We start from the raw sequence: 70,097 nt of genomic DNA on the forward strand, positions 1-70,097 counted from the left end.
GAACTTGCTGTTATCAACTTGTACAGTGGTGGACGATTAACTCTCTCTGATCCTCAGATTTTTGAGCTTTTAAATGGGGATAATTTTCCCTGCTGTACGTGTTGTGCCTTGCCTGAGTCCATAGATATAACAGTGTTTTAAGCTGAAAACACAGAAGTAAGGTGGTGTTGGTTATCTGTACCTTGCATTATTCTGCAGATGTTTTGCAGTGGGTTAGTGGTCAAATGTTAAGTTAAACCTTCAGACTTTCAAAATGAGTATCGTTTTGCAACTTTATTCCAACATCAAAATTTGACATGGTCTATCTGCCTTATTTCCTCCTTTCTTACAACTGAAACCCCCTCCCTCTGTTGCTACCCTTATCTCTCCATGTTACCAGAATCCCAGGCTCTATCTGCAGCCGGGCTTTTACTTCTTTTAAAAGATTTTTAAAATATATTTTTATTGATTTCAGAGAGGAAGGGAGAGGGAGAGAGAGAGATGGAAACATCAATGATGAAAGAGAATCATTGATAGGTGCAGCCTGGACTTTTAGAGTCCCCATTGCCCTCTTCTATCTGCCCCCTAAGCTCTGCCCTGCCCACCCTTCTCTGGACGCCCTCCTACAGAACTTCAGTTCCAAGAAGGGCACCCCCAAAGAAGGCAAAGTATATACCATCCCTGGGTCAGACCTTTCTTTACCCCCAACTGCATACAACCCTGTCCTCTTTAGCTTTTCACCTTGATGTCTTTCAGAGTTGAGCCAATGGCTACTTTCCTGACTATTTTCTAGTGTAACAATGCCCAGAGGCCCAGGCTTGTAGGAGCTACCGGGGGATCTCAGAACCTTGTCTAGTGCCAGCTCTTCACAGAGAGACTTCATTTGAACAACCACATAATTGCTAATTTATAGGGCAACCTTATACATGAGATAAAATTCCAGAGCTGGTTGGTTTTAATTCTTTTCTAGTGGAGAGAGCACTGAGAATAGAAAAAAAGAGAAGAAAAGAGGTCTGAAGACCCTGCTAAAGAGTTTAAAGATAGAGGGTCCGAGTATAACAGCCACTCCTTCCCTGCCTGCACACGTAATATTTTCTTTCTGGTATCTCAGTTTGTTCATCTGCAAAGTGGAGACATGAGAACTATCCTCCTTGTTAAAATTGGATGAGATAGTATCTGCCAGGGTTCTGTGGCCTCATTGCTATTGGTATTTGGGACCAGATCATTTGTTGTGGGCTGTTCTGTGCACTGTAGGATGTTTAGAGGCATCTCTGGCCTGTACTCACTAGATGTTAGTAACCCCCCTACCCTGAGTTGTAACAACCAAATATGTCTCCAGATATTGTCCAATGTCCCTTTGGAAGCAAAATAACTTCCAGTTGAGAACCACCCCTGTATGTGAATTTCTCTTCATTGCATGCTTGTGACAAAAACAGAGTTATCAATTCATTTCCTGAAAGGACAGAAAGTTGAGAGCAGATTTGGAAGTGAAAATCAAAGCTGTCAGGCAAATCCCCTCTCCTCTTTCCTCTCCACGCCCCAACCCACCATAAAAGCCCAGGTGTGCTTGGTGAGAGGCCTGCCTTAGTCACCCAGGGGGACCCAGAGCACTCCCCTCCACTGGCCTGGATCATTCTCACAGCATGTGCCTCACCCTTGTGAAGCTGGATGCATCAATACCAGCAAAATATTTTTTAATCTCCTAAGCCTCTGCTTTGAATCCTTAAAAAGGAAAGAAAGAAAGGGCACAAATCTCTTAATTAGGACGCCCAATCACTTCAATAAATATTTACCGCGTTGGACATGAGGCATGGAAACTCTGAGCCATCAGTCAATAGAGGTCAGTAAAGGGCACCTCAGAAACGGTGGGGTGTAATTCAGTTTGGCTTTGCATGGCTTGCTGGGAGAATGTTTCCAGTCTTATGCTTCTGCTAAAGACAGGTGAACAAACATTTTCTGTACCTCCTCTGCACACCTGCCCCCCATAAAGTCATTGTAAATCACTGCCTGGCTTCCTTAGCTTTCTGAAGAGAGGTGGTGGCCTCCTCTGCAGCTGGGCCACCAAACAAACCAAACCATCCCCAGTGTTCTCTAGAGTGTCCTGGTTGGGCACCTGGGCCCTATCTGGAACTCTCTCCCTTCCTCTCTACTTGGCCGCACCAAGGGCCACCCTCTACAGGCAGCTTCCCTGATTGTCAGCCCTCACCCTCTACCCAATATTGCTTCCCTGCATAGACTCTGTTTAGCTCTTAGGGCCTACATACAGGCTTGAATCAGGAGCTGTCTGGCCTTGGGTGTCCCAAAGGCAATGACTTCCCTTAGATTTTGGTACCTCCAAAGCAGTCTTACATAGAATAGACTTTCTGTAAATTCTCACCATGTAAGCGAGATGTGGAAACCAAGTAGCTGCGGGCTTCTTGCAGATCCTCAGGCCTTTTGATGCCCAAGCTGGGTTTGCCACACAATACTGATGCATGGATTCCTCTCTACTGACCTTAGGAGCCCTTCAGAGACAGATTTCATTGGAGCCAGAGATGGAAGTGGGGATGAAGGAATAAGCTCTTAGATCCCTTCTTAGGGAGCAAAGACAAAATGCCTTGTCAGAGGCAAAACACAGAAAGAACCCATCCTTCTGGGCTGAGCTCAAGCTCTGCCCTTCCAGGAAACCCTCTGAGAACCCCCTTCACAACTGCTGTTCTCTCCCAGAGCCAGCCTACTTTATACTCATACACTTCACTGCTGTGGCTTATCTTCTCAGAAATGCTATGTATGGGCTCCACTGCTGTCCCAGTCTATTACTCTGCCTCTGCCTCAGTCCTCCACCCCATTTCCATAGGCCTATCCCTTGATTTATCCCCTCATTCTTTCCTCATATCCCCCACATACCTCAGCGGTCCTTGGGCAGTAGAAAAGGCCAAGGTCATCTGAGGACCATGATAAAGAATGGGAATTCCAGAAGGAAGAGAAAGTCCTGCTGAATTCAGGAGGCCCTTGCTAGTCAGGAGCTCAGGGGAGGGGGGCTGGGTGTTCCCAGCTGGGTTTAGCTATGAATGTGTACAGTAAGGTTGGGGCTACTGCCTGGTTTATTCCCCCACAAGGGCTGGGACATTAGACCTTCCTCTCTTTGCAAGCACCCAGAAAATGTGCAAGGTGTTGAATCACTGGATGATTCCACATCATCATCATAGCCACCAACGCTAATGGTTATTGATCACTTAATGTACCAGGTTCTGTACTAAATACACCACAAGAGTTCTCTTCATGGTTCCTCAGAACAATCCTATGAGGTGGACTGGATTGTTATCACCACTTTACAGATGAGGAAATGATTTAGCAAGATTAAATAAGTCCCCCAAAGTCATACAGCTTAGACCAGCCAGAGAATTGGAAGAGAACTTGGGGGATCCTGTGAGAGGTCCTGTGACCCCTCAGAGCCTTCCCTGAAATGAGGTGGTTCCAGGAGGAGCTCCACAGGGGTTCCCTTTGGGATTTTCTGGGGCCCTCCAGTGTCTTGTGTTCTGCCCTAAAACCCTGATCTGCATTTTCAGGAAAGTCAAGCTTGTAGAGATTGGGGCGTGGTAGTGAAGACTCTGGAGCCAAATTGCCTGGATTCAATTCCATCAGCCATTGAAGTGACCTTGGGCAAGTCATTGTAGCACTGCATGTCAATTGCCCCTCTATAAAATCCGGATGATACTGATAGCACCCACTTCATTCACTGTGAGAGGATTAAGTGCTTTAACATCGGTTGAGTGTTTAGAACAGTGTCTGGCAGAGTAAGCACTATGTAAGAGTTGGTTAAATAAATAAAAATTCCCTTTCCTCTTTGGTGAGGTGCTTGCTTGTGGAGGAAGGCCTGGGTGACTGGTGGGCAGTGAGGGTGAAGGTGGGGAGACAGAACTGCCTTAGCAATGGAGTCAAAGGCCAACAATTGCAGGAGTCTTACAGTCAATCGAAGGGGGTGGGCAAGGGAGATTTCCCCTCTCTTTGGGCAGTCCCTCCCAGAGACCTCCAAAAAACCAACGCCAGAAAGGCTGTAAGGGAAGGTATACAATCCCCACCCAAGGCACTGGGATTAGTTCCTCAAATAAGAGGCCCCAGCCTGGTGACTGACCTGAGCCAGACCCTTTAATTCCTGAGAAAGGAAGAAAACATTTATTAACATTTATCTAAAGTGTCTGACAATGATTTTTAGAGAACTAGAGGAGCAGCTCTTGGGGCTGGCAAACAGCTGCCCACCAACCACCCTGCACCCTCAAGAGGGGCTGGAAGCCTTTGTTCAGAGAATCCAGGCCGGACTTTCTTATTTACCCGGGTGACTTTTTTTTTTTTTTTTTTTTTGTGCCAGGAATTCCTCTCCCACGTGGGTGGACTCCCAGGTACTCAATTAAGCAACCAATGAAAAGTCAGCTCTCTGGTAGCAAATGACCCTGACACTTCTTGTAACATAAACAGTTGAAACCTTTCCAATTAGAATTGGAGACAGAGATGTTTGAACTCTTTCTCTCCACTTCTCTCCTTCTTTAAAAATAATTGTCAAAAGCTTTGGACAGGGTGTTGTATACATGTTTTTTTTTTAAATTTCATTTTCTCTTTCTCAAGCATAAAAAAATCATTTTTCTCCTTGTTTTTCCTGATTTGTGGTGTGGTGTGGAAGTAGGGGTAGAGCAGTGGAGAGCTTAAAGGGGTGCTGGCCTGGTTACCTCGCAGCTCCTCCTCCTCCTCCTCCTCCTCCTCCTCCTCCTCCTCCTCCTCCTTCTCCTCCTCCTCAGGCTAGGGGCTCAGGCAGCTCTGGAGAGCTGGAATTGACAGTGGGTGTGAAGCGACTGGGAGCCAAGGGCTGGTAGTGAATGGATGGATGGATGGATGGATGGATGAATACGAATGCATGAACAAGTGCCTGTCTTTCAGCAAATGCTCCCGCAGATCCAGTTCGAGCAAGCAAATAGGAAGCTGAGGTTGGCTGTCCTAGGCTGTCCTGGATTAGAATCCTGACACTTCTGCCCCGCATAGGGCAAATTATTGAGCTTTCTCGGCCCTTTTTACTCTGTGAAATGAGGCTACCAGCCAGGCCACTTCCCTCAGGAGAGCGGTGAGGAGAGAGTTCTCGCCTGGGTAGCAGCGCCCTGCCTTGTACATAATAAGCACTCCGGCGCAGTTCTCATTCCTAACTGCCAGGCCACATCCATCACACGCTGCCGCAGGCTCTACTGAAGTGCTGGCCAGGAGCTGGCGCTGGGGCTCACAGGTGAACTCGATGGGAGTCTACCCTGCAGGACGCTCGGGTCGTGGGGTCCCCAGGAGTATGGATGTCGGGGTAGGAGCGACGCACGAGCCCGAAACGAAGCTGCTGTGCTCTTATGTCCACAGCCCGCGTAGACCCGGCCTGGGGCCTGAGCTCATGGGCCCACTTGGGGCGGGCGCCGTCGGAGCCAGTCCAGATTGATACCGAAAGAGGGAGGCGCGAAGAGGCGCCGAGTCCTGGCATCTTGAAGGCATTGTGCTTAATAAATCCGGGCTAGACGCACACCCGCTCTCCCCCTTCTCCTCTCGTCTCCCAAATCGAGACCTGCTGTGGGATCCCCAGTTTATGGGGTCTTAAAACCCCCCTCTACTTTGATTAGCAGCTTCAAAGAGATCGCTTTAAAGTTCGCCCCCTCCTCGCCCCACCCCTTTTACAGGCCACCCTTCCCCCATCACTCCTTGTAGACTTCAGGACAACAAAACAATTAACACAAGTTTAAGGGGGGGTGGGGGGGGGTGAGAGAGAGAGCAATCTTGCACACGGGCGTAGAAATTACCTGTTTCAGGCGTGTGCAGAAGTCGGGGAACCATGGAGTTTGGATGCTTTTCTTTTTTCTCTTTCTATTTTTTTTTGGGGGGGGGATTGTGTGTGTGTGTGTTTTACCTTTTATTATTTAAATTGATACGTTTCATTACTAGGGAGAAAAATAAAATATTCCTTTGATACACAAAATCAAATTGATATTTAGCCTCTGCTTACTTTTTTATGCATGGCTCCTTTATACCACATGGTAGTGACAGATTGTTTGAGCTGGAAGGAAAAGCCATTCAAAGCTAATTAAGCAGCCATTCCAAGCACTATTTGCAAGCGGGAGGCTCAGAAGCCTCCGCATTTGTCAGCGCTCCCCAACCCCGCGTGGTTTTGACAGACAGCTCTGGCGCGGACTGACAGCTCCCGGAAGCTCCACCAATCATTAACGGAGAGTCCCCCTAGCGGTCTCTGATTGGCCTTTCTGACCTTGCTCAGGGGCGGGACTGGCGGTCCCCACGTGGGCGCAGGAGCGAGAAAGGGGCGGGGCGGGTAGGAAGCGGGTGCGCCCACCCGTGACGTAAGGGGGAGGGCAGAGAAGGGGAGGGGAAAAGAAAGCTCCAAAGAGGAGCCATTTTGTGTCTAATGAATACTGCGGAGAGATGCTGCTCGCATCTGTCGAGCTCGGCTTCTCCCCACCCTCCCCCCTTCGTTGCGCGCCGCACACGATTTATGTTTTTATTTAAGAAAATAAATAAATGAAGAGAGGAGCCGCGGCTAGGGCGGGCGGCCGGCGCCTGGGCGCGGGGAAGTTGAGCTCCGAGGCGGGCGCTCACGTGTAACTCCGCGGGCCTTCCAGCGCCGGCTCGCTAGCAGCTCCTCATTAAGATGCGCGGGCGAACTCGGCTCCTAATGAGGGGAAAATATAGATCGGGGGGCGCGCGCCGGGCTCGCGCGTGCCCGCGCGGGTTGGAGCTGCTGGAGCGGGGCCGGGGGCCACCTGGGTCGCCCACGCGGAGTCGCCCGCGGAGGGAGGTGCGGCAGCTCCGGTCTCGGAGCTGCTCTGGAGTCGCTGCCCCGTGGCCTGTCCACCCTGACGCAACCCCGAGCGCAGGAGAGCTGGACCGTCGGTTTGTGGGCCAGTTGGCAGGGATTTGAGTGATGTGTGCGACCGCGCGGGGAGTCCCGGAGTCGCGCGGGGGCGGGTGAGCGTCTGCGTCTCCCGGGGCGTGGAGGCTGGCGGCCGAGACACCCGCAGGGTTGCACGCTCCCCTCCACAGGCCCTCCGCGACGCTGGGACACTGGCGGGACAGGCCGAGGAAACCGGGTCGGAACTCGGAGCTCCCGGGCCGGGCCCGGGCATGGTCACCACTTCATCCCCTACCCTACACCCCTGCCTCGGCGCGCGGTGAGGAACTGCGGCCGGGGCTCCGCTGTTCCCAGCGGGAGAGAACCCCCGGTGGGGGCAGCGCGAATTGAGCTGTTTGTCCGCGGGCAGCAGGCCCTTCCTTCGGAGCTGCCCGCCTAGCAAGAGTTCCCCCGACTTCTCTTTGCAGGCAACCGCTGCACATCAAAGACGTCGTTATTTGGCTTTCCGAAAAGGACGAAAGAACAAAGACTAGCTGGGGGCCATGGGGGGAGGGGGGCAGGAGGAGTAAAGAAAGGGACACCCTCAGTTCTGAGCCGAGTTGGGAGGCAACTTTGGGAGCCACCATTTTCTCCGTCCTAAATCTTGTGAAGTGAAAACATTAACGTGACAAAGTGATTTTGTTTGTTTTATAGTATCTAATTGGGCTGCTCTGCAGACCTAATGAGATTAAAGGGAGGAATCGTTTGCCGCCACTGCAGAATAAACTGATACATTACACCAGCCACAGGTTTTCAGGACTGTACAGCTTGTCTTTTTTCCTTTTGTTGTTATTCCTGTTCTCTCTTTCCTCCTTCCACCAAATAATTGTTAGTAGATCGAGAGGGGGGGGAGAGGTGGAAAAAAACTCTAGCAGTCCAGGGCTATAATATATATCTATTTATTATGTGTGTTTCGGTTAATTCCTGATCTGAGGAGCGCTGTTTTTCACTCCCAAGCTAAAGTCACCAGCGGGTAGGGCCTGATTGCTACTTTTCATGCATAGTTTTAGACACAAGAGGGCATTGTGACGTAGGGCCCGGCGGCGCCCAGTCGCAGGCTGAGTCCGGTGACCCCACGTGGGGGCCCTGCGCTCCCATTGGCCAGCGCGGGTAGAAGCTGCCACATTATTTTGTTACTTTTCAGTCCCTATTTGGAACTGCTCTCGCGGCAGTTCAGACCTCGTGCTTGTCCCCCCTTGCCTGTCTGTGTGTGGTATCCGCAGGTCCGGGGCACTTTTTGGCGTGTGTGTGTGTGTGTGTATGTGTGTGTGTGTGTGTTGGGTGTGTGTTTAGGGGGTTTGTCGTGGCGCAGAGCGGAGAGCTAAGCCGAGCCGAGGGGAAGGAAGGAAGCCACAGAGCTCCCGGGTCTCCGGCTGCGTCTCCCTCCAGCGTCCTGCCTGCGCGCTCCGAGGCCACTGTGGCGGCGCTGAGCGCTCCTCACTGGAGACACGGCGCTGCAGCTGGGAACGGCGAGGACCCTTTGCGGAGGCTTTCTGTGCCGCTGGAGTTAGGATACCAGGTCGGCTGATTTGCACCCACTGAGCCGGAGTTTTCTTCTCGGCCCTGGGAAGGGCTAGCGGCGGCGGCGGCAGCAGCAGTAGCAGACGGAACAGCAGGCTCTCCTCTCCGAGGGGGGGCGTCGGAGCGCCCGCCCTCACCCTCCAGCGTTCCTGAGGCCCCTACCCGCCACCTCGGAGCCGGCCTTCTTCCTCTTCTCGCCGACAGCCGCCTCTGGGTTCGGACCCGCGCGCCACCAATGCTGGGTCTGCCCCGGGACGTCCCCGTCCCACCTCAGTGATTGGAGGGGACCCGCGCTCGCCCCTGGAGGGGCCCTGGCCTCGGGACCCCGTGCTGGACCCGCCGGGGAGGAGACAATGTCCACGCAGCCCCCGGTTCTGAGGCGCTCCACGCAGTCGGGAGAAGGCGGCCGGCCACAGCCCGCCGAGTCCTAGGCTCACAAAGCCCGCGCCCGCCGCCCGACCTCGGCGCCCGCCGACGACTTTGCCGCCAGCTCCGCGGCTCTTTGTCTCCGCTTGGGTGGGCGCCCGACTCTGGGATTTCGCTGTGAGAGCGGGCTGGGGGGGCCAGGGGCGAGCTCTCGGTTTGCCGGCCGCCCCCCGCTCGGGCTTGGCTCCCCCCTCCCCCGCATCTCCCGGGCCCGGACTCTCGGCGCTTCCACTCTCTGGGAATCACGACCCCTCCCTGCCATGTATCCGCAAGGCAGACATCCGGTGAGTAATTGCAACTCGGTTTATTTAAGCATCTATCATGGCAGGGTAAACGGGGCAGTTTATCTGGCACCTCCATTTTGCTTGTTGCTACCTTTCTGGTGTGTGTGTGTCTGTGTGTGTGTGTGTGTGCGCGCGCGCGCGCGCACTGCGCGCACACGCACGCGCGCTCATACAAAGAGGATGGGGGGTGCCTTTGAGAGAGGAGGCTCTTTCTGCCCGGGAGGGGGGGTGGGCTGCCTGTGTTCCAGAGACCTGTTTGTTTTCACGCTGTTCCCTGATCCCTCGCTTAAGTCTCCCAACTCATCCTCCTGTCTCCCCTGCCCCATCTTTCTTGGGAATGGGGGATCCCTTCGTTACAGAGGTGGAAGGTCTACCGCCAATCGGAAGAGATTGGGGTGTCCCCCCTCCTGCCCCATCCCCGTCTGGGAGCTGAGAAACTTGCTGGGAAGGTGGGGGTCTGTGAGAATGGCCTCTCTGGTGGGGTGAGGATGGGGTGGGGGGAAGCCGAGGGCGGCTGCTGAGGGGCCCAGGCCGCATGGAGCCCCAGCTGATGTCCCCCGCCCCCATTCCTCCCTCCCCGTCTTGTCTTTGCGGTCTTCAGGCTCCCCATCAACCCGGACAGCCGGGATTTAAATTCACAGTGGCTGAGTCTTGTGACAGGATCAAAGACGAATTCCAGTTTCTGCAAGCTCAATATCACAGGTAAGGCCTTGGGGGCCGCCCCGGGCTGGTGGGGAGGGGAGTCCCTGCCGTGGCTTCTGCCACCCCCGCGGGGACTGTGGGGGTCCAGACCTCGGGGCTTGGGGGTGGCCGGGCCTCTGCCTTTTGTTTCCCCTTTCCAAGTGCGTTGCTTTAACCCTTCTCCACCCGCAGACTCCCAGCTCCCCGCACAGCCCGCAGGGTCCCCAGGGTGAGGGTAGGAGTCTTGGGCAGGCTTGCTCTGGGTTCTGGGGGTAGAGAGCCAGCATCAGGGACCTGCCTCCCTGTGGCCCTATCAGTCTCCTCACTTGGCCGTGGGAAGTTTTAGTTTTTTCACTCTCCCTCCGACCCGAGGCTTTGGGGTAATGGGGTACCCAGGGGGGCGTCAGGGAAGTGAAAAGTGGCTCTCAGAGGCCCTCCTTTGGGGCCTCAGGGAGGCTGTGCAGGCCCCAGGCCTGAGCCGGCTGCTCCTGCCCTTGCAGCCTCAAAGTGGAATACGACAAGCTGGCGAACGAGAAGACAGAGATGCAACGCCATTATGTGATGGTGAGAGGCGGTGAGGGCCGGTCTGGCGGGCGGGCTGGCAGGCAGACTGGAGCCCTGGGGGCGGGTGCAATCTTAGTGTGTCTTCTGAGCCTTCCCAGCCTCCTTCAGTCGGCTACTTGGGGGATGGTGGGGGCTACTTGGAGGAGGGTGGGCGAGAGGAGAGGCAGAAAGAGAAACCCAAACCCCAGGCCCGGCATTTCTGCCCTGCCTTTGTGCCCCTTTAGTTCATGTTTTGAAGGTTTCCCAGAGGACTGGTTGTCCTGTCTTGGCGAGTAGGACAGGACCCCACATCAGGGTTGGATAAAAATTTCCCTTAGAGCCCTCTTGGGAGTGTTTGGAAACTTTGCAGCCCAGGGATCTAGCCAGTGGGCTATAAAACCCTCCCTCCTATCCATTTCCTTCCCCAGACATTTCTGAGTGGAGGAAGAGCCTCCACTGCCCTCTCAGGGATTTCCCAACTGAGAATCTTATCAGCCCTGGGCAGTAGATGGCCATTCTCCCCTTTTCCCAGTGTCTGTTCCAGCGAGTTTACATCATCCGTCTGTGAGAGGGCATGGAAAGCACTTAAGCGCCTCCCTGAACTGCTTTCCACATAAGAGGCCTTCGACACATTGCTAAATAACTCTCAGAGGACAAGAGGGTCCCAGTGTACACACGATTCCCTGTTGAACCCGAACCTTGTATAAACAGGATATATGGCACATGTGCTTGTGGAAGGGAGGGCCCAGCTTCTCTGACTACTGTATGTATAATGTTCTTGAGAACAGCACTTGCTGGTGTTCAGCCCTTAAACCACACTGTTACTGGCTGGGGTTTGATTTAAACTTCTTTAGCAAATGTATCATGAAAGTACAGTTTGACCAAAACTTTCCCAAAAGCTGATTTAGGAAAATGGAGAGATTTCTGAGTTGTCTGTTAATGGTAGTTCTTTTCACTTTTAGTACTATGAGATGTCCTATGGCTTGAACATTGAAATGCACAAGCAGGTAAGTGCTTTTCTTTTAAAAAAAATTTTATATATATATACCTCAGAATTTAAAAACATACCATACATGGTTTCTTATGGCCCCTCCTGTTTGAAAATGAGCCTACTTCTTCTCTTCCTCCTACTTCACCTGGAAGAATGAATGGATCCAGTCCTTGAAATGAGGCTTGGCTAATTTCTTGGACATTGAGCTTTCAAGCTTGTGATATTTGTTCTGGTCTCGGAGGATAAAGGGGCAAAGGGAAAGTTGTACCTTCAGGGTCCGCTTTAGAACTCCTGAAGCCCAGAGGTGGCTGGCTGCTTGTGTCTGTTTTAATGTAAAATTCTCAAGAGGAAATACAGGAGGGGTGTGTGTGTGCGCAAAAATGTGATGTTCTGCCTTGATAAGATTTAACTTAAAGAGTTTTAAAAGCCAAGCTGAGCTGTCAAAACTTAAAGGGAACAAGTCACTAACTGCTTAAAAATATAACTGGAATGAAATAAAACCCTAATGCTCTGTCTGCATTTATGAGGGAACTTTCTCAGCTCTTTCTTAAATTGAAAGCAGTCTCCTTCCCATTTTACAGAGAAGGAAGGTGAACTGGAGAGGTGAAGTAACTTGCCCAGGGGCAGCCTGGCCAGGACTTTTGAGATGACTGGGAGTTGAGCTCACCTTTGAAATCCTGAAGTCAAACCAGTTTAGCTAGTATGGTGCTGCTTGATGGATATGTAAACTACTCATATTGTCACTCTTCTAATAACAGTATACCTCAAACTGAGCAAATACAAACACCCTTTATCTGGGTGCCTATCAGTAAGTAGTCCCTGGTGCTAGGCTGGGCTGTGGGAGAGGCCTGTTTGTGTATTTGTGTTCCAAGGAGAGGCTGCCTATAATTTGGCTTGGCCAACGATTAGTGTTGGCATGTATAAATGGCACAGGCCTGTTGTTCTTTTTAACAATTGGTGTTCTTGAAATCTCAGAAGGCTCTTGACTCATGCTAGCTTTTGGTGACCGTGACTTGAATGGATTTTCTGCTGTAAATTAACAGCCGTTTACAAGGTTTTGCTCTTTCAGGGGGCAGGACCCAGGGCGGGTGAGAAGGGCAGGTGACCTCTGGAATGCTCCGAGATTCCTGTCTGCTCCAGTGGCTTGCATAGAGCCTTGTGAATCTTAGTTTCCTTTCCACTCCTGGAGGGAGCCCCAGTGTTGGGTGAAGGGCAGCCAGAAAGGGGCCAGAGTTTACTGAGCAATGTGGGAAGTCAGCTTGTGGCTTCCTGAGGGATTAGCTCTTTAGGAAGGCACATGAAGGCTACCAGGTTTCCACTCCTTGATCCACAGAAATCATAAACAGATACCGCTTTGGATGTAAAAATGTTTCTTCTCAGGAGATTGGTTCTGCCCAACTTGAGGTGGAACTGACTGGTTCTGATTTGTGTGATAAGATTGCATGAAGTGGAACTGGGGTCCCAGGTGTTCATGGACCTTGGGGTCTTATGCAAGGTGCCACCTCCTCCCTTTCTCTACCTCCTCTTCTTTTTCCCTCAGTGCTTAGTATCTTGGGTGTGTTTAAAGAGGGTAATTGCACTCAGGTTTAAAATTTATAGCAGTAGTTATTCTAAGAGCTTCATAATTAAGGTGTAATATGTTGTTGCATGTTGAGGTCTGAATGGGTGGTGTTCCCCTGTGTGTGAGTAGATGGTTCTTTGGCACAGAAAATCTACCTTGGTTGGCAGAGCAAAGTTGTTCCCAGAGTCCTTAGGACACTGAACTCAGGAAGTGTTAACCACCTTAACACATTTGGTGGTGGGGTTTGTGTAAGAGCAGCTGTGTGCATCTGGGACCTCTGGCCATTCCCCAGATAGGGCTCTTAAGGGGAGAATGCCTGAGGTTTGGCTACATTGTCTCATTTAATCCTGTCAGTTGCCAGAGGCAGATAGATTCTCCATCCCCTTTTTGTAGGTGAGGAAACGAAGGCTTCAGGGGTGCCAAGAAGGTAGACCTGGGACTCAAATCCAGGCCACCTTTGCCTTCCAGCCTCAGTTCCCATTGGCTTCCCAGCATGATTATGTGTGCTCTTGAAGGCTGTGCCTTTGCAGGGTTTATGGCAATCTCTGGGTTGGGTGAAATCACCCATGGCTATGTAGGAACAAAGAGACAAGGAGGTGAAGAAACCTCTGCAGAAAAGTGCAACCCTGACCTAAAGGGACTGGCCACTCCCTGGGCTTGTGAGCTTTCTGCAGAAGAAAATCCAGCCACTAATTGTAGAGTGGGTCTTGGGTGCATTTGGCGGATGGTGGTTAGGCCTGAGCAAACAAGTTTATCAGCTGACCTGTTTAGCGGTTGACTGGTGTTTTATCTGCACACACAATCAAGTGACTGGAGTGCTTGAATTATTCATGCAGTGTCCTGCCCTCTAGACTTGACTGTTCGTGTGATTACATCTGCTTGGAACAAACAGGCTGGATTCTTCATCTTTAAGCTCAGGGCTGGGGGTGGGGACTGTCTGTACTTCTTTATATAATAGATGATCTCCTGAGCTAGCACCTTGGGAAGTGTGGCGGCCTCAGCCTGTTCTCACACACATCCTCACACCAGCACCACCATTGGAACACAGGTTCTGCCAAATGGGCCCTGTATTGACAGAGGGCAGCTGATGAGGTGTGTCCAGCCCATTTTCATTTTACTGAGAGGTTAAACTCACTGTGGCTGGCTTCTCTCCTGGCCGTTTCACTGTCTCCCTCTCATTCTTTTTCCAAGCTGTCAAACCCCAGAGAAGTAATAAATGGTTTCTCCTCTCACTCTTCTGCCTCCGTCCCTAATTATGGTAAAGCAAAAATCACAGGCCTGGCCTGGGACTTGAAGAGGTCACTGACCCCTCCAAGCCCTTGCTTCCAGACATAATGTCAAGAGTGATTCAGCGAGGCAGGGAAGAGAGGATGGCTGACCAGCTCATCAGTTTCCATCTTATTCTTGTGCAGGCTTTGCAGCGTCAGCCACAAATCACAAAGCCACTTAGAAACAAGCACCTCAGAGCAACTGTTGTGCCTTGGGTTTGAGGCCCTGACTCTGTGAGACACTGGGTCAGGCCACCTCCACTGGTGAGCACTGAGGGTTTGAAAGAGGACTTGAGGCATTTTATTTGGGGGCAGCCTCATGCCAACACTGTGTGGTCAGCTTTTTCTGGAAACTGAGCAACTCTTTCTCCAAGCTTCCTTTTGCCATGCTGAACCTGGGGGAACCCTGTGGCTTCTCATCCAAACCTTTCAAGTTACAGATTAGGAAACTGAGGCCCAGCAGGGGAGCTGATGTATCCTGACTCATCCAGCCCCTTGTTAGCAGTAGAGCTGCCACTGAAGCCTTTCCTCCCAACCCCAGGTCTCTTCAGCAAGACTCAAGAAATGAAGAGTGCTCGGGTACTAATAGCACTGTGTGCCTTTAATTACTATTGCTTTTTTCTGTGCTGTTATCTCAAGAGGCTAAGGCTACAAACCTGGTTACACCAAAGTCCAAAGTACCCCACTTTGGGTTGTATAACCATATCAGCTGAACCTCTGCCCACGGTCCTCGTCTGAATTGCCAGTTATTTGCACAATTAATGATTTGAGGTGCGAATGATACATGGAATGTATAAGTAGTAAAGATCCCAGAGGTAAGGTTCATGAATGAGGTAAAGCGGTAAAACCTGTGAACTTTTTACTCAGAGACACAGAAAGCCATGGTGATGGCCATGAACATGGGGTTGAGGGAGAGATGGGAAATCTCCATGTCATCTCCCCTTCTGGGTCCTCTCACATAAGTAGTAAGGGGCTTGGGCTGGAAAATCTCCAGGTACGACAGCTTGAAGTTCTGTGACCAATGTGAGGGTGTGGGTGGCCAGAGGGAGCCAGCAGGTGGCGAGATTACAAAGACCTTGCCCAGGAGTAGTCTGTCTTGGTAGGGAGAAGATGGCACCACTCCTAAAGTTGAAGGGGACACAGGTACTTACACTAGGGCAGTGCCTATTTGTGTGGCACCTGTGTTGAGCTAAGAAGGAATCCCAGTATCAGTTTGGCCACAGTGCTGGCATCTAAGAACCCCTCTGCACTCTGGTTTCCATCTGACTTTTCCCTGGAACAGTCTCCTCCAATCACACAGCTCCTCTCACTGTCCTGGGTCCCTGCCTTACTCAGCTGTGGTCTCTACTGAGCTCAAAGCTCTCTTCGTTCTGCCCTGTCCACCCAGGAGGAGACCCACCCCCCATCTTCCAGGCTGTCAGCCTTCTCCGGCCTCTCTGAGTGCAATGTGGTGCTTCCCTGGGTCTTTTTCTTATACATGTGATCACTAAATGACCTGGGAGATGGACAGATGCTCCCTTGTCTACCAATCAAGGAAACTGCCTGGGAGGGAACCTGGCTTCTGAGTTAAGACTCCTTCCATGGACTCTCTGGCCCAGAGCTCTTTCTCTGGATTCCTTCCTCCTTACCTCATGTAGGAAGGGTCTAGTGTCAGAGGCCCTTCATTTCCATTTTGTTGTAGGAGTGAGTCAATCAAGGAGTGAATTCCCTTTTTCTTCCTGCGTAGGAAAATGTTTTCCTGTCCCATCTGCTGTACAAAATTCTGGGACACCAGGAACAAAAAGGTCATCAATGTCAGTGGGGTTTCCTCTGCTTCTCACACTTCATTATCTCATTTCTGTAGTAATGGGCTAAGGTCCTCTGTTGGGGTCTCTTATGTGCACTTAGCACATGGTAGGTGCTCAGTAAACCCACTGGTTTTTCTTTACTGAGAGGGTAGAATTCTGATTCCCTGAGCCCTGTGTGTAGGAAGTGGAGGTTTTAATTGTGGGCTGGCCTCTGGCTCTGCAGGCTTCCTCCCACAGCTCAGCATCCAGTTTCTTCATCAGTCAAATGAGGGGGTTGGCTTCATTCCCAAAACGGTGATTAGGGACCTGGGATGTGCTCGGTGTGGGCTGGGGCTGGTGAATGAGACACCCTTCCTTCCACTAGGGAGTCAGGCATCTAAATAAGTCATTGCAATGCAGTGAGGTAAGTGCTAATATGGCCGAGTGACACAGGAGCAGAACAGCTTATTCCTCCTGGGAAAGGGGAGTCGGTCGAGGACTGCACCCAGACTGTTACTTGAGCCGCATCTTAGAGGGAGGGACAGGGTTTATTAGGCAGAAGCCATTGGAGACTCCTCCAGAAGCGGCTACAGTGCGTAGAGAGGCAGTGAGTGTGTTCCGGAAGCCACAAGTCCACAAGTCTTCAGCGTAGTGTGGAGGGGGGTTCCGCTTGGGGAGTGAGGAGAGGTGGTGACATTTTGCAGGAGTGATCTCCAAGGACTCCTGCTCTCACACTCCCGACTCTGTGGCTCCTGCGTCCCCATATGGCTCTGGGCTGGCCCGAGTCCATCTGCCTGGGGTGGGGGTGGGGGATGCTGTGTCTGCGGCCTCTCCTGTCTGTGTCCGCATCGGAATACTCTGGGTTGAACTTTATTTCCTAATGTGGCATTGTCTCCTTTCTCATATGGGTAATTCTGTAATGACTGGTTGTGACCCGCCCCTCCCCCATATTTAATTCTCATCAGCCCAGCTCTCCACTTTGCTATTAATGATAGCAGCCAGCAAAATAGCTTTCAACATGCCATTGACAGTCTGGTTTAAGAGTGCACTTGAAGTAGTGCTAGACAGCTGAAAGCACCCATAATTGTGTACCAGAGTGAGAACTGCGTGCTCAAGGGCCTTGTTTTTATATGCTTAAAGGGACAATATCTTGTTTTCAACAAATGCTCTCTGAGACTCACAGCCAAGATGCTTTCTTCCCTTCTCTCTTTGCCTTTCTCCGTTGGCGATTTCTTTTCTTCCTCTTGCCTTTCAAAGTGAATGTTCCCCCTTAAGTGGGGGCTAAGGAGAAACTTCTTCAGGAAGAGGGCGTTTCCTGCCTTCACATAAGTAAGGATGATTCCCTGGGTTTGTTGCTTTGAGTCATCCCTTGCAGCGCCTCCCCCCTGAGGGTCCTTAGGACCTGGCATTTCTCACCAACATTGATTTTGAGTTCTTTTGTTTGCTAAGGAAGTTGCACAGTCAGCACAGCAGAGGCAGCAGGCGGGCCTCCTAGCTGTCACTGAATGTTTAGGCAGCGGCCACCTTTGTGGGGGTTGTGGGGGATGGGTCCTCCTTTTGGAGAGTCGGATCAGGGACCTCTCAGCCCCTTTCAAATCAGATTCTAGGCGGCTGTTCTTGTGCAGAGGCCCCTCTTGAAATGGGAGGGTGAGTGGGGGAGAGATTTATATTCTCAAGTAGAGGCTCATCCAGGCTTCGGGAGTTACCCAGGGGTCCCATTTACTCAACCCTGAAGATTTTGCCTGAGAACAAATGCCTCCCTCCCCTTCACTGCAGCCAACTTCATTACTTTGAAAATGCAACAACCTTTTGTTTTGGGAAGTCTCCCTTCACAGCACTGTCACCAGAGCTTCCCTTAAGCAGTTGCATCCTTTGAAGGGTATAGAAAGAGCCGCATTCCCAGTGCTGGGAGAGACCAGGGGTGGGGCCGAGAGGCAGGCCAGCCCTGTTCGCTCTGGAGCCCGGAGTCTGGCTGGGCTGCTGCCCTGTTCTCTCAGAGGCCGCTGCCCTTCATTTACCCACCATGTGAGTGACAGAGAATGGGGTTGGGGATCCTGAGGCAGCTGCCACCACCACCAAGTAACAGGAAGAAGGCCTTTGTTGAGGATAAAGAGTTTGGAAATTTTGATCTTCCAAATATTGTTGGTTATAATAATATAACCCTAAGTAGCACTTGATCATAAAGCAGTTTAGGCATTTTAATTTTAGGAACCTAAAATAATAGGCATTTGGGTCTGGGGCAAGCAGACACCAGAATGAAGCATCAGAGCATGGTGTGACTGTACTGGGGTGTGAAGATGACCTGCATACTTCCAGGGCCCCGGAGGCCTGTGTTCTTAAATTGGGGCTGGCGGCAGGGTGGGGAGAGGAGTGTGGATTGACAAGGCTCTGAGTTCCCTGAGGAACCGGACCTTTGGTGTTCACTGAAGCCCATGAGCCCTGCGTGCTGCTTGGCTAGTACTTGGGTGCACAGAGTGCATTTTGTGGATTACTCAAGTAGGATTATGTCCCAGGTTGGGGTTCTCCCTAACCCTGTATAGCATTTTGAACTTCTTGGGAAGGAAGGAAGGCTGGCTTTCTCGGGTTTCTGAAAGAAGCCTGTCAGTGTAAAAGTTGTTTATAGAAAGAAATGTGTCATAACCTTTTTTTAAAATTTGTTTAATGTAGCTGGAGCATTTTTTCTTTTTCATCTCACATTATGGATAGGTTAAGTGTGAGAGGGTAAGAAAGGGGGAGGTGAGAAAAGAGATAGCTAGGAGGAGAGATGGTAAAACAGATTTGGGGAAATTTGGTGAACATGCTGAATTTGGATTATAAGAAGGCACTGAGTAGCAGAAAGCCAGGGTCCATGGCTTGGAGGTAAATTAGTAAGCTATGCTTGTCATGTCTTCAGTGTCTATTTAGGTGTGGACTTTAAAGTGTTGTGGCCTTATCTCATTGCCCTTCTAAATCCTTGATAACAATTATTCATAGCTCAATTTGCCTTTTTTTTTGTTTGGTTTTAATTATTTTTCTAAAATCTATTTTTATTGATTTCAGAGAGGAAAAGAGAAGGAGAGATAGAAGCATCAGTGATGAGAGAGAATCATTGATCTGCTGCCTCTAGCACACCCTGTACTGGGGATCGAGCCCTCAACCTGGGCATGTGCCCTGCCTGGGAATCGAACCATGATCTCCTGGTTCATAGGTCGATGCTCAACCACCAAGCCACTCTGGCCAGGCCTGGCTTGAATTCTTAATGAAAACTCTACTAGATCACTGGATAGCAGTTTGGGAGGAGGTGGGTTTGAGAGGGAGCTGATCATGAAAACAAGTTTCTAATAACTGATTTTGATTTTGGTGGCCTATGAAATGCCACCACTCCTGCCATCCTTGTTTGGGGTGAGAGGACCCTCTGACCCTTTAGGGAACAAACATACATGCTCTTTGGTTGTGAACTTGGTGGTAGGTGGATAAAATGGGGCTCTGTTTCTGCCCACAGTCAGTCCCCTACCCCTACATCTCATTTTCCCTTCCCTGCCACCCAGGTTTCCTAGAGAGCCCCTGTTCTTTAAAAGTAATGGCCACTGTTTCATTTGCAGTACTGCCCTCATGGGGAGACCCCCCAAAATTTAAGGAGCTGCCTCTGCAAGGGTAATGTGAATTTTATAGCCTGTTGGGGGGCAAGGGGAGATTTTCATAATGTTCCCTGGGGGATTAGGTGGGGATTTGCCATGGCATCCCCAAGGGAGGAATTGAGAATTTTTCCTGCTTGTGGAGAGTTGGCCAATGGAATCTGGGGAGGTGGGGAACGCTTTAGGAAGTTTTCTGAGGGGAGGGATGGGAGGGGGAGTGACAGTGCCTGGGATGAATGGACAGTGTTAGCGGGAAGGTGTAATCTGAAAAGACTTCCCCTGTTCTGTCTACATAAGCAAGCTCTTTGAGGGCCATCCCCTGGAGTGGGGGTGGGAGGCAAGCAGAGTTTTTAATGTGTTTTGGGAACCAAGTAATTAAAGTGAACAAATATTTAAAGATCATTGGATCTTGTTAATAGGAAGCCTGGTGGATGGAAAGCCAGAGACTGAGAAATGAAAGTCTTAGTCTCAGAGCTGGGCTTGGCAGTCATCTAGGGCCAGGTCCCTCCCATGAAGAGGTGTCTAGACCATGCTCCTTCGGATGGGGCACTCACTAGTACACAGCACTTAATTCATTTTTGAGATTATCATATTGGCCCCAAATCTGCCTCCTTCATGTAACGGAAACTGAGGCCCAAGTGCAGGACATACCTGGACTGGAACGCAAGATTTTGCGTTGTCAATTCTTCCAAGGTCAGTGGCCTAGAATCTTGTCTATGTCCACCGTCCCCCACTTCCTCACTCAGCCTTACTATTTCCAGTTCCCTTATTCCCTAGACTCGGCAGAAAATATCTGAGATTTCTGGTAGGGTGAGGAAGAGAAGGCAAATTCCTCTCAGGGAAGCACGTGGAAGGGTCACGTCACGAACTCAGGACCCCAGACTCCCTTCCCTTTCTAGCTGTGTCAGGGTGAATGTTTTGTGTCCTCCTGCCATCCTTACCCTGTGTGTAGGACCTGGGGTCTGGTGCCAGCCAACGTTCCATTTCCTCCCATGGGAGACAGATCCTCGGGGTCACACCAGGGCTGCGCCTTTTCTTGAACCAAGCCCTCCCAGCATAAAGAATTCAGCAGGCTTCTTTGGAAGCATAAATATTTAATGGTGTTGTAGTTATATATAATTTGATCAATATGTCAGTGCTAAAAGGCCTTTAAGGAGGCTCACCTATCATTGAGTGATCTGTGATGTAAACCTCCTTAGCCCCTCCAGGAACAGGGGTCATTATCTCCCTTGGCTGCTAAGTGGATCATTTATTTGCTCCCTTCTTAAAGACACCGTGGTGCTGCTTTCCCCTAGAGCAGTGGTTGGCAAACTGCAGCTCAGCACACTGTGGCTCGTGAGCCACATGCGGCTCTTTGACCCCTTGAGTGTGGCTCTTCCACAAAATACCATGTGCGGGCGCGCACATACAGTGCGATTGAAACTTCGTGGCCCGTGCGCAGAAGTCGGTATTTTGTGGAAGAGCCACACTCAAGGGGGCAAAGAGCCACATGTAGCTCGAGGGCCACAGTTTGCCGACCACTGTCCTAGAGCAGTGGTTCTCAACCTTGGCTGCACATTAGAATCACCTGGGAATCTTTTTAAAATCCTGTTTTCTGGGTCTCATCCTCCAGAAATTTTGTTTCTTTGTTACTAATGTTGTGGCCCCACCCCATAACAAAAAAACAGAATTTCCGGAGGATGAGGCCCAGAAAACAGGATTTTAAAAAGATTCCCAGGTGATTCTAATGTGCAGCCAAGGTTGAGAACCACTGCCCTAAAACCTGTGGCAGGGATGGATGGGGCCTGGGAATGCCATGCCAACTTTTGCTGGAGGTCTCACCCCTTTCTGTCCCTGGACTTCCATCCCATCAGCAATAAAATACCCACTTGCTTTATTTCAGCTTGGTCCGAGGAGAAACTGCCTGGCAAGGAATATCATCTTGTAGTCCAATAATTGAAGGCCTATCAATTTAGAATTGCTTTAGAAATGCAACGGGGTATTTTAATTTAAAGTTGCCCAGACACATTGTTCTGGAATCTTCCAATATTTTATTGCTGGGTGATTTTGGCACCCAGCTGCTGGGTTCTCCTTCTTTTGTACAGCCCCCCAGTCCTCCCTGTGCCTCCGTGATTTTAATTCAAGATGAAGCAGACTCACTTTGAACACCCCAGGGTGTGAGTCAGAGAACCAGGTTAAAGCTGATTCAAATTAAAGAACCCCAGCGCGGACCGAGTCCCCACCTCAGACACACATGCTTCTAGAACGACCTGAGGCCCAGCCAGTGGACATGTCTTTCCAGAGGTCACATGGCACGCCAGACCCAGAGCTGAGTAGAAAACCACCATTTCCACATGGCTTGGAAGCGTACATAACTCACGCTTCACATAGGCAGGTATCTTTTTCCTCACCTCCTTTTTCTCATACACATCCACAGACGGGTCTCTGGATTCACAACACACCACACAGATTGTTCCAGGAAGGAATCTTTGTTGTAGAAGTGAACCAGGAGCCTCGTGGCAGCCCCTTGGCTGTCTCACAGACATGGAAATTGCTGTTACTTCCCACTAAATGATACATCTTGAAAAGGCCTTGCCTGGCTGTCTTCAGCTCACAACCAGTTTTTTCTTGTGAAGCAGAGAACCCATACAGTGGCTTGATGTGTTGAGATTGAGGACTTCAGTGCTCTGGCAGTTTCCCTGATGGTCACATTTGAAGGGTTCCTCCTATGAAGACTGGTTCTTGGGACTGAGCCCCAGCCTAGCCCACCACCTAACAACCATCCACCTCTCGAGGTGGCTTGCTTCTTTGCTCATCCTTCAAACTCATGCCATGCACTATCTTACTGAGCTTTATGGAGAAAGTGACATGTCACAGAGCAATTCAGGAATGTTTAATATTCTAAACTCTACCAGTAAGTGGTGGCTCCTGGATCTTATAAGTTATCCAATTCATCCTCCGTTTTACAGACAACAAAATTGAAGCACAGTGGAGGGAAGTGATTTGCCCAAAGCCACACAGCTAGATGGAGGCAGAGCTGGGAAAGGAAATCAGGTCATTTCTGTGTGCCCTTGGGTCATAACATGCTCTTTAAAGTGGTAGGTTGCTCCCTCTCCTTGTTTTTATTTGACTGAGGTTAAAAAGGAGGGTGCATTCTCAAGAGCTGACTGGTACAACTGCCTGGCAGTTTAAAACTAAATAGTGGAGAGACCGTCTGATGGAAGTGCCTGTCAGCTGTGCCTTGAGCAATCGCTAAATTAAAAAAAAAAAAAAAAAAAAAAAGGCCAAAGCCTGGCTCGGTGCTGAGGCCAGGGGTAACAGGTTGCTGGGGGTGAGGACCACCAGCACGTTCCATCTCCCTTAATTTAGTGTCGTGGGTCAAAGGCCCAGGGGTGGTAAGCAGCAGCAAAGTAGATGCTAGTGTATTGGGAGAGAAATATACTTTAGAATGTTCAAGTACCCTCAGTTTACAGCAAGATGCTTAGAGGTCCTGCTTTAATGAGGAGATGATGGGGCAAATGGGAGCTCCTAAGGCGCATTGAGCAGATTGCTCTTTGGGAAATTACACTTGCCCCCCACTATCTTGTTTCCTCATTTATTTGACTAACAATCTCGACAGAGACACAGGGCAGATGTTATTCCAAGAGCCCAGTTGGGAGCTCAGATTCAGAACTTCTCAGGATCTCTGTGCACATTTCTCTGAAGTGCCTGTGTCTGGTAGATTAGTTCCTTCCGAGCAGCACTGTTTTCTACCAGCAAAGCCGCCTTCTTTGAACCGTACTTGAAAAGAAACTTTCAAAGGCAGCATCAGGCTCCCCACACACCTTTTTCCAAAGGAAGCAGCCTTTCTGCCGCAGGCACCTCTCCTCTCTGCTTCACATCTGAGGCTCTGACTCAAAGGCAGTGGTTTGGTGGGACTGAGATGGAGGGCAGGATGGAGGGCGGTGGCCTTAGTGATAACAGGGCCCTGAGCTGCCAAAAGGAGTTTTCCAGCCGACGATCGCCTTCTAGTTTGTGGTTGGTAACTATCCCGATTGTTGAAGTCACACATCTTGATTTTGTTTTCTTCCTTCTTGGAACTGTTGTTTGCGTTGGATAAAATGCTGTTTTAACAGCTGCTCTACTCAGAAATGTTGTCGATTATTAACCCTGATGGTAGTTTTTCTTTCAAAAATACTTCTCTAAGCTCCCTCGAAATGTGGAAATTTGGTTTCTGGGTAGGAAGTCATTTAGTGAAGTTGCTTAATTGCTGAGCGTCAGTTTCCCCATCTGAAAAATGGAGATGTTAGTAAGTGCCTTCCTGTTAGGGTGATTGTGAGTTCACACACGTATGACGCTTGGAAGAGCTGCAGCTGCGGATGTCAGCCTTTACTATTACCGTGTTGTTAAGAGTGGTCCTCTCTGGCCCACTTTCTATTTCTAGGACTTCCCCTCTTGCTATCACCACCCTCAATTAAAAAAAAAAAATCATTGTGAAAAAAAATCATGTAGTAGACAGTTTTCCTGTTCATTCTTTGACTCACCAGAGTATCCCAAGCCGTTCGGTGGCATGTGTAGAGATGGGCAAGGCTCAATCCCGGCTCCCACTCTTTAGGGAAACGGGGAGGGGAATGCTGCTGCAGCAGGTGATGGCACAGGTACAGCCAGAAGGGCAGGAGGGATGCAGTTTGCATACTTTTCCACCCCCAGCTCTCGCCAACCCAAAAAAATCCCAGACCCGAGGACAGGGCCATTGTGGTTTATTATAAAGCCCTCGGGGTGGAAGACCATCCCTCCTCTGCCGGCCCCAGCCTGGTACAGTCTTGTCTCATGGGGCACTAAAGTTCTAACTGTGCCTGAGGCCTCTGCATTGAGGTCAAGCCCAGGAGAGAGCCTGGATGCCGAACCTAGGCCTCCAGAACATTCCATGTCTGTGTAGCTGTTCCGAGGGCCCTGTTTGTGGTGTTGGAAGACAGGTGAAGGAGGCAGAAACCGCTTTCAGAGGGGTGGAAGTCTGAGCGGGAACTTACTCTGATGACACTGTGTAGTCACCTGGTAGCCTGGATACCAAGCCTTGAACTGGGCACAGCTACCTGAAATCCTGGCAGATCATAACGAGAGGACGCTGGGCTCCAACCAGGCCCGGGGAGAAGATCCCACGCAGAAGCCTATGGCTGCATGTTTGCTGATGAGAGTGGGGAAGGGGAAGAACAGCTACTTTTTCCTGTAACTATCAAGACTCCGACACTTGGCCTATCTGCTAGAGGAAGTAGGCAGTAGCTGGGAACCCTTTCATAACCACCTACCCCAGAGATGGTGAGAGTTGTAGCTGCTGAGTAGTCCAGAGTGACCCGGAAGTTCAGAGCCTGCTGCCGGCCTACTGGCTGTGGGGAGGGGCCACAGCCAGAGACCCACCAAGGCGGCTGTGGTTGGTCTGGCTCTCAAAAGGCGTGGCTGCTGCCCACCCACCTCCCACTAGTATGTCAACACTTCATCCACCACAGTCCCTCCCATAGATGCTGTCCACACTCGGGCAGGCCCAGGTCAGCGGCTAGCAGCCGTGGGCAAACTACGGCCCGAGGGCCGGATCCGGCCCATTTGAAATGAATAAAACTAAAAAAAAAAAAGACCATACCCTTTTATGTAATGATGTTTACTTTGAATTTATATTAGTTCACACAAACACTCCATCCATGCTTTTGTTCCGGCCCTCCGGTCCAGTTTAAGAACCCATTGTGGCCCTCGAGTCAAAAAGTTTGCCCACCCCTGGGCTAGGGGGACACTCCACTATGAAAAATAAATACAGGGAGGCCAGTGAGATTCTTTTGGCTAAACATTTATTGAGCGCCTACTATGTGCTAGGCACTGCTATGCTAGTTATTTGAGGTAAGAAGCCTTGGACCAACTGAGCTTCCTAAGCAGTGAACCTAGTTTATTTCTGTTTGTTTTTATATCTCTTTCTATCCTTATTTGGCACATAAACATGGCCATTGAGTGACCTTGTTGCTCTATGCGGCTTTGGACTGAGATGCAGGCTAGCTGATTGTTTCTAAACTCCTGCCATATGCAGCCCTGACTTTCAGACTTCATTCTCCTTCCCCACTATCAGTTGATTTGGGGGAGGTAAAAATGAACAGAAATGTGAAAAACCCTCTTTTGGAGTCGACTCGTCCTACTTACCTAGATTAATAATTTATACAACAATTACTTAGTAATCTTCCCATGTTCCTTACAATACGAATGACAGGTTTCCAGTAGGTGGAGGCCAGGGATGCTGCTAAAAACCCTACAGTGCACAGAAAACCCTACAGCAGTGGTTCTCAACCTTCTGGCCCTTTAAATACAGTTCCTCATGTTGTGACCCCAACCATAAAATTATTTTCATTGCTACTTCATAACTGTAATGTTGCTACTTTTATGAATCGTAATGTAAATATCTGATATGCAGGATGGTCTTAGGTGACCCCTGTGAAAGGGTCGTTCGACCACCAAAGGGTCGTGACCCACAGGTTGAGAACCGCTGCCCTACAGTGACAGCTCCAAATGTCAGTAGCACTGAGGTTGAGGAGCCCTGGTGTAAATGTCCTTGCTGGTGTGCCTCACATGTGCAGATGTGGCTATGGGTCCCGTGATACTCCCCCATCACCCTGGAAGTTTGGAAGTAGGGATCATTATTGACACTCAGTTGCTCTGGGATACAAGGACAGCCCTTCGTAATAAAGAATTGTTCCACCCCAGATGCCCACAGGGCCAAACCCTGACCCTGCTCTTGAGCATTGAGGTGTTCCAGGAGACAGTAGCAGTCTCCGGCCCCATCCAGGAGGCCCTGATGGATGAGCAGGCTCCCTGTTTGGAGCCTGCCACTGTGGCCAGCAGCTCCAGGACACAAGGCTGGAAAAGCCTGTCAGTTCCTAGAGGGTGGCTGGCCCCTCACAAACCACAGGCTACGTCCTTAGTGCCTGGGCTGGGGTATTTGCCCCAGGAATTCCCCAGGGATCCAGAGGTCCTGGGCCTGTTTGTAAGCCGGCATTGCTTTTATTTTAAGTGCACAAGGATTTCTCATCCAGAATCATTTGACATGCAGATGATCACAGATTTTTAAAGGCTGTTGTCATGGTTTTGTCCCTGGAAGATTGCTGTGTGCTGATGAGAGCTCTGAAGCCAGTGCTAGGCCCTCAGCCTCGGTGGCCTCAGGATTTAGAAGTCGATAAGAGAAGCAATTGTAAGACTTGTCTGTTATTAGGTCTAGGCCTTCCTGGTCTGGCCTCAGTTAACCGTTTAGCACCACTCTCTTTTAACCTCTTTCTACCTGGCATTCACGTAAGCACATGGGTGGCGAAACCAGTTGGTGTTTCTGTGATCTTTTCTGGAGTGTTAGGAGGCGGGATAAGGAATTGATAAGCCTTTCTATGATCAACTTCAATGAAGCCTTAGGAATCTAAAGAGTTGCCTCCTGAGCAGCTTCTAGGAAAGGTGATACTTTACCCTAAAAAATGCAGTGTTAACAGTGAGATTTTAGGCTGGGCAGCACGTATATGGGAGAAGCAGCAGTGAAAAGTGGGGGTACAGGAGACCCTGTAAGCCTTGCAGGAAGCTGGCCCCACAGGACCCTTTGGTACATGACCCCCCGGGGGCTTCCTGGCGAACTCCCGATTTGTCTGAGAGCCTGTCTTGCTGTTGCCATTCGGGCCACTGAGCATAGCAGTCCCTTCCTCACCGCGCTATTTCCCTCTCGTAATAGGTTTTGCTGGGGTGTGCAGGGTGTGTGTGGGGGGAGGTTTGGGGGGGTGGTCATTCTTGTTTTGTATTGCTCTGTTTTTCATTAGCGCTTTCATCCAAAGGAGACAAACTATATTCTGACCCAAACAGCTGGACCACCTCTGACAAAATTAGAGATCCCCAGAATGTAGGCAGAGTGGTTGGGGGAGTTGGAAGATTTCTTCATGCTGTGATTTAGCCAAGAGGCTCCTGAGGGTGGAAAAGATGAGCCGGTGGGAGGGCCTGTGGTTTGGGGCAGTTTGCACTTCCACTTGTCTGACATTTTGGCGACGATTTATTTGCCTGAACTTCATGAGGTCTCTTTTCTTTTGCAGACAGAGATTGCGAAGAGACTGAACACAATTTTAGCACAGATCATGCCTTTCCTGTCACAAGAGGTAAGACTTTTTGTTGTGTCCTTGTCTTTCCAAAGCAGCCACTGGCTGATGAGGTCCCACCGGAGCTCTAGCTCCTGTTCGTTCATAGGACTGAAGTTGAAGTTGACAACCTGGGGTTTACAGAGCCTTCTCCAGCCAGTTCAGGGCTGGGAGCCACATCAGAGGAACAACGTGCTCCTTTTTCTGGTGGGACTAATTCTCTGCCACTATCTGAGACCAGAGAGGGGGGTTCTGGCCTGCCACTGGGGTAGCAATGGGCAGCAGGTGCCTCTGTGCCCCCATGCTGTATCCAGTTCAACCTCTGCTTCCCTGTGCTTGAAATTCCACACCTAGAGTCATCTAGGAGCAAGGACACCTGGCCAGTCAGTGTCAAGACCCAGACCCTGTGAGGGGAACCAGTACCCACAGGGGACCCCACCCTTCAGAACAGTGCACTCGCCAAGGCACACCTTATCGCTCACATCACCTTCTAAGCCACTCTGCAAGGGGCCCCCACGTGAGGAAGGTGCTGAGCTAGTGGAAACGTCTCCAAGGACGCCCTTTGGTACAGGGTGGACAGGGGCTGCCTGCGAGGCCCATTTCCGTCTGGCAGAGCTCACTTTGGCTGGGGCAGGCCCTGCCCTCCATGCCCCTCCTGGGCCCTTCTCAGCTCACTCCTGGAGCCCTGGGTCAAAAATGATTGACTTCTTGTAAGAACAGGATATAGCCATGTCCTCAGAGTTTGCAGCCTGGTAGGGAAGACAGCTGCATATGAAGCTGGTGCTACCTCAAGGCTGAAGGGAATGAATACATCGAAAAATGTTTTTTTAAAAAAAGACTCTTTTTTGCAGCAGTTTAGGTTCATAGCAGAACTGAGTGGAAAGTACAGAGATTTCCCATAGCTGCCCCCACCAGAGTGGTGCATTTGTTGCAGCTTTTGAACATAACATGGACACATCTTCATCACCCAAAGTCAACTCATTGCTTGCTTTTGAGTTCATAATGCTGCTTTTCTTTCTCTTTCTGTGTAGACATACGTTTTTGTTTTCTCTCTATTTAGATATATACAGATTTGATTATATTTAGATACATATGTATTTCTTCTGAACCCTTTGATTGTAAACTGCAGACATCCTGACAGCTCACCACTCACTGCTCCCGCTGCGTCTCCTAACAATGTGGACAGGCTTCTGCGTGACTCCAATACCGTTACTGCATTTAGAACATTAATAATCATTCAATAATGCCATCGATGTCCAGCTTATAGTCTAACGCATGGAAAAAAGTTTTTTTGTATGTCTGTTGGAGGGGGGCCATTGACCAATACCCATCTTTTGGTTCATTTATATTTTAATTTAAAACAATTTATACGAAGTTTTGATTACAAAAGTAATACATGCTCATTGAAAAGGATCTAAAGAAGAAAGTGAAAATGCCCTGTCCGTGACCCACCTGTGTCCCGTCAGTGTCGGACCTCCTCTGCCTCTGTGCTCTGCCTCTGTGCGGCTAGGTGGGTGCCTGGCCCGAGCCGCCGCAGTTAACCCCTTCCGTTCCCTCCAGCACCAGCAGCAGGTGGCGCAGGCTGTGGAACGTGCCAAGCAGGTCACCATGACGGAGCTGAATGCCATCATCGGGGTACGTGGACTCCCCAATCTGCCTCTCACCGTGTGTATAGCCCTTTTATTCCTCTCATTTATCATAACCAGAGATCGATTTTGATCTCAGCTGGCCTCAAAGAATGGCGGCCGCAGGACTCCATCTCCTGAAGCATTTCATAGGCTTGGGTCCATTTGGGGCTCTCTCCCCGTTGGGTCCCTAATTGCCTACCCAAGTCCCTGAATTAAAGACATGTCTCAAATCAACCTCTAAACTCATTATCCCTGTTCTCCCTCAACTTTTGGTGTCCCCACCATTGAGGGGGATGGGCTCTGAGATCACGTTTAAGACCAGGCTGACTGATGGGGTCCCCAACCTCCTCCTCATGCTTTCCAAGGGCCTGTCTGCTCTGTCCCCCCTCCCTGGCAAAGGTCTGCCTTTCTTTAGCCATCTGGGATCAGAACTGTCTCTGCTGTACTGTGGATGTGAAGCGTGCTGTGGAATTTGGGGTTGTGCCTTGCTGTCCCATGCACTCGGCTGCCTGGCTGAGCCTTCCTCACTTGCCCTTGTGAATTCCAGCTGCAGGACCTAGACAGGTCATCCTGACCTCCGAGGTCAAGGGAACAGGGAAAAATATCCCAGAGCTCTTTACGAACCCACTTCTTGTTTGATCCCTCAGTGAAAGGAGGAAGCCAGATCTTTCCCCAGCCCCTACCTGGCTTGCATCTTTAGTTCTTGGTTGCAAATAGCATCTTTCTCTTGATTGGTGCTTTGGTTGAGGCTAAGGATGTTTAAGGTAAACATCTGAGAAAAAACACCTTTTCAATGTGACTTACAAGGTTCTTACCCTTGGGGTATTCTTGTTCACCTTTTGTCCCTAAAGTGATAGAACGCAGGGAGTGGGTGAGATCACTGCTTCCCATCCACAGACCGCTGGGTCAGGGTCCCCAAAGGGGCTTTGGAACAATGTAGAGTCCAGGGAATTCGCCGCAGAGTTCTTTTCCATAGACCTGGAATTATTCTGAAGGATAGTCAGGCTTGGGAAACAGTGGACTGGTTGGCCGGGGGCCCTTCAGCCCTAACGTTCTGGGGTTCTGGCTGGTTTTCATTCTTTTTTTTCCTTAAATGAGGTCATTATTTCTAAGTGGAACTGCAGGCTCCAGAGTTTTCTGCTTGGTGGGGTAGATGGTGACTCTTGGCTTTTCATTTCGGGGCAGAAACCTGGAGACTTGTGTTCTAGTTCTGGCTCTTCCCGTGTGACCTCGGGCAGGCTCATTTCTTCTTCCAGCCTCAGTTTCTGCGTCTGTAAAAGGGCGTGGGCCAACTCATCTCTCTGGGTTAGGAGTGCCTGGAGGTGGAGGTCTGAGTGACAGAGATGCTGGTGGGTCCCGACCCTCCCTCTTGCCATTGGGATCCACGATGGTTATGTGGTCCTGTACTCCTGGTGTGAGCTCCGTGGCAGCTCCCCAATGCTGCTGGGGAAGAGCATGAAGTGTTAGACCGGTCCTGGTACCATTGGGGGAGGGGCAGACCCTCATCTGTTATGTGTGAGGAGCATGGGGGAGTTTGGAAAGGGGACTGAGCAAGCAATGTTTTTAGCCATTGAGTTTTGGGGGGCAGCACCCCCAGAGGGGACATCGTAATACCAAAGTTTGACGTCTCTTTAGGATCCTCTAACTCAGTGTTGGGACCAGGTGCTTTGTGGGGTGCTGTTCTGTGCATTGGAGGTTGTTCAGCAGTCCTGGCCTCTACTTACTGGATGCCAGTAGCAGCGCCCCACATTGTGACATCCAGCACTGTCTCTAGACATTGCCGAGTGTCTGTCTAGGAGGGGCAGAATGGCTCCTGGTGGAGAACCACTGCTCTATCCAGCCAATGCCCTTGTTTTTCAGAGAGGAAAAGTGATTTAGGGACGGTCACATACTGTTTAGGAGCAAAGCCAGGCAGAGGCCCAGGGGCCAACTCCCAGCCCAGGGCTCAGCCCCCATCCTGTGTCCTATGTCTCAGTGACCAGTTCCTGTCTCATGGCTCAGCTGACAGTGGTAGAAGGGGGATCAGGGGTGGCAAGCACATTGTGAGCTCTGTCCTGGAATTTCTCCTCTTCCAGCTCCTCATCCCCATCCCCTTTTTCAGGATGAGCCCTCCCCTCCCTACAGTGGCCACAATGGGGTCCCCTCTCCCCCTCTTTTTCCCCTTTGGAATTAAAATCCTCTTAGGAAAATAATTTTTTTTAACTTCTACAAAAGAGTGAAATTGGGGTAGAAGTGCTGCTTGGATTAGCTCCACTTCCTTTAAGTAGTATTTAGGAAGCTACAAGTTAGGTCAAGGCAGCTCCAGGCAGATATTGGAATTCAATTAAAGCCAACGAGTGGGGCCTGTGACCCCCATTTTCAAGGTAATTGCTTCTGCAGCTCTGAGTGAATGCAGCCGTTGCCCTGTCATTAAGCAGGCAGCCGTCTAATCGCTGCGCCTGACAGAGCCTCACAAGGCAGGAATTACGGACAGCTGAGGCCCGTTGCACTGGGAGCCAGGCTTGTCTGCAAGCCAACGAGAAGATGGCACCTCCTCAGGAAGGAGAGGGGAGAGTGAGCTTGCAGCTAACTAAGCTGACTTTAGAAAGTGAGGTGGAGAAGGATGGCATGGGGCAGGGGGCCAGGAGGGCCGCAGGCTGGTGGCGAGAGTAGATGTCTTGTCCCCAGCCATAAAGGGCAGTGAAGAGAAGGTCCAAAGAGGTTCTTAATATGCCCATGGTGCTGTGGATCAGCCCCTCTAGAGGGAGAAGTAGCCCAGCCCCCTGGTCTGGGAATTAGGAGAGCTTTGAGCAAGTTGCTTCATCCGCCCCCCCACCCCCACCCCCGCTCCCAGGCCTCAGTTTCCCCATTTGGGAAAAGATGGAGAAGAACTAGGCAAGTTTCATAAATGTGCCTCCTGCTTCAGTCAGTTGTTTAGGGCTCTCTTGGGCATGGAGTTAAAGGATTCTGGGGCCATGTCTTGGCTCAGCTCAGAGAGAGGTGAGAGATAAGTTAGGTATGTCTGGCGTGGGCATGCCTGTAGCTAATGGAATACTTACTGCTTGAATTGAGATACCTCTAGGGCGGTGGGGAACGTCCAGCCTGCAGACTGTAAAGACCTGCGAAAGCATTTGTTCTGGCCCTGCCAAGGCATTCAGGGTGAGTTAATTAAATAAAGTTTGACTAAATATAGCAGGCTAAATTTTAAGTTGATAATTTTGTATGGCTTGTGAATGATGTTACAAATATCCAAATGGCCCTTGGCAGAAAAAAGGTTCCCCACCCCTGCTCTAGGGTCTCCCTTTTCTGGTAAGAAGGGCCAGGATCCAGCATCAGATTAGTGTGAGAGGAGAGGAGACAGGGGGGCTGGTCCAGGGAGCTCAGGCTCGCGGGCCCAGCCCACCTACTCCCCTGTGAGGCCACAGGGAACTCGTGTCCATCTAGGAAAGACAGGCTGGAAGATATCTCTGCTAGTCGGGGCCTGGCAGGACCCAGTTCCTACAGACCCCCTACTGTTACATGCACTTTATTAAAGTGGGGGGTGGGGGAAGTAGAAAGAGGGAGTTTGTATTTATCTAGAGTGGTGAAGCCATACCTAAGGTTCTTGCATTCACTCCAGGATGTCGTTGAGCTGGATTCAGTTGATTGAAATTTTTAAAATGTATTTTTCTTGATTTCAGAGAGGAAGAGAGAGAGAAACATCAATGATGAGAGAGAATCATTGTTTGGCTGCCTCCTGCATGCCCCCTTCTGGGGATGGAGCCCACAACCTGGGCATGTGCCCTGACTTGGAATTGAACCGTAACCTCATGGTTCATAGGTCAACGCTCAACCCCCGAGCCACACCAGCTGTGCAGTTGATTGAATTTTACAGGAGGAAGAAGGATGGCAAGCGAGTAGGCCTTAGAATGCATCGTTTCTTTTAGCCAGGCGGCCATGGTAGAGACAAGTAATGTTGGGGTTGAGTCCTGGCTCTGTTTTTTTCTGGCAGAGTCCCTTAGCCTCTCTGACCCTGACCCCATCTCTGAACTGGGGGTCAGAAGGGTTGTTGTGATCCCCACCAGCTATGGGTCCACCAGCCATAAGAAGCAAAGGAATGAGTGGAGGCTTGGGGCTGCTCTCCCTCTCCTTAAAGGGCAAGAAGTGTTCATTTTATACAGTGAGGACTCTGTGCTTGCTTTGGTGGACATCTTCAGTGGGTCGTGGCTCTGGAAGCATTTAGAGAACACAGAACTTCACTAAGTTTAGCCCAAATCGTGAACCTGAGGAGTGAAGCATTAAATGAGCTCACAAAAACATAGAGCATGATATGCATAATCCAATTACATATACTCTGCAAACAGTCTTCCCAATGGCCTCGCTTGTAAGTGGCCATACCTCCTGAGCCCAGGGCACAGGCACTTGGCACACGTGTGGAGGATGGGGACACACGAAAGCCCCATAGGACACCTTCTTGGACATGCTTGTGTTCTGGTCTGAAATGGTAAAGGGGCAGGAAGAACATTCGTGGGTGGGCTTGGTCCAGTTTCCTAGCCCCTCTTCTGGGGTTGGAGGTGGAGCGGGGCGGGCGGGTGGTTGACTTCCTTTCACATCATGGATGGAGGAGTCCCAGAGTGAGAAGGAATAATGGAAACCGGAGTCAGGCTGCTGCAAAGGGGTCAGCTCAAGGCCTTCCTCGGACTATGGACTTGATTCCTTTTTCCCAATTGAAAATATGGTCATCCTCTCACTCACATGTTACTGTGTTTTGGCACATTGTCCTCTGAAGTCAGGGATGTTACAGGGGGTAGAAATGCAGCCTGAGGAGGGCCTTGCCCTGCCTGCCTGCTTGCCTGCCTGCAGAGGGGCTGGGCTGTGACATGGGGGTGGTGAGATGCACGGATCGTCAATTGCCAGCTGGCTCCCCCTGCCCCACTAGGGAGAAAACTTTGTTTCACTGTGTTGTAACGAAGACCTGTGCCCAACCAGCCCTTGGCATCTGCCCCCACCCTGAGAAGGAAGCCTTCGAGGCTGCCTCTTCTGTTCCTGTTTCCTGGAGCCTGTCGGGCCACTCTTGACTGCCTTCAGATCGCTCAGAGGAGACCTTCTGGCTATGCGGGGGGGAACTCCGGTACTTGAAGATGAGAAGTACATGGCACCATGGAAGTTTCCTTTCCTCTGTTGTAAAGAAGACTTGTGCTTGACATGCTAACGGCAGAAACCACCCCTCAGTCTTGGAAGTGCAACAGCTTTGCAAGCCTCTGTTTTCCAAGTTTCTGATGCTGGTTCACTGGTTCATGTTTCAGGGAAGGAAGCAGGAAGCCACGCTGATGCTCCTTGTCCCAAATAGCAGTTCAAGCTGCATCTAAATGGGCCTTGGAGAGGAGGCACGGATGTGGGAGGTGGATGGTCACTCTTGGACAGAGCCACTGTGCTGTCTTACTTCTCAGCCTCTCTCTCTCCATGCTTACCTTTTCCCGGCAAGCATGTCAGGCACCACATTTCAGGTGCTGGGACGGATAAAACAAGGTCTCTGTTTTTCTGGAAGCTACAAGTTGCCAAGCATCATATAAAGATGAAAGACATAGTTATATCTGCAGTCCAGTCATAGATTTTGCTAATATTAACTGAGCAACTGCTTTGCCTTGACATGTAGTAAAGCATGTGATCCTTGCACAACCTGAAGAAATGGGTTGCATTCTGATTCCCATTTCACGGATGAGGAAATTGAGCCCAGAGAGGTCCGCTGACTCATCTAAGGTCTCAACTGGTAAAAGACATCTGGCTGTCCACCTTAGTCTGCCTGATTTCAAGTCTGAGCTGTTAGAAATCTTAGAAGGGAGAAGCTGACCAGGAGGATGGGAGCTTCTAGAGGAGGTGGCATTTGAAAGATGAGCCTAGAAGGTTGGGTCCCAGGGCAGACCTTACCTGGTAAGGTAAGAATCAGGGTGTTTCCATGGCTACCAATCTTCAATAAGCTCTTTCTGTAGACACAGAATTGCTAATGGAGGAGTTAGCCATGTTCCCAGGCAGCAGAGCTACTTCTTTGAAGCCAGGATATCCTCCCTTCCTCTTTCCCTTCTCCCTCCAGTGATCTTATTGGCCATACACAGTAAAGAGTAGACTAAATACCTTCATTTTTGCTTTCTGGAATTTTACTGAATATTTAACTGTAGTAGTATTGGAGGGCCTACCAGCAACTGGTCTAAAACCATAGGGCCCCCAGCAGAGACTCATTTTAAAACTTGGCATCTAGATAAAGTTGAATGGTCCAGCCCTGGCCAGTTTAGCTCAGTGGTTAGAATATAGATGGAAGGTTGAGGGTTCAATCTCTGGCCCCCAGTCAGGGTGAGTGTGGGAGGCTACTAATCGATCAATTTGTCTCTCAATGGAAAAAATATCCTCAGGTGAGGATTTAAAAAAAAAAAAAAGTTGAATGGTTCAACCACACCAGGGAATTCTATGCAGCCATTAAAAAGGAAATATTGATTTGTTTGTAACCCTCTAAATTAAAATCCAATTGTATAACAATAAAGTTAACAAGAGCCTATTTGTATAAAAATACATTTGAAATTTATGGATTTTCAGAAAGGAAAATCTAGACAGATGAACAGTCGATGTTCCAGGGAGTGGGATTGAAGGATAAGATTTTTGGAAAAAATTGTAAATCTCTACTTATTTGTGATATTTCTGACATTGAGCATGTATTACTTTTGTAATTAGATATAAAAATTACATTTTCTTGACACAGAAAAGGTGGGGGACCTCAGCTCTAAGCTCCAGTCCCAGAAAGCTGAGTCCAGCCGGTGGGTTGGATCTCTGCACTGGGTTCCTGTGACTCCAGCTCCTCAGTCCCTGCACTTGGTTCCTGCTTGGGCATCTTGGGGACAGATCTGGGGTCAGGTCACACTGGGACCAGGGCCCAACAGCAGCTTCTGTAAACTGCCCAGCAACAGACGTCCCAGGTCTTGGCTGCAAGTCCCAGCCTTTCTCCCAGAGCTGAGAAACGAGCTCTCTGGGCCAGGAGTACGGTGGTAGCTGTGGTTGCCATTAACTTTGGGGTGGGCCAGGTTGGCAGTTTACAGCTTAGCTGTGGGAGAGCGGGGTAGGTAACTTCTGACCTCAAATACTGCCTCTTGGAGCCTTACCTCCAATCAGAACTGTGGGCCTTTACTGTGTGTTGCCATGGGTCAGCAGTGGCCCCAAAGCCACAGTGAACATTGACATGCAAGCTTATCAGGCTTTGGCTCTTTGTCCCCCCACACCCCCAAAGAGCTCTTCTTACTTTGGGGTCCTCCTTAGGAATATTCTCTGGATGAGGTTGGTGGCTGATAGATTTGAGCCCAGATCCCACTTACTAGAGATGGGACTTTGCTAGTTACTGGCTATTCCCCCTACCCCCTCAAACGTCAGTTATTCATCTGTAAAATGGGCACAACCCCTCCTTTGCCAGGTGAATGGAAGGGTCAGAGATAATACTGGAAGTGCCCAGGCATTCATTAATGTTGGTTCCCTCCTCTTGTGCTAGTTGAGAGGAAAGATGTATGTACAAGTGGGTACCAGCACATCCAAGGCCCCAGCCTAGGAATGTTAAGACAAAGGGCATTTTGTCCTGGCTGCAGGGGAGAGATCTAAGGCTGCCCTAAGCCAGTGATGGCGAACCTATGACACATGTGTCAGAGGTGACACGCGAACTCATTTTTTTGGTTGATTTTTCTTTGTTAAGTGGCATTTAAATATATAAAATAAATATCAAAAATATAAGTCTTTGTTTTACTATGGTTGCAAAGATCAAAAAATTTCTATATGTGACACGACACCAGAGTTAAGTTAGGGTTTTTCAAAATGCTGACACGCCGAGCTCAAGAGGTTCGCCATCACTGCCCTAAGCCAATCCCTTGGGTGTGGGAGGGGGGAGAAGGGAAGAGAGGACCCCGAGGCTAGTGCTGGGAAGGGGTATGGTGTCTGGAGCAGGGAGCCAAACTCCTTTGCTAGGGACTGTTATCGTTGCTGTTGTTGATAATGCTGAGTTAATCAGATCAAGGTTTAGAACAGAGGGGAGATATTGTAAGCCCTCTGGTAAATGTTAGCTACTGCTATGAGCTCACTTAATGAGTAACCGGCCTGAGGTCACACGGTAATAAGTGCCAGAGCTGGGGTTTGCATCCTGCACTGGTTCTAAAGAGTCCACTGTTTTCTTCGTTGTTTATTGATTTGAGAGAGAGACATAGATGTGTTGCTGCACTTACTTATGCATTCCTTGGTTAATTCTTGTATGTGTCCTGACTGGGGATCGAACCCACAGCCTTGGCATATTGGGACTGCTCTAACCACTGAGTTACCCAGCCAGGGAAGACTCCACTCTTGTTACCCTCTTCTTCACTCTGATGTCCAGTGACATTAGCTCTCATTTCACAGCCTCGGCCTCCTTTTGATCTTGGACTTGGCTGCTGGAGCCAGCCCTCGCTCCAAGGCAGGCCTGGAGTGCCTCAGTGTTAGGGGAGCCTTCCCTGTGATAAGGGTTCAGGGTGGAGGGTGCTGGCTGCTAACGTTGAAGGCATGTAAGCGTGAACAAACATGAACTACCAGGAGCTTAGAAATGGATCCCCTCCACTGAGAGGGAGCCCTGATGGCTGGTTTTTAAATGCATGCTTTATTTATCTTTAACTTTTAAACATGGAGAAGTTTTATCCTGAATTGGGTGGGGGAACAGGTGGAGTGTTTGAAGACATAAATCTTGTATCTAAATTGCAGTCCATTAACAGACTTCCTTTAGCAATACAGCATGTGGGCTGAGCTGGGGACAAAGGTTTTGAGGGGCCTTTCCCCCTGCTGCCACATGAAGGAAGCCTGTGGCTTCCCCTGCCCTTTTCTGCTCAGCTGTGCTCACCACCAACTTCGTTGCAGCAACAGCAGCTCCAGGCGCAGCACCTCTCCCATGCCACGCATGGCCCCCCGGTCCAGTTGCCACCCCACCCATCAGGCCTCCAGCCTCCAGGGATCCCCCCGGTGACAGGGAGCAGCTCGGGGCTGCTGGCACTCGGAGCCCTGGGCAGCCAGGCCCACATGACAGTGAAGGACGAGAAGAACCACCATGAGCTGGACCACAGAGGTGCGGCCTAGATCTGGGGCTGGGGGCAGAGGGCAGAGGGCAGGGCTGGGCTGGGGCAGAGGTCCGGTAGGCCCCACTGTAAGTGAACACAGCAAATGCTGTCCCCCTAGGATCGGGAGTTAGCAAAAGCTTTGGAGCTGTCTCTTGAATTCCTGGTGGGTGGGAACAAGAGTCCCGTCACCCATGCCAATCCCGCCAATCCCCCCAATCCCCCCAATCCCCAATGTACACCGGATTCTCTGCCTTGGAAGACACCTTGTTCATTCATCCTCCTATCTTCCTAGATACTGTGCCTAGTCTTAAGGGCCGGCCTCAGTCCCATGCCTTCAGGATGCCTTCCTGGCCAGGCTGGGGTCTTTTGCAAATTCACATAAGAGTTTAAGAGGTAGAGTCCCAAGAACTGAGCCTTTGTTACTGTCCTCTTGTATCCTACCCCTGGAAAGCGTTGGTCCTCCAGGATTATCGGTCCTCTGAGGGCAGGGGTATTGAACTGAATGTGTGTCTCACCCACGCAGGTGCCTTGGAAACGGCACGCAGTCAGCACTCACGTAAAGACTTGTGAGTTGACTGTCTTTAGGCAGAGGTAGCCACCACACTACTGCGGACGGTGCTTGGGAAGATTTGCAATGAGGACCTGCCCCCACCCTCCCCTGGGCCCTTCCATGAGGACCCAGGAAGCTGCACAGGGCAGGCCCTCAGGAGGACTCAGTTCGAATGGGAAAGGAAGGGGCCGGCTTCCTGGGAGACCCTTTTCAAAAACCGCCACCTTGTGTGCTCTGCCCTGAGATGGTCTTTCGAGCTTTATTGAGATATAATTGACATATAACATAATGCAAATTCAAAGTATTCAGCGGGATGATTTCATCTGCCCTTAGATGTTTGCCAAGGCACACAGCTGGCACCTTCCAAGTCCCCTGGGCACCACATTCTTGGGCACTAGGGGCTTGGAGTGTCATCATCCTGCCCAGGATGGGGCCCCAAGGTGGCACCAGGCTGTGGGAGCCAGAGGCTTACATCTCTTCCCTGCACTAGGATGGGACTCCCCCCCAGCAGGCAGGACAGTTAGGGTGCTAGTGCCCGACTGGTTAAGTAATCAGAGGCTTCTGCTTCCAGGGGCTTCTGGGAAAAGAGACAGAGAATGGTGTTAATTAAACAACAAACAACGCCATTCTCACAATTTCTTTTTTTTAAAAAAGCAGTAATGTTCTCAATCCCAGATCCTATGGATATTTTCCATAGCATGATCCTTCCCAAGCTTATGGCTTAAAAATTGCTGACTAGTAGCCGTGGTGTCCTCCTTGGCATGTCTGGGAGAGCCAGGCCACACAGGCTGCTCAGGACTGGTGGCCGGGGGAAGTGTTAGAATTGGGGCAATTAATTTCCAAACTGAGAAACGTCCCCTACAGCCCTGCCTTGGCTGACCCACAGTGAGGCCAGGACTGCTGCTTGCTTGAAAACATTGAGACTGACCTTTTCTCTTTCTTTTTTGTTTTGGGGCCCTGACCCTCCTCCTGTCCTGGCCTTCGGTCCCCAAAGAGAGAGAATCCAGTGCGGTAAGTGTCAGCACTCTGGAACCAATTGGGTGTGTTTGGGGGCGGGAGGAGGGCACCAGGTGCTTTGGTGGTGGTGGGGGAGTGTTGTCAGGAGATGGGAGTTGTTGTCACCTGTTGAGAGTGACCTTCAGTTGGGGAAGCCTTTATCTCCAGGCTTTTGGTCCATCATTTGTCAAATAAAGTGCTCTGGCTAAATGAGCTCTAACTCCCTTTACAGGAGAAGTGGTTAACCAGAGAGGTCTGCTGGCCGGCACTGGGGCCTCCCGGGGTGGGGGTGGGGGGGGGGGTCTGTGGAGTCTCTGGGCTGATCCAGGGCTTAGGACAGTGATGGCGAACCTATGACACACGTGTCAGAGGTGACACGCGAACTCATTTTTTTGGTTGATTTTTCTCTGTTAAATGGCATTTAAATATATAAAATAAATATCAAAAATATAAGTCTTTGTTTTACTATGGTTGCAAATATCAAAAAATTTCTATATGTGACACGGCACCAGAGTTAAGTTAGGGTTTTTCAAAATGCTGACACGCCGAGCTCAAAAGGTTCGCCATCACTGGCTTAGGACCTAGGTGTCCCACGTCCTGGGTGGGGGTGCTTCGCCACCCCCCGGGTTGGCTGCCCCCATATGATCCTGCCTCCTCATGTTCTGAGGTTTCTCTCTGTTCTGGGTTTAAGAAAGTGCTAGGAAGTGAGCATTAAGGCCAGGCTGCCTGCACATCTGCCAGCTCTGAGATTTGTTGTAAATCTTTCTGATCACACTGAGGCTCAGAGATTCTGTTTCAAGTGAATAAGCCTTCTGAATAAGCACAGTGGAGTCTGGATAAAAAATATCCTTCAGCGATTAGCAAAGGCATTCTGTTCCTCATCGCTGTCCTTGTATCCGGGGCCACCTAATCTGCTAGGATAGCTTTGTTACCTTGTGTTAAGTAGGACTTGGAAGGTCAGGCAGTTAACTAACCATCCCGACCCACCTCCCCTTCACAGCCACTGCCCAGGCTGAGTGTGAGCCTCTCTGAGCAGCAGTGCTCGTGTCCCCTTTGGACTGGTCCTCGTGCTCAGAAATCCAGATCCACATGGGGGCCCGGGAGAGGCTCACTACATAAGAAAAGAAATAACTGAAGTTGAAAATTCATTCTGATGGTTTTAGTGTTGGTTCTTAGAAGGTGGCATTTGGAGAAGTGGCTTGCCTCAATAGGAGAAGGCCGAGACTGGACCCCTCAAAGCTTGGGTCTGGTCCTGGCTTCATGGGACATTGGCTGACTCTCTTGGCCTCTCCCAGTCTCAGTTTCTTTATCTCTAACACTAGAGGCCCGCTGCACAAAATTTGTGCACAGCAGGGATTGGTGGGGGGGGTCCCCTCAGCCCAGCCTGCACCTTCTCCAATCCGGGACCCCTGCCTGCCTGATTGCCCCTAACTGCCTCTGCCTGCTGGCCTGATCCCCTTAACTGCCTCCCCTGCCAGCCTGATCCCTCTAACTGCCCTAACTGCTCTCCCCTGCCGGCCTGATCTCCCCTCACCACCTCTGCCTCGGCACCCACCACCATGGCTTTGTCTGGAAGGATGTCCAGTCTAATTAGCATATTACCCTTTTATTAGTATAGAAGATAGATGGGCATCCTCCTGCCCAGCCAGCCTCTCAGCTTAGTTAAGGCAGACCCCACCCCTCAGAACAGAACCCAGGGTCCCAGACCTGACCTGGTTAATGGACCTGTTGAATAACGAAATGGGTCATTGAAGCCCAAAACCCTCCCTGTCTTCGCATCGCCCTCATCCTCATAGCTATTTGCTCTTGGCTTTGTGCCCCAGTTTATGAAAGCTTTCTGCTGCAAGAAACCCCCAGGGAACCCTCAGGAGCTAAGCTGCTCACTCGATGTCACTCTCCCATATCCATGCACATCAGATGTATAAAGCAGCGGGGCAGGCTCAGGCCCCTGGAGAGTCCAGTGGGAATGAGTCAAGATGCCATCTGGGGGCGGGATGGGCAGCTTGGGAGAGGCGGTAGGGCTGTGTGCATGTGGGGATGGTGTTGGAGGGGGTGTAGACTGAAGCAATCGGCCCTTTGGAAACCAGGTTGTCAACAGATGTGGCCCACGGCCGGAAGGACAAGGCTTTGTCGGGGTGGGAGGGGGGAATGGCTGGACGGGCTGGAAGCTGTCCCAGAGGGGTTAGTCTAGAGTCCAATTAGAGGTAGCTTCATTCATATTTCCTAGCCTAGCCGAAGCAATAAAAAATACTTAGTTTTTTGGCCGCCTGCCAGCCAGAGGCGGGCTGGATCGATGCCGCTAAATGCCTGACATGACTCTCCGGTAGCAGCAGGGTTTTCAGCCTGACTGCATGAGAAGAAAGAGCTCGCTGTGCTCTGAGCTGCGCTCTGGGGCGCAAGGAGAAACACGAGCTGCCACACGCCCCCTCCTCCCTGCCCGCCTGCAAGGATAGGGCCTGGAAGCATTTCTGCTTAGCATGGGGCGGCCACCGTTGGAGGGAGGGAAATGAAATGACGGTGATTTTTCTGCCAGGCTTGCAGCAGCTAATTGAATTGCGGCTGTGCGCACATCGACGTCACTCGCAGGGCTGTGGGGAAGGTTGAACTGCAGTTCCATTATAACTTCCATTTTTTTCTTCAAGGCTTGATAACTCTGCCGTTTTAATTTGCTTTAGGCAGAAACTTGGCAGGGAAGGGATGCCCAGAAACCGGCTTAGCAAAGGAAATTAAGTTTGCAGCTGGTTTCCACACCATTCCCCCAAACGCCGGCGCTAACTCCCAGGAAAGTGGGAAAGCGGAGGTGTAGGCTCATCCCACCTGCCCTTTGTTGCCCTCTTGTGTACAGACGTCCCTCTGCGTCCCCACGTGTCCTCATCACACACCTCTGCACTGCATGGATGTTGATGGCTTGGCCTTTCCCTTCTCTCTGGCTGGACTGGAAGCTCCCGGAAGGCAGCCTCTTCCTCCATCCTGGGCACCCGCTCCCCCACATCCCTTGCATGCTGGGTACTCAGAACAGGGGTGGGTAATGAGAAAGTGAGGGAAGGTTAGGGATTTGGCTCTCAGACCAGAGTAAACCTGACCATCCGCCCCAAGGGGGACATTGGTTCTGACTTTATTCTGGGCACAGAGGTTTGCTGGCAGGTGCCCCTCCCTACGTCCCAGCCTGGTGCTGACAGCCACATGGTGCGTTCCTGCCGCGGTCACCCCGGGGAGCCCACAGGTCCTCCTCTGAGGGTGGCACTCTCACCTTCAGGAGAGCACTGTTTCCAGGCTGCCTGCAAGGTGCTGCTGCCTCAGCTGTAGGCCCATCTTTGCCATCCCCAGGCCTCGAGTTCCAAAGGGGTCTTGTCCCTACTTGCTTTATATTTGAAGGGAGAACGCATTAGGTCCAGGCCAGAGGAACGTGGCTTTCCTTCATGTTGCCTCCTGTCAGCGGGCCTTGGGCACGCTTCCCGTTGTGACAGGAACAGGGAGGACTGCCGCCTCCCTGATGCCCTTTTCCCATCTCTCGGAGGGAAGACGCTGCATTTCTGTCTCTTTGAAATCCTGGTATTTCTCTAAAGCTGCACCTCCACTTAGAAAGCCTGTTGGCAGCAGTCATTCCTGTCGGGTCAGCAGATGAAGATTTGCACATGGTTCCAGTTTGTCGGCTCAGATCCATCTTTCAGGACTTGGTGCAAATTTTGCTTATCCCTTCTTGGAACAAATACGCGTGACAGGCATGAGATGGGGTGAAGGCGGCGGGGGTCTGCCTCCCTGAAGGAGCGCACAGTCTCATAGGCCAGAGGGCACAGGGCTAACGGCAAGGTTAATTACTTAGTAGCAGCAGCTCGGCGACAAAAGCGAGTTGTGATGCTCCCAGAGCCTCTCTCAGGGGGACCTAGTCTGTGGAGTCAGGAAGGCTTTCCTGGTGAGGGGCTGGTGCAGCTGTGACCTTCCGGACACAAAGGACGCGTGCACTGACCTCCTGAGTTAGCACACTTAGTTAGCTGTGACTGTGTGTGTGAAATGATCACACTGAACCTCCTTCCTGCTTCCAGAATAACTCGGTGTCGCCCTCGGAAAGCCTGCGGGTCAGTGAGAAGCATCGGGGCTCTGCAGACTACAGTATGGAAGCCAAGAAGCGGAAGGCCGAGGAAAAGGACAGCCTGAGCCGATACGTATGTCTGAGGGTGTGGTGGGCACTGCTGGGCCTTGTGGTGGGCAGGCTGGGGTGTGGGAGAACCCACAGGACCTGTTGTGGGTGAGTCAGAAAGACATACTAGTAAGTGGGGCCAAAGGCAGGAGAGGGTCCCACCAAGGGTAGGTGGTGGCCTGGGGGAGGTGGGCGGAGGGCGGCGGGCGGCGGAGTCTGGGGAGAACTGAGGGCATCTCTCAGGGACAGGCCAACAACCCCGGCGGCCATCGGGCCCTCCTAGAGTGCCCATCTGTGTTGCTCACAGTTTGACCCTATAGCCTGACCGTGGTGTCTGCTCTGTAGGCTGTGCAGTGTGCAGGGGTGAGAGCTGGCACAGAGGGAAGGGCGATGCTATGCTGGGACCTGGTGGTCTTGCGCCAAGCCCTCTTTAGCCACTTGGCTGCTCTGTGGCTTTGGACACGTTGCACAGCCGAAGCCTCAGCTGCGTTTCTGGGCGCTGTGGCTCATCTTCCCTCCCACACAGAGTGTGGAAATGGTGAAGTGAGACCAGTTCACTTCCTTGTAAATGATGGCAGATATAAACCCACTGGAAAGTAGTGTCTGGCTTCAAAGAGACAAGTTAAAGGGGCTTAGAAATATAACGGGCCAGCTGTCGGTGTGGCTGCCAGTGGGTGTGGGAGCAGAATGACCCCAGGGCTGGGAGCCAGGCTAGAATACAGTGAGGAGGAGGGCCGCCTTTGGTGGACTTCGGGTTTGGCCTGGGTTCAGATCCAGCTGGTGGAAGCAGGGTGGGGATGGTGCATGCTCATTGTGGGGTGGGGAGGGTGTGGCCTCTTACTGGCTTCTCTCTCGGTGCAGGACAGTGATGGGGACAAGAGTGATGATCTAGTGGTGGATGTTTCCAATGAGGTAAGGGCAGGCCTGGACTGCAGGGCGGCTCTCAGCTTGGGCGTGTGAGAGTGTTTCTGCCTGGTGGGTGCTCTGTGTCTCAGCTCCTGTGCTAACATACTGGCAGCCGTAGAGCGCGAGGAGGCCTCTGCAGTTGGGGCATCAGGCTGGTGGGGAGGAGCAGAGCAGGGCTTTGGTGGCTGGCCTTCATGGGCACTGCGGGTTTCCCAGGACAGGTCCTCACAGAACCCCCCAGAGATCCCAGATTAGGGCCAGGGCTGGTTCCTCACGGCCTCCAGGTCAGCTGTGTTCTGCCCACCACCCTGGGGTCTGGAGGTGGGGTTGTGACCCCTGGGTCAGCCTCAGCCAGGAGGAGCAGCTGGAGCAGATCCACCCAAGGCCAAGAGGCCCAGCTGCTCAGATCTGAGTCCTGAACTGTGTGTGATTTGGGCAGGTCACCCCATCCCCACCCAGGCCCCAGTTTCCCCATCTGGGAGTCGAAGGGATCAGACTAGATAATTAGGAACTAGCTACCCCCACTTTGGGGCCCCCAGTCTCTCAGCCAAGCTCCTTTTCCTATCACCCATGCCCACTCCCTCCCTCCCAGCGCAGGAAAGAGTCTAGGCTGGTTGCTGCTTTGAGTACAGTTGTGCATCACTTGTGTTTTTAGGACCCAGCAACACCCCGGGTCAGCCCAGCACACTCCCCTCCTGAAAACGGGCTGGACAAAGCCCGTGGCCTGAAAAAGGATGCCCCCACCAGCCCCGCCTCGGTGGCCTCCTCCAGCAGCACACCTTCCTCCAAGACCAAAGACCTTGGTCATGTATGTGGGGTCTGCCCTTGGTGCTGCGGAGGGTCGGGTGGAGGGGAAACGTCTGAAAAGAGACTGGAACTGGAGTGATGCTGACCAGAGGGCAGAGGGATGGAGTAAAACAAATAGGTTGGGCTTTGGCCCAGGTTCAAATGGTGGTTTTACTACTTGGCCTGTGCGAGCTACTTAATGTTTCTAAGCCTTGGTTGCTGCATCTACAAAGTGGGAAAGTCACCATGGCCTCAGCTAAACAAGGTTGGGCAAGAATGAGTGGCTGTTGGGGCAGAAGATTCAAAACTGGGCTGGGCTGGGGGGGGGGGGGGCTGTCCCCATTCTTCATGTGGTGACCAGCACGAGGCACTGTGGCTCCGAGTGCTCGGCACTTGGGATAAAGAGCGTCATGGTTTCCCTTGGTCTCTGCATCTTCCCTTTTTAGAATGATAAATCCTCCACTCCTGGGCTCAAGTCCAACACACCAACCCCGAGGAACGATGCCCCGACTCCAGGCACTAGCACGACGCCAGGGCTCCGGTCGATGGCAGGCAAACCTCCGGGCATGGACCCGATAGGTATAATGGGTAGGCACGATAGGGCTGGGGTACCTGTGGCTGAGGGGGGGGTCTGCCAGGCCAGGGCTGGAGCTGCACAGATGGGCCAGAGACCAGGGAGTGTGTTGGAGCTGAGGCTCTCCAGGGCCTGCCTTTGGGAGGCTTCCTGGTCAGGTTTCAGGAGGAGACAGGCTGGTGCTTCAACACTGATATGGGGCTTACTGGGGCCACTGGGCAGGGAACTTCAGACAGGTTGGGGCACCATGGTTTGCTCCTGCCTCTGTTCTGTGAGGCTCTGAACAACCCCCTTCTTTGGGCTTCCGTGACCTGCCCGATAAAAAAGGTGGGACCTCTCTCCGCTTGAATCTTCTTAAGCTATGCAGGTGGGACCCCAGTTAGGTGGGTTCCTCTGGGAGGACTGCGGGGCAGGCAGCTCTAGGGTGCTGGCAGGATCGCTGCTGGGTGGGGCCCACTCCCCGTGATGGCCACTTCCCACTGATGCCTGCCTCCTTGCAGCTTCGGCCCTGCGCACGCCCATCTCCATCACCAGCTCCTACGCAGCGCCCTTTGCCATGATGAGCCACCACGAGATGAATGGCTCCCTCACTAGCCCCAGTGCCTACGCCAGCCTCCACAACATCCCGCCCCAGATGAGTGCGGCCGCCGCAGCCGCTGCTGCCGCCTATGGCCGATCGCCAATGGTGAGCTTTGGAGCTGTACGTAGACTTTTTGGCTCCTTTTTTGGGGACTAGCAAGGAGTGGGGAGCTGGTGAGGATTAGGAGGGCACTTCCTGCATACCAGAAGGGTCTCACGACCAGACAGCTAGCTGCCTGTGGGGTACAGTGCTCATTAGAAAGAAGAAAACACCACCCTTGGGGATCAGCAGCCCCAGATCCCCCCCGCTTGCCCACGAGCTGCCATGTCCCTCACATGATGCAGCCTCCCTGCCTGCCCTTCCTGCTGGGAAATGGGGCTGATCCCTGTCTTTCCGGGCTCCACGGGATGGGATCCCAAGATGAGTCAGATGACTTCCAGGGAGCAGGGGTTGGCAAATGGGGCTGCCTATGACACTGAGAATGGTCTGTTGGTGTTGATGAGCAGTTTGGATTGGGTTGGTAGAGAGGGGGGTCTTTTTTCAGGTGACAGTTTCTGTCTTTACCTCCTATACCTGTGGGGGCCTCCTCTGTATATGAGAGCCCACTGGGACACTGGGGACTGAAGTGGGGCAGAGGCCACTGCCTGGTGGGGCAGGGGGGACAGGGAGGTGGGGAGGGTGCTGGGTCAGCGTTGGGAGATCTGGACTGTCAGCCCTTCCCTGCCATTGTCCCGGGTGAGGCGCTGGCCCTCCTGGGCTCTGCTCTGCTTGTCTGTCTCCCGGGTTCTGAAGAAGCAGTGATGTGCAGGCAGGACCAGGAAGCAGAGGAGGAGGCGGCCAGGGTTGGGGGGTGTATGGTATATCCCTCACTAAGGGCTGGCCTTGTCTTGCCTTACAGGTTGGTTTTGACCCTCACCCCCCCATGCGGGCCACAGGCCTGCCCTCAAGCCTCGCCTCCATTCCTGGTGGAAAACCGTAAGTTCTGGCTGCACTTACTGCCTGCTTCTGGGGAGGGCAGGGGAGAGCACCCCCGCCCTGGTGGACCTCCCTTGAGAGGTTCTTCTAGGCCAGACTATAACCCCAGGAATTAGCTGCCTGTCCATATTCCTGATCAGCTCAGGGTTCCCTCTAAAAGGGGAATTGCTGAGGGCTTTGAGGTATGCTCACTGGTTCTGGGAGAGAAGGAATATGGCAGACATTAGGGCCTTCTAACCAAGTGACACGGTTGGCCTGGAGGCTCCTTTGGGCTCTACTTGTTTGAAACACCCCAGCTGGCATCCCCAGTACCTTAAACAGCAGGCAGCCCACACTGGCTCACACACTGGCTCTGCTGTATACTCTCCCATTTGTTTGAGGATGTAAACAGATCCCCTCCCCCAACACCACTGGCTCCTGAAGGAGGGGGTGGCATTCTGCTGTGATTTTTTAGGGGCGGTCGGTGTGTTAGGGATGTCACAGGTGGTGGGAGAGGCCATTCCAAGGCACAGGTGGGGCTAGTGAACTGGTTTGGAGCAAGGATGTGTAAGCAGGAGCAGAGTCAAGGCTGGAATATTGAGCAGTTCCCACCCTGGTGGAGCCTGGCCAAGAAGGTTGGGGTTACCTGGTTTCCTAAGATTTGGGGGGCAGCTGGAGGCAGTGAGGCCAGTTCTGGTGGAACGGGGCAGGACCTGGGGAGACTGGGAGAGGACTGGGGACAGCAGGAGTGACAGTTCTTGCCCTTTCAGAGCCTACTCTTTCCATGTGAGTGCTGATGGGCAGATGCAGCCTGTGCCCTTTCCCCACGATGCCCTGGCAGGCCCCGGCATCCCCAGGCACGCCCGGCAGATCAACACGCTCAGCCACGGGGAGGTGGTGTGTGCCGTGACCATCAGCAACCCCACGCGGCACGTCTACACGGGCGGCAAGGGTTGTGTGAAGATCTGGGACATCAGCCAGCCAGGCAGCAAGAGCCCCATCTCCCAGCTGGACTGCCTGGTGAGGATTCTGGGCTGTGGGCACCTCTAACTGGCATGGGAGAGCAGGGTAGCCTGGCCAGCGGGGGAGCCCTGTTGACCTGACTGAGGCCTTTATTGGCTGGGTGACTTTGGGCACGCTGGCTGACTTCCCTGACCCATGGTTTTACTGTCTAGGTAGAGATGATACTGACCTGGGGTGTGTAAAAAAATGCGTGAAAGATTGAAGGGTTGTGAATGAGCAGTGGAGATGGCCTGGCAGCTGCCAGGAACAAGGGCGGGATGTGAGCAGGGGTGGCAGGGGTGCCCGGAGGTGCTGGATGTGACTCTCCTGGTCCTTGGGAAGGCAGGTGGGCAGTGCTGAACACTGTCCTTTCTTCCTCCAGAACAGGGACAACTACATCCGCTCCTGCAAGCTGCTCCCTGACGGGCGCACGCTCATCGTGGGCGGCGAGGCCAGCACACTCACCATCTGGGACCTGGCCTCACCCACACCCCGCATCAAGGCCGAGCTGACGTCCTCCGCCCCTGCCTGCTACGCCCTGGCCATCAGCCCCGATGCCAAAGTCTGCTTTTCCTGCTGCAGCGATGGGAACATTGCTGTGTGGGACCTGCACAACCAGACGCTCGTCAGGTGCGGCTGTGGGAGGGACCTCGTGCAAGTCACCTAGCCCCGGGTCTCAGTACCTTGCTCGGGGCTGGCTCAGAGCCAGCTCTCAGGACACCTTGGCCATCCTTGTTTATCACATTACCATACGGCCTGCCTATGACCTCAGCCCCTCGTCATGCGAGTGGGGTAAGGAGAGGGATTAAGAATGCACATTGAGGAGGCACAGAGTGTCCACCTAGGGAGGTCCCTTTGTTATATACCTGCCCCTGGACATGACCCTTGAGTGGAGTGGGAGAGAGGCCTGGCTCTGCTGTAAGCTCACTAAGGGACCATGGGCATATGGTGCACCCTTTTCTGGGCCTCATTTTCCTCTTCTGCTCAGGGGCTGCCAGCTTGGGATTCAGTGGTCCCCCGGGTTCACTCCTCCCTGCTTGGCCTTCACAGGCAGTTCCAGGGCCACACAGATGGGGCCAGTTGCATAGACATTTCCCACGACGGCACCAAACTGTGGACTGGGGGACTGGACAACACCGTGCGCTCCTGGGACCTTCGGGAGGGCCGGCAGCTGCAGCAGCATGACTTCACCTCTCAGGTGAGCAGCCAAGACTCCTCCCCTCCCCTCCCCGAGGGCCGGTCAGGGGATGAAGGGGCTCTTACGAGTGGCCATTGCACATGACGAATCTGAGCCATCTGAGAAGGCTTCCTGGAGGAAGTGGCTATGAAATAGAATTGGCAAGGCCTTGGAATGGCCACACTTGACCCAACTGCTTAGATTTGATTCCCAGCTCCTCCACTATTGAGCACTTTGGCCTTGGTTTTCTCATTTCTGGGATGAGAATAATAGTAGCTACCTCCTAGATCTAGTGTGAGTGCCTGGAATGGTCTCTCTAAAAGCCTTAGCCATTAGCCTGGCTCATAGGAAGCATTCTGTAGATGCTAGGTATTATGATTTTTCATTGTTTTTATTACTCATTCTAATATTTTAGCCACACATATTTAATATTTTAGTGTTTTTTTTGCTCACTTTTTTCTTAAGGAAAGGCAGAAGTCACGGAGAGTACCTTTTTGAAAGCAGAAGATCCGTACCACATCTGAGTTTGAATCCTAGCTCTCCCACTTACTATCTAGAGTCAGCCACTTCTCTAAGCCTCAACCTCCTCACCTATAAAATGGGGATGAAAAATGACATCCCATACCCCTGGGCTATTGGGCTGAGGGAGAGGAAGGCTTGGCTTTGCAAAGGGCAGTGGGGAGGTGATGGGGAAGGAGTGGTGGGATCTGGAGGGCAGCGAGGCTGAGCTCATCTGGTCCCTCCCCTGCAGATCTTCTCGCTGGGTTACTGCCCCACTGGGGAGTGGCTGGCCGTGGGCATGGAGAGCAGCAACGTGGAGGTGTTGCACCACACCAAGCCGGACAAGTACCAGCTGCACCTGCACGAGAGCTGCGTGCTCTCCCTCAAGTTTGCCTACTGCGGTGAGCCCTGGGGAGCGGGGTCCCGGCAGCCTGGCCTGCCCTCTGTGTATAGATGAGGGGCCCAAAGCTTAGCAGCAGAGCCCTGATGGGAGCCAGGCCTCCTGACCCCAACCAGTGTCTCCCCATCCTTGTCCCTCAGATGCAGATGCACCACAGGGTACTGAGCTCTCTGGGCGCCAGGCCAGAGCCAGTTGCTGCTGGCCGGGGGCGGTGGAACTGCTCCCAGCCCTGTGGGCAGTGCCTCTAAGGCAGTTCTTCTAGGCGGTGAAGACTGCAGCCTCTAACGGCTCAGAGCCCTGGAGTGGAATGTCTGCTTCTCCACTGACTAGCTGTGCAGCCTGGTACACGTCTCGTCTCCTCCTTTCTGATTCAGATGCATCTTACTCTGGCCTGGGATTGGCATGGCGCCCACCACATGGCTTTGGGGGGCACAGTGTGTTAATGCTGGCAGTGCCCTGGCAGAGTAAGGGCACCTGCTGACCTCTGTCCCAGCTGGGTCTGCAAACTCGGGGCTTTGCCATTTTCCAGCACCTCCTGCTATCTTCCAATAGAAGTGAGAAGGATCAGTCTACCTTGGTGGCTTTAAAAAAATGTTTTGGGAGAGTGTCATTGCTTCCATTTTGTGCAAACCCTACCTTATCTCATCAGCCCTGCCCACCCTCCACCTTGATTGCAAAGAAAGGCATTCTCTGGGTGTCCATGTGTCTGTTATGTATCTGCCCCTTGAAAGCAGAAAGTCGGCTAAGCAGTGGTTAGTGGTTCACACCGTGTTTCCATGGCAGCCACCACACCTGGGGTAGGTCTTACTTTGGAGGCAGCAGGTCACAGCCTGACGCTCTTCCTCTCCCCTGCAGGCAAGTGGTTTGTGAGCACTGGGAAAGACAACCTCCTCAACGCCTGGAGGACGCCGTACGGAGCCAGCATATTCCAGGTACCGCCTGCCAGCCACGTGCCCCTCTTGGTTCTGCCCAGAGTCGGGGCCAGGCTGTGGTGATGGGGGTGGGGATGGTGGGAGCCGAAGCAGGACCATCTTCCAGCCCCTCCCTGATGGGGTCCCAAATGGGTCTCCAGAAGCGAGCGAGGACTTGGCTACATCAGCAGGGCTTTCTCTGCTGCTAATGGCATCTGGCCCCTCAGGGTGAGGGCTTTTAGGTGGGGCTCTTGTAGGATTTCCAGAGCCAAGCAGAGAGAAAGCATGCTCTTGGCTCTGGCCTGTGCGCTGAGCACTCAGGAGGTGTGTGAGGCAGTGGAGCAAAGAGGGCAGCTTTTTTCAGAGCAGTGTTACCTGATATTCAAGGAAGGTCGAATTTCATCTCAACCTTTCAATGTAAGGAGAGAGGTGGGGCGGGAGGAAAAGGGTCCAGAAAGAGGTGGGAGAGGGAGGAGGCTTTTTATGATTCTTCAAGATCTGGGGCCTGGCATCTAAGATCCCCGTGGGCACTGCAGTGGCTGGGAGCCCGTGGAAGGGCATCTCCACCTGAAAGCACCTCCTGGGCTGCCTCTGAGGGGCACGCTGTGTGCACTGCAGGTTGGAGCTCCGGGCGGGGGAGGGCGGTTTAATTTGGAGCATTGAAGTGGTGCGGAGCTAAAGTGACTCCTGTCTTTTTTTTCCATCCTGCACCTTCCTGCCTCTCCTCCTCCAGTCTAAGGAATCCTCGTCTGTCTTGAGTTGTGACATTTCGGCGGATGACAAATATATTGTAACAGGCTCTGGTGACAAGAAGGCCACGGTTTATGAGGTCATCTACTAAACAAGAACTCTAACAGGGCTGTCAAACTCTGGGAGAAACAGACTCAACTGTGACAGGGAGATCCTGGTGCGGGCCCCCCAGGATGGCAAGGCCCGGGAGCAGCCGAGTGTTCCGGCTGGGCGGGCGCCGGCACAGTGCGACTCCGGGCCGAGATGATGTGTCTCACAGACTCCAATGGATTTCTCTCCTCTTCCCCTTCACCGTGCTGGCAGATGCTACTAATAGATTTATGTGGAGGCTCACGGCTCCAGCTCCCCAAAGACACCCTCGTGAATCTCTGTCTTTCCTTCCCCTTTCTTTTGACCCGTCCCCTGCCCTGGGGTGGGGACACTGGAGTGGACCACATACCTGTGCCAGGGATGGGGATCTTATTTTCCCGCTTGTGCAGCGCACAAGATTTGTGAAAAATGTAAATAACAGACTCCTATCTCGGACTGGTCAGTGGGGAAGGAGGCTCCTTCTCACCAGAAACGCTAGCCGTGTGTTTCGCCTGCTGTATTTGTAATCCACTCATGGTGGTGGTGTTTTGTGTGTTTTTTTTAACAGAAGTTTCCAGTTCCCGCCTGGGAGGGGAGTCAGGGAGGGGGAGGAATGGGGAGAGAAATCCCGGGGTGGAGAAAGGGAGCTGCACTGGTAACCAGGCTGACCAGTCGGGTCCCTGGGAATGAGGGTGCCTCCAGGAGGCTTGGGGTGGTCCCAGGAGGGTCAAGACCACGTCACACAGAGGGCAGACAGGGCCTGAGGTGGGCCCGGCTGGGGCTGAGGGCAACAGCGCCCGTCAGATTTTTCTGTGGCCTCCGCGCTGCCTGCCTCTTGCCCTCTGTCACCCTCTCTCAGGGCTCTGACTAGCTCACTCACTCTCCCCACCTCCATCTCTTTGGTGCACGGTTGGTCATGTTGGGAAATGGAGTTCAGAGGACTCCCTCTCCAGCCCTTCTTAATCGGCAGACAGAACCTAAAAAGGACAGAAAGTTAGAGGAAAGCATAGCAACTCAGCTCAGGGAGCTACCAGAGAAAAATAGCAACTGATGTGGGTGCTTTTTTTTTTTTTTTTAAATTTGAATAAAGAATTAGAAGTGATGTCCTTTTATAAAATGCCTTCTCCCCTTTCCTGCCTGTGATCCCTCCCTCCCCCGCCCCCAAGGGAAAGTGTATTTAATCTGTGGGATTGAGTCTGGCAGGGCCGCAGGGGCTGAGGACACTAGGAGGTAGGTGGGGGCACCGATGTCCTGGCACTGGTGACTTCTTCAGCTTTCAGTCTCTCTTCTGAGCCCAAACAGGTTACAAGTAGAATACTGTCCCTGCAAGTGCCACTTTTTGGTACCAAAATGTTCCGAGGAGTTAGGCTTTTTTTTTTTTTTCTTCTTCTTTTAAGGAAAAGCTAAAGGCCCTTTGAGTCCTGATGGTGGGCTGTCCATGGATGTAAGTGTATGGAAGATAATTTTTATACTGCATTTTTATGGCTTATTTTGTAATGTGTGATTCTGTCTGGTGAGAAGGAAGGAGGGGCTCTGGTGAAAACTGCCCATATTCAGTGATCTTGCTCCTGGGCCAGCAGCCCCTCTGACGTGATGAGGAGGCCATGGAGGCTGGCCAGGCACCCTGTACCTTTCTGAGGTTGGGGGAGAGGTGGCCAGGGATGTGTGTATCTCTCTCTCTCTCGCTCTCGCTCTCTCTCACTGTCTCAGATGTTCATCTGCCACTGTTGTTAAGGCTGTAGCCACAAGGGAGGGTGAGGGTAGAAGTTGATTCCTGAAGAAAGAAGAAAATGAAAAGTAATTGTAATGAGCTGTTTTTATATTTTTAAAAGTTACTATTTAAAGGTTGGCTTTATTGTTGCGTTTTAATTGCCCCCCAACCTCTCTCCACACACACAGTTCCACCCTTACCTTCAAGTTTGAATCCTGGGTGATTGATTGCCTTTGTCATTGTGAACATGAGCTCTTATTTCAGAGTCTGCGTGCTGACTGCAGGATGGTGAGGGAGGGTGCTTTCACCACATCCCCGCCCTCCCAGTCTAAGCCCCAGGGAGTGGGGTGGGAGCAGGGGTTTCCTGCAGGCAGGTGGGCAGGACAAAGTTCCCTGAGGGGAAGGCTATATATAGTAGGTTACACCAAAGTCTTCTATAGCTGCCAGTGCAAAGCTGGAAAAAATATGAACTGCAATTGAAATCGCAAAGTGTCCACGAACATCTGGACCCTGAAAACCTAGATCGTTTTTTTTTAAACCTTAAGTTTAGGTGTTTGTTGTTGTTTTTTGGGGGGGGGGGGGGGCCTTCAATCCCTTGGTCACAAAGGCTTTGTAGGGATTTGCAGAAGAGGCAGAAAGGAGTGCAGTCAGTGACTCAGGGAGGGGTCAGGGGCTGGGGTAGTTTCCAGGCTCTTGGATTTCCTGCCCCCATTGGCGAAGTCTCCCAGAACTGTGGACTAAAGATTTCAAACTTCTTGTTCTGTCAAAGTCATACATCAGCACAAACAATTGCCTGCTGTTACTGCACACAAGAACAAACACTTTTTTAAAGGAGTGATAATTCTAAGTCTAGAAAGGACAGCTGGGCTGCATTCAGCCATTCAGCTGGAGAGAGGATGTCCCTTGGCTTTTACTAGTAGAGAGGTTGAGCTGCAATTCAGCTTACAGCTCTGTCGGTTGACATGCTCGTAAAACGGCATCTCTTTGGGCCACACTCATTTGTCCAGAACCATACATTGCAGCAGAGGGTCAGATGGCAGGCTCCAGCCAGGAAATTTGTGTGCCCAGGACTGGTCTGGCGGTTGCCCACCAGTGCCAAGATAGGGTTGGAGTCAGAGCTTGGTGGCCCCAGTGGGTGGAAGAGGAAAACCTCTATCAGCGAATGCTTGTCCTAATGAGAGTGAAGGCCAGAGTTACTCCATTTCTGAGAAGAGGAGGTATTCTCTGAAAGGCCATCTACCAAGATTTCCCGGGCATGGTCCAGGATGGGGAGGTGACCAAGATTCAGTGTCCACCATAGACGCTCACAGTTGAGGGCGGGGAGAGACGACACAGCCCCTTGACTTGTGCAAGTGGTGTTGGGGACATCCTTCATCTCAGCTGCTGGTGCCTCAACCGCCTGTTCTGTCATTGTAGGGTCTATGGGAAGGTCTGGAGGTACAGAGCTGTGGCTGCCGAGTAGAAGGGTCTTTAGCGAGAAGGCTAAATATTATAGACTGGCCATCCAATATCTCTTGATGATGGGGTGTAAATTTTTTTTCAAGAGCACATTTGAAACCACTATAATATAAAGCACAGCAAAAAAACATGATCAACCTTTTTTTATTTGCATGGTTAGGCACCATTTGATTTTTTTGTGTGTGAAATACAAAATGTACTCTATTGCAGTACCCATGAAGCATTTTTAAATACTGCACCAAAATTGGGCCTGTTCGATTTGAAGAGACGTCTATATTGAGTCCCAGATTTTACAAATCGGATGATTAAGACCCAGAAAGGGCAGGTGACTTACCATGAGTCACATAGCCTGAGTTGAGATTATAAATCACACTCTGGAGTGGGGGAGGGTAGGAGGGAGCTTCCCAGTGGACAGGACTGCAGGGGGTTGAGGCCTGCCCCTTCTCCAACAGAACTGGTGAAGTTCCTCACCGAAGGAGACAGCCAAAGAAAGTCATGGAAACCAGCCTCCTGCCTCGAGAATATCCTAGAACTCACACACCCATCTTGCCCTTGCTTTCCTCCTTCCCTCTCACCCTCTCTCCCTCCTGCCCTCCCCCCACACCCCATCGCCTATCTATCCACCTGCCCATCTATCTGGCCATCCTATCCCCCTATCCATTCAGCCAACATTTATGAAGTCAAAGTCTAGCATGTGCCAGGCATGGGCCTAGGTACTGGGATGCAAAGATGAATGAGGCAATGCCTGCCCTCACGGAGCTCTCACCAGCTGGGAGGAGCAGTCACATCAACTGGCAATCACTACGCCGTGAGCTATGTGACAGCACAAACCAGAAGATGCCCCAGCACATAGCTGAGACATTAGCCTGGGTGGGGAGAGTGAGCAAGGGTTCCTGAAGGTGTGAGCTGAACAGACCTGAAGAATGGAGAGCTGCTGAGCCAAAGGGTGGTGGGGAAAGTGTTCTGGACAGAAGGAACAGCATGTGCTAAGACCTGGGTAAGAGGAAAGGACCCTACCTGTACCACTCTCCTACCCCCACCCTGTGTGGTTCTCATTCTTCCCTGCTCTAGCTCCAACCAAGCTTGCTCAACTCCCAGTTCCTGGTGCCTCTGGCCAGTCTCCTCCAGTGCAGGAGCCAGGCTAGGATTCTGCACTGAGCAGGATAGTGAAACTCAGAAGGAGGAACCTGGGCAGAGGCCAGGGCTCCAGCCAGAGCCAGAAGAGGCAGGAGGATGGGGAGGAGGAGAATAGGCGGGCTGCAATCCAGGGCCAAGAGAATGCCTGTGATGACCCCTCAGGGATCCAAGCCCCTGACACAGTTGCCATTCAAAAGCTTGGGGGTCTGTGCACTGAGCTGTTATACATGGTCAGTCCCACCAGCTAAGCTCCCCATCCACTCATGCAGCACCTTCATAACCTGCACACCTGCCCTCAGCACTCTGCTTGGAACTCCTCACTGGCCCTCTGCATAGCAGTGCCTACACTCCTTAGCTTGTCCCCAGGCCTGGGCCTGCACCTCTAGAGTCAGTCTTCACTTCTCTTGCGTCACTGCACACACCAGTCCACAAACCTCCAATGCCCTATAAAAAACAACCTGATTTTAGGTTTCTGCCAGGAATGCCCTGCATCCTTCTTTGAACTCCTGCTCATACTTCAGGACTCAGCTTCAATGTCACCTCTTCCAGGAAGCTTTCTCGCCCCCCCCCCCCCCCCCCCCCCCACACACACACACATACTCCTCTAGTCTCAGTTGGGTGTGTCTCCTTTGTGCTCTACAGCACATACAAAGCATGGTGAATTGTGACTATTTCATTACATCATCCTTTCATCTGATGTCCACATGACCCTCTACCAGACAGGGACCTCCGAGAGCAGGAATTGTGTCTTGTATCTCCAGGACTTAGCACACAGTAGGTGGTGTTAGTTGAATGAACCAGTGAGTGTGTGATGGAGATAACAGGCAATATTAACAGAGTGCTTAGTATGTGTCATTGCTTCATAAACACTGTATAATTCCATATTCATAACTATCCTATGAAGCAGCGGTTGCCAACTGGTGGTCTGCAGACCACTGGTAATCCATGAGGTCCGAAAGCTTGGTGACCACTGCTATGAAGTCAATGCTATTATGCTCATTTTATAGATGAGGCAACTGAAGTTCAACTAACCCAAGTTTATACAGCTTAGAGCATATGCATGATATTGCTGCTGGCTGTCTGGCTGGATAAATGAATGGTAGACTGGATGCATCATTAGGATCGGCTCAGAAGTTTGGAAAGAACTGATCCCACAAGTGGAGGAGGCAATCAGTGACCTTGAGATGAAGAGCATAGGAGGGAAAGTCAGGGACAGAAGTGCCCCCTGATCAGCTTAGGCCTTCCTCATGTCCATTAGGGAACCTCTGTCATTGCCCAGACAGCTCCACAGTGTGCCCACCCGAGCTAACCTCCTAGGCAGATCACAGGGCATGGCCGATGGCTCAGGAGAGGGCCCTTGGGAACTCTTGGCCTGCTGAGGCCAGATGGAAGAGTGGGATGGGGCCATGGCCTGTCTCTCCTAGGTGACACTAATGAGAGCTGCCCTGTGCAAGTGTTTGCTGATAATCCTATATAATAAAGAGGTAATATGCAAATTAACCCTCACGCCTTCACAAGATGGCTGCCTATGACCAGGCCGATAGGGGGGTTAGTGAGGGACGACCAAATGACTGAACAGCAGGCTGCGTGGGGCGACCAGGCCGGCAGGGGGGTTAATGAGGGACGACCAAATGACTGAACAGCAGGCTGCGTGGGGCGACCAGGCCGGCAGGGGGGTTAATGAGGGACGACCAAATGACTGAACAGCAGGCTGCGTGGGGCGACTGGGCCAGCGGAGGGGCCATGAGGGGTAACCAGGCCAGTGGCAGGGGGGAAGTTGGGGGCAACCAGGCAGTCAGGGGGGGCAGTTGGGGGCAATAGGCTGGCAGGGAGGCAGTGAGGGGCAACTAGGCCAGCAGGGGAGCAATTGGGGGTGACCAGGCCAGCAGGGTGGGCAGTTAGGGGCAACCAGGTCGGCAGGGAGGGGGCAGTTGGGGGCGACCTGGCCAGCAGTGGGGGGCAGTTAGGAGCGACCAGGAAGGCAGGCAGGTGAGCGATTAGGAGCCAGTGGTCCAGGATTGTGAGAGGGATGTCCCGGGGATTGGGCCTAAACCATCAGTCAGACATCCCCCAAGGGGTCCCGGATTGGAGAGGGTACAGGCTGGGCTGAGGGGACTCCCCCTTCCCCCGTGCATGAATTTCATGCACTGGGCCTCTAGTAGGTTGTAAAACTTGAAAAAAACAGGTCTGGAATCTTCAATTCTGGCAAATGAAACAGCAAGCTAACAAGGATTCCCTTTAATTGTGTGGACAGACAGACATGTTGAATAAAATTAAAACAATTTTACTAGCCTACCCTGAAAGAAAGGGAATCTTTGACTGTCATAAATAAAAGACTTTAAAGGCAGAGTGAGGAACTCTCAAGCTGAGAATAGTATGTGAAAACTATATAAAGCAAAGCCTGACAGAATTACAATGAGGAATGGGAGGTCTTAACATACCATTAACAGAAATTGGTAGATTGAGCTAAAAGAAATTTGTAAGGATATAGAAGACATAGAATCCTACAACCAACTATTAAAGAGCACAAATTATTTTTCCAACCCGGAAGATGTTGGTTTTAGAATCAAATGAAGCAGATAAGGCACTTTACAAAATTTAACACTCATTTATGACTTTTCTTAAAGAACTGAACTAGGAATAAAAGAAAACTGACAATGGGAGCTAAACCAGACTATAGGCCTAGTAATAGATCATGTTAAATTTTAGATACACTGTTTTCAAGTCAGTAACAAAACAAAAAGACTTATTACTGCTTCTATTCAACATAGTGCTAGAGGCTCTAGCCAATGCAATAGAACAAAATAAAAAAAATAAACAAGGTACAATGATTAAAATGAAAGTTGAGTCCTGGCCAGTGTTGCTATGGTTAGAGTGTCAGCCCACACACCAAAAAGTTGCAGATTTGATTCCTAGTCAAGAGCATGTACCTGGGTTTGCAAGTTCAATACCTGGCCCCAGTTGAGGTGCATGCAGGAGGCAACCAATTGATGTGTCTCTCTCACATCGATATTTCTACTCCCACCCCCCACTCTCTCTTAAGAAAAAAAAAAAATCAATCAACAAATGACAAGTGCTGGTGAGGATGTGGAGAAAAAGGAACCCTCCTGCACTGCTGGTGGGAATGCAGACTGGTGCAGCCACTGTGGAGAACAGTATGGAGTTTCCTCAAAAAGTTAAAAATGGAACTGCCATTTGACCCAGTGATCCCACTTCTAGGAATATATCCCAAGAAACCAGAAACACCAATCAGAAAGGATATATGCACCCTTATGTTCATAGCAGCACAATTCACCATAGCTAAGATTTAGAAACAACCTAAGTGCCCATCAGCAGATGAGTGGATTAAAAAACTGTGGCACATCTACACAATGGAATACTATGCCACTATAAAAAAGAAGGAACGTTTACCATTTGCAACAACATGGATGGAACTGGAGAGCATTATGCTAAGTGAAATAAGCCAGTCAGAGAAAGATAAATATCACATGTTCTCACTCTTATGTGGGATATAATGAGCAACATAATTTGATGAACAAGAATAGATCCAGAGACAAATGGTAGGGGAGGGGGGTTAGAGAGCAACCAAAGGACTTATATGCATGCACATTAGCATAACCAATGGACACAGACACTGGGGCAGTGGGCACTTGCCCAGGGTGGGAATGGCTGCGGGGGAGGGGGGGTTATCAATTGGGAAAAAAGGAGACATATGTAAAACTTTAGACAATAAAAAAAAAAATCAATAGGAAAAAATATCCTTGGGTGAGAATTAATAAAAATAAATAAATAAAATGAAGAAAGTTGTAATTATTTGCAGATGATATAACTATACATAGAAAATGTACAAAAATTTAAAACAAAAGTTTAGTTGCTGGATTTAAGATTAACATTTATTAATCAAAAGCACTGCTATTCATAAGCAATAACCAGTTAGAAAATGTAATATAAAGAAACAAAATGCATTTACAATAGCAACAAAGCTACCTATGAATAAATCTAAGTAAAGCTATATAAAAACTTAATGGAGAAAAGGATAAAATTTTATTGAAGGATATAATATTTAGAAGACGTATGTAGATCATAAGCTATGCCCTATTCATTGATGAGAAAATTCGATTTCATTTTAAAAACTGTCTTTCCCACTAGCCTATATTACAATGTTAAGCAAAATCCAAATAGGATATTTTCTATGTAATTTAATAAGCTAATAAGTAAAGGACTAAGAATAGCAAATATAACATTGAAGAAGAATAAGAAAGGACTTGTCCTCCAGATATCAAGATGTGTGTAAAACTACAGTCACCAGGAAAGTATTCTTGGTGCAGGTACAGAAAAGACCAGTGGGACAAAATGGAAACCATAAACAGACCTCTATGGAGATGTGAGTCTGACCTGGGTGGCATTATGTGTGAGTGAAGAAAAGTACTGTTCAGCAGATAATTCTGGACAGTGGGCCATCATTATAGGGAGTGTGTGTGTGTGTGTGTGGGGGGGGGGGGTGCGTGTGAATCTCTATCTCACACACTAGACAAAAATAAAGTTGTTAAACTCTCAGAATGAAATATTGAAGAGAACAACCTCAGTAGCCTGAGGAGGGAAACAATTATTAAACACAACACAGAAAACAAAAGCTATAATTTAAAAATTAAAAGAGATCGAGTTGATTACATTAAAATGTGAAACACCTGTATAGTTAGAGATGCCATAAAGCTACACCACATAGACCTTTGTCAGTACCTGCCACTGACAAAGAGTGGTATCTGGAATGCTAATGAATTCTTCCAAATCAGTATGTGAAAGCAAACAATGCAGGAAGAATGGGTAGAGGACAGAAGCAGGTGATTCACAGGAGAAGAATGGTCAGTAAACATGTAAAAAAGGCCACACCTCACTAGTTACCAGGGAAATGCAAATTCAAAACAAAGCGAGATAGTACAGCTCATTCGCATTGGGTTGGCAAATTTCGAGTTTAATGACATGGAGCTTCCATGAGGGCGGGGCACGACTAGTACGTCAAACCCTGCTGTGGGAGCATAATTGAGTCACCCACTTTGTGGAGCATTTGGCAATAGGCAAGTGGAAGCAACACAACCCTATGACCTGATAACCCTACTTCCGGGTATATACCCCAGAGAAACTCTTACGCAAGCACACAGAGATGTACGTGGAGGTGTTTATTGCCTCACTGTTTGAAGTAACAAAAATAACTGGAAATGGCCTGCTCATTACAGGGGCATGGGTAAAGAAAAATCTATTCATTTTTGTATAATGAAATTGTGTAGAGACATTAAAATGCATGAGCTAGATCTTTACGTGTCAACTTGGATAAATCTCAGAAACACAATGTTTTGTGAAAAGAGCAAGTTGCAAAAGGAAATATATGATATGATATTATTTATGTCAAGTGTAAATCCACATCCATGTTAAACAGTTATAAATTTGTACACACACACACACACACGCACATAAATAGAAAGAATATATAGTCCTCCACCAGGATAATGGTTATCTGTGGGGAGGGAAGGAAGGGAAACATTGTATTACCTTTAAAATTAAAAAAAATATATTAAAATGTTCCCATTTAAAAAAAACCTGTGAGGTGGCTTCAGTAGTGTCACATTATTTTCTGCATGTTTGATATATTTCATAATTAAAGATTAAATAGAGAAAGAAAGCCATAAAATCAGGATTTGATAGGAAGTCACCCCTAGCACAGTTTCTGGTGACTGAAAGGAGAGGTTTGGGCACGCGGGGCACAGGGCTGGGCTAGGGACAGCCCCAAGCTCACTGTGTCATCTCAGCTACGTCACTGGACTTGTCCACTCCCCTTCCTTCTCGTCTATGGAGTGATGCTTGAAAGCTGGATGAGCAATTTTTGTGTCCTCTCCAGCCTAGATATTTTGTGATTCTGAAGATTTTGTAGGCGTGCAGGGGCCGCTAGCAATCAGAGACACCATGGATTAAATTTTTTTAGCTTTTCATTATAAAATATACTAAAAAGGTGCCAAGCAGAGAGAACATCACAATGAATCTTCATGGCCCATCATCCAGCTTCAACAGTTAGCAACTCTGCTAATCTAGTTTTATGTTCGCCTACCTATTTCCATCCAGCCACCATCACTGGAATATTATGCAGCAAATCTCAGACATCTCATCATTTAATTAGTAAATACTTTAATATCTCCAAAAGGTAAGATCTATTCTTAAAAATATATAGCAAAGAGAATATAGTCAATAATATTGTAATAACTGTGTAGAGTGTCACATGGATATGAAACTCATGGGGTGATCGCTTTGTAAGGTATATAAATGTCTAATCACTATGTTGTGCACCTGAAATCAATATCATATTGTATGTCAACTGTAATTTAAAAATAAATTTAACCCAGCTGGTGTGGCTCAGTGGTTGAGCATTGACCTATGAACCAGGAGGTCATGGTTTGATTCCCAGCCAGGGCACATGCCTGGGTTGTGGACTTGATACCCAGTGGGAGACATGCAGGAGGCAGCCAATCAATGATTCTCTCTCATTACTGATGTTTCTATCTCTCTCTCCCTCTCCTTTCCTCTCTGAAATCAATAAAAACATATTAAAATTAAATTTAAAAAATGTAACCCCAATATTACTAACCCACCTAAAAAATTAACAATTATCTTCAATGTCATCAATACCCAATCTGTATTTCAACTTCCTCAATTGTCTCAGAATATTTTAAAAAATGTGTTTATTTAAAGTAGGATCCAAATAAGGTTCACACAAAGTGACTATAATTGATATGTCTTTTAGATTCCTCCCTCCTCTCTCTCTCTCTCTCTCTCTCTCTCTCTCTCTCTCATACACACATGCAAACAGGCATTTATTTCTTGAAGAAACAAAATTATTTGTCCTGAGAACTTCTCACAGGCTGAATTTAGCTGATTGCTGACTAGATCATGGGGCTTGATTAGCTGGGGGCGGGGGCGGGGGGCGGGGGGCGGGTGGAGAGGAGGCAAGAATCCTTCACTGACCCCTCAGGAAACACACACTATCAGATGCTTCTCCTTTTGCATGGTAGCAGTCACTGATGAGTATCACCTAGGTTCATAAATTTATTAGGGGCTACAAAATGGTGATGTTTTAATCTATTACTCCTTCATCTATTTGCTTAAAGAGAAACTGCTACAAAGAGAAAGTGCCCTTCATAAACCATTTGGTTATGTTGAAGTTTAGTTTAAATGCAGAATAAATGCTTTATTCGTTTGCTTCATTTGCTAGTTTTCAAAGTAATAAGTTAGTTTCTTAGTGTTCCCAAAGCTGACTAATTTTAAAATATTATTTTGAACGTGTGGATTTAAACATATTTGATATGTTTCAGTTAAGGTAAGTTATTGTTATCGCTTCTCAAATCATCCTGCTTTAGGAAATCTCTTGAAGATGCCTCCTGAGTCTTTTTGATATGGCCCTGCTAGTCTTCAGTAGCTTCATTGCTTTCTTCATTGTTTCTGGATAACATTGTGCATTTTCTGTCCTAGGTCTGAAGTCAGTCATTTCTCCAAGGAGTCCTGGTTTCTTTTAGTGGAAAGTGGCATTTAGAGACCATGATCTGGGTGAGGGCTAGGGGTGCTTGATATTAAGGGACTGGTCAATGTTTTTAGATCCTTTTAGTAGCAAAGCTAAGAAATGTGCGTGTGTGTGTTTGTGTGTGTGTTTATATATTTGTTAAAAATAAAACACTTGCTGGCCTGGTGTCCCTTCCCCTCTCTGAAATCAATAAAAAACCATATTTTTATTTAAAAAAGATAAAACACATAATGAGATATATTGATACTTCTAGCTCAAATTCAGAGCTGTAGTTTTTGTTTTGTTTTGTTTTGCTTTTGTTTTAGGAAGGGAAAGGGAGAGAGAAACATCAATGATGAGAGACAATCATCCATTGGCTGCCTCCTGCACACCCCATACTGGGGATGGAGCCTGAAATCCGGGCATGTGCCCTGACCCACAATCGAACTGTAACCTCCTGGTTCATAGGTCAACACTCAACCACTGAGCCACACTGGCTGGGCAGGGTTGCAGGTTTTTACTTCATCTCATTGACCTTCTATTTTAATTTTTTAAAGAAATTAAATACGTGACGATGAAGTTAAAATCCTTCCCTAGTTGTTATCTATCACTGCTTGCCTCATTCTCCAACCTAAGTGTGAACTTCAAGGCAGAGATCAAGTTTGGTCACTCTGTATTCCTGATTCCTGTCAGAGTACCTGATACATAATAGTTGCTTAGTAAATCATTATTAAATGCCTGAAAGAATGATGTTTTCAATGAAAAGTTTCCTCTTAAATAGAGAAGTAGAGTGAATGAAATCTGAAAACAAGCTATCCACCCACCCACCCATTAATTCAATAGATACAGACAGAAGATACCCAGTGTTGGAGACTAGCAACATGGGCTAGAGAGAGGAATGGTCCATGCCCTCAAGCAATGCACTCATTAGTGGGGCAAACAAACTCCAACAGTTAGAACAACTATAAAACAATGTTATTAATAAATGGTGGTCTGGCCTTGGCCAGTTGATTGGGTCATGGGTTCAACTCCCTGTCAGGGCACATGTCTAAGTTTCAGGTTAAATCCCTGATCGAGGCATGTGAGGGAGGCAACAGATCAATGTCTCTCTCTCGTGTCAATATTTCTCTCTTCCTCCCTCTCTAGAATCACTAAAATAAGCAAAAACATAAATAAAACAAATGAAGAGTGGTCTGGACAGCATGTCGCGTGTGTCCTGAGAAGGATCAGGCCCCTTTTAGGAGGGTCAGAGAGGGCGGTATCCATGGAGGCTCGCAGATGAGGCCACATTTGTTCTGGGTGTTCAAGGATGCAGAGGAGTTGTAGGTTGGGAGAAGGAAAGGCATTTTAGACCCACTACTCCCTGAGTTGCCTGCCCCATATAGTGCTGAGCTAGTTTGCTCCTGGGTGGCTGAAGGCTCTGCCAGTCCTTGGATCTCCCGGACCCCTAGTATCTCCCCAGAGGGAGCCGCAGGAGGGCAGGGAGGGAGGAAGGGAGGGGAGGAAGCCCACAGGCCGGAGTCACTTGGAGGAAAGCAGAGAGGCTCCCTCTGTCAGGAGCACTGTTCAGGAACTGCTGTCAACTGCTGAGGATCAGTTTGTTTGTCAGCCAAAGTAATTTGCATTCAAGAGTGTCTGGGGACACACTCCCTAGTCCCTGAAGAGTTCCAAGTCCCTCCCAGTTGGTTCACCATCACCTTTTTATCAGGGGGCACCCTGCTCTGGCCCTGCAGGCCCAGTTCCAGGAGCCATGGCTGTCAGGCCTCGGAGTCCTGCCCCGGATGAGCAGCGCTACCCTCCCCACGCAGCAGTCCCTGGAGCCAAGGATCAAAGAATGGCATCACTTGTAAATTATCATCCAGTGATATTTCCCCTGGTTTGCTAACCCTTACCACCTGTGAGTTGCTTAATAGTTGTTGTTTAAAATTCATTTTTAAAGCCTAAATATAAGTATTTAAAGAGAAAACTTTATATTATTTTTCTAAATGAATATCACTCACCTTAAAAAATATCTATGCTAATAACTGCAATTAGGACAAATCTAACAGGCTGTGCCCCCAGCCCTCCTTGCTTCCCTTTTGTTAAAAAAAAAAGAAGGGGTGGTGGAGCAGTGTTTGAGAGGTGCTGAGGACCTGTCGTACCCACATGAAACTCGCTCCCTGAGCTAATCAGAATGATTGAGAAGCAGAAAGGGAATAACTTTCCTACTCTGTCCCAATCGAGTCCAACACTCCACTCCATATGGGGAAGCTGAGGCCCAGAGAGCACAAGTGACTCGGAATAGAGTTCCATGGAGGCAGGACCACTGCCAGCCTCGGTCCTCTGTGTCCCGAGCTGCGTTGGCAGAGTGAACGAGTGAATAACCTCACACAGCCATGAGTCAAGATTGAAACTAAAACCCAGATTTCTTGACTCTGAGTGATTTTTGCATCACAGATTCCCCACCCTGCCCAGGCCCCATCACCTCTCCTCAGCTTCCTCTTTCAGTTCTTCTTGGGGAATTCCAGAGACTGTGCTTCTTGGGCAGGGCAGTGCGGTCCTGCCGGGACCTCGCGCTGGTGCCCTGCCTCCAGGTGTCCCCCGTGGTTACAGCCAGGCTCTAGATGCTGTGGGATGTGCAAGAGAGAGAAGGCAGCAGCCCCATCTTCCCACGCTTCGGCCTCAGCAGTCAGAGCTCCGAGGCCCACTCTGGGCCGCCCCCCCCCTCCCCCCCAGCTGCCTCTGGCCTGTCTGCGAGCAAGAGGGAGGCGCGCACAGTGGGCCCGCTGAGCGTGGACTGAGGACCCTGATGGATGTGGGACAGGCCAGGGCTGGACAGTGGCTCTTGTCTCTTCACCTTCCCTTCCTTACTCTTCACACTGAGGACACTGCTCTCTGCCCCCACCTGTGGGCTTGGCTCTGTGCTCTCTGAGGCTGGTCAGTCCTCTGGGCAGCCATTTCGTCAGCTCCTGTCTGGGCCACCCACCCACTTCTGTTCAGCATCTATCAGTTAGCCCTGAGACTTCAGAGATGAAGAGGGCCCAGCCCTTACCCCCATGATGCAGCCAGGGTCGGGGGGCGGGGGGGGGGGGGCGTGCAGACCTGCTCCAGATGACCCTAATATCCCTTGGCCAGTGCTGTAAGGAAATTAACATGGAGTGTTGGGGCCCAGAAAACAGGTGCCCAGTAAAGGGACCAGCAGCCCCCACCTGGCCTACGGGGACTCCTGGAGGTTGGGATGGCTTCTTGGTGGAGGGATGCCTGAGCTGGGCTCTGAGGCAAAGTGGGATGAAGGTCAAAGGAAGAGGGGCAGTGCTTCCACCGTCAGCATGTGCAAAGGCCCTGGTGGGAGGGTGAGACATGAGGCTCAAGGGAGAACCCCTGCGGGGGCAGATGTATCCAGGGGAGCTAATGAGCAGTTTAGCAAAAGAGGCCTGTGGTAGAATCCTGGGCATTAGGGAATGCGTGCTAGCTGTGGCCTTGGGCAGAGTTTCGGGAGGGGCAGCAAGCACCACCACCATGGTGACTGGCATCAGAGCCGGGCACCTCCGGGAAAGTGTGCTAGGTGAACTAAGCCCCCCTTTACCTCTCACCCCCCACCAATCAGCAGGGGCTCACAAGGGAGGCTCCTCCAGATGGGGTCGAGCATGTCAACTGGTCCTACGCACAGGTGTCCCGTTTTCTGTGGCCTGGTGTCCTGGGGAGACTGGTGTCATTGCTGTCTTGACAGGCCGCTCCATCTGCCCCATCCCTCTGCCTCCTGGGAGTGCAGACCCCAGCCACGGACTTCTGCCTCCCCTCTTCCCCCTAGTTCCTCTTGGCCACCCTGCCCAGGACCCCCCATGTCTGGATCTGATACCTGCTGGTCAATGACCATCTCCTGCAGCCTCACTCCCCGTAGCCCTGCCTGTGCGTAGTACCACCTGCATTGCCCCCAGGGGCCCTCCTGTCACCGCCCTTGACTCATTCTGGACCCCTAGTGTCTCAGGCCTCAGCTCCACCCCTCCCATCTCCAGACAGCTCAGACTGGCCCCAAACTCCCCAGCCTCCCTCTCTGCATGTCCTCAAGAGGGAAAGAGCAGGTGTGAGGTTAGGCTCTGCCCCAGGCTTAATGTTGGTGATCCTCCTGGGTCTGTGCCTCAGTTTCCCCATCGGAAACATGGAGGTGAAAACCAGATATCAGAGTCCCATCCTCTGCCTCCATTGGCACAACCTGAGAACAGTAGTACTGTGGCTTTCCCCGCCCCTGACCCAGATGTTGGGTTTCTGGGCAGCCATGTCTGCAGAGAGGGGCACAGGCGCACCTCCCCAGCCAGCACCCGGCTCTCCGTGGGCCCAGCCTGGCTGCCCTGTCGCAGCAGCTCTCTGCTGCAAGGCCTTCCATTAGCCGACCCCTCAGTGGGCCCCGCGCTGAGCAGATGGCAGGGGCGGCAGCGGCAGCGTCAGCTGCTGTTCTCTCTCCTTGATGACATGGAGTGTAAATTTTGTTGGCAACACTCCCTTCTGCCTCTGCGTGCCACCAGCTTTAATCACCGTAATTGAGTTATAATGAATGATTGTGTGTTCACATTGTCGGATCCAGGCGCAACCAGAGCAGAGCTAGCAAGACGCAGTCACCTCTCTCCAGGCTTAGGGGGTCCTCACCCTCGGCATGTCACCCCCCGCCCCCGCGCCCTGGGCTCTGGGCTCCGGCACCTCTGCGGCCACCCCCCCAGCGGCCCCTGGTTTCCTCTTCACTTTATCACTTTGAAACAACAATGACTTCGGGAACATGGAAAGAAAAAGGAAAGCAGAAATGAAATTGGAGGGGCTGCAACCCTGCCCCTTAGTGATAACCGCCTCTGCCCACAAACATTTTGGTGAATATTCTCAGACCTTTTCACCAGGCGAATAGCTACAGCTGTGCCGCACACACCTCCCCTCCCCCGTCCCTGCGGCTGATGTCAGTGCCAAGTGCATTGTCACCAGCTGTGCCTCATTTCCCTCTACCAGCAGCTCCAGGAGGTAGCACCCAATGGCCTGTTGGACAGAGGAGGCAACGGAGGCTCAGAGAGCTGAGAGGCCCTGCCCAGCTCAAGCAGCTGGTAGGGGGCTGCCCTGCTTCAAACCCGGTGTCTGAGTCTGTGCACCCCTGCGAAGTGTGCCCATGAAAGGAAAGGATTCTAAGCCCGCCCCTCACACTGTCCCCAGCCCCCCTGTGCACAAGAGAAGGCAAAACTGGCTCCAGAGATTTAAAACTCTTTCTCACTCCAAAGTGCTGGCGTTCCCCCGGGAGAGAGTGCTGGACAGGCCTCTTCGGAGAAAGCAGCCCAAGCCCCCGATCCACATGGTCCTGCTGGCTGCTGCCCCTTCTGAACCTGAGGCCCTGGGCTGCTGACCCGTGTGTAAGGGAGGGGTGAAGGGAGGCTTCCCAGGGGTGTTCTGTTGGCTCTGGCCATCTCAGGGTCCCTCCCAGCAGGGTAGGTGGGCAGCTAGTGCGGCTCCGATCTCCTGGCTCTCATCATCTCCTGGCTGAAGTGGGTGGGCCTCCCGAGTGACTGACAGGAGCCAACCTGCCCAGAGATAGCATAGGTCAGGCGGGGCTGCCGGTCCCTTTGGTCCCTTTACGGGGCTGAGGCTCTGTCAGGCAGTGAAGGGAAGGGCTGGGGTTTGATGGA

The 70,097-nt window shown here is 50.8% G+C and overlaps 1 protein-coding gene across 15 annotated transcripts; it reads left to right on the forward strand.

Annotated features, from left to right (window-relative positions):
- The first annotated feature begins 8,045 nt into the window (after positions 1-8,045).
- TLE3 (TLE family member 3, transcriptional corepressor) lies at positions 8,046-54,461 on the forward strand. 15 transcript variants are annotated; one of them, XM_070431244.1, is made up of 20 exons: positions 8,046-9,111; positions 9,713-9,813; positions 10,293-10,356; positions 11,298-11,342; positions 27,587-27,649; positions 29,189-29,293; positions 38,122-38,326; positions 39,863-39,879; positions 43,908-44,027; positions 44,864-44,914; positions 45,564-45,716; positions 46,141-46,282; positions 46,769-46,968; positions 47,747-47,823; positions 48,573-48,822; positions 49,187-49,434; positions 49,855-50,002; positions 50,733-50,883; positions 51,738-51,814; positions 52,527-54,461. In XM_070431244.1, the coding sequence occupies exons 1-20, from the start codon at positions 9,088-9,090 to the stop codon at positions 52,632-52,634; spliced, it is 2,349 nt and encodes a 782-aa protein (XP_070287345.1). In that variant the 5' UTR covers positions 8,046-9,087; the 3' UTR covers positions 52,635-54,461. The 15 variants fall into 15 exon arrangements, with proteins under 15 accessions (XP_070287345.1, XP_070287357.1, XP_070287351.1 ...); XM_070431256.1 differs by having other exon boundaries at positions 46,769-46,953; XM_070431250.1 differs by having other exon boundaries at positions 46,141-46,273.
- The last annotated feature ends 15,636 nt before the right edge of the window (positions 54,462-70,097 follow it).

Source organism: Myotis yumanensis, unplaced genomic scaffold, assembly GCF_028538775.1.
Source record: "Myotis yumanensis isolate MYYU_CA2020_CCGP unplaced genomic scaffold, mMyoYum1.0.hap1 SCAF_1, whole genome shotgun sequence".
Lineage (NCBI taxonomy): Eukaryota > Metazoa > Chordata > Mammalia > Chiroptera > Vespertilionidae > Myotis > Myotis yumanensis.

Coding starts and splice junctions, on each gene's coding strand:
- TLE3 (XM_070431244.1), top strand. CDS start 9,088: ATGTATCCGCAAGGCAGACATCCG. Junction 44,028..44,863: donor AGGACAGCCTGAGCCGATAC/GTATGTCTGAGG, acceptor CTCTCGGTGCAG/GACAGTGATGGGGACAAGAG. Junction 49,435..49,854: donor CACAACCAGACGCTCGTCAG/GTGCGGCTGTGG, acceptor TGGCCTTCACAG/GCAGTTCCAGGGCCACACAG.